Source organism: Ascaphus truei (assembly GCF_040206685.1).
Source record: "Ascaphus truei isolate aAscTru1 chromosome 8 unlocalized genomic scaffold, aAscTru1.hap1 SUPER_8_unloc_1, whole genome shotgun sequence".
NCBI lineage: Eukaryota > Metazoa > Chordata > Amphibia > Anura > Ascaphidae > Ascaphus > Ascaphus truei.
This window is the reverse complement of record NW_027453835.1, coordinates 1-72,089: the sequence shown is the minus strand read 5'-3', so window position 1 is coordinate 72,089 and position 72,089 is coordinate 1. Positions and strand designations below refer to the sequence as shown.

Here is a 72,089-nt window from a genome sequence, read left to right as displayed (position 1 = left end):
GGGAATAAGTGCTGTGATGACGTGTCATAGTGACGCATGCGTAATGACGTCACCAATAACGCGTCGCAAGCAGGAAGTGAGGCGGCGGGCTATTTAAGGGAGGGAACACCAGATATCATTAGATTAGCCCCTGAGGAAGACTAATGAGTTGAAACGCGCGTCGGGCGGAGTCTCGCACCGCTGAAGGACACTTTGTTGGGGACATTGAGAACGGAGGACTGCATCATCCAGCCCAGGGGACGCTGTATCGGCCGTGAAGCAGAAGCTGTTGCTGTGTAAAGTGCTGTTCGTCCCAATTGACCCCGGGTGGTCTGAATGCTGACCACAAAGTCACGTATGTAAGCGCATTACTTTATGTTTTTTAAAATAAATATTACACGATTTTTGCTGTTTCTTTTCTATATGTGGATTTCCCTCCCTTCCTATGGGATAATACCGGTGTAAACACGCAGTACCTGTCTGGAGAAAGGTTGGTAACTTATAATAACCACGCTGCCTGATCATCACGTCTAATACGCGGGAGTAAAATCTATACAGTCCTCATCAATACTCTATTTGTTGAACCAGACAATATTGCGCTATTGGGCGTCTTTATTCTCTTCCATGTCCTGATGAGATGTGCGCACCAGCTGTTCTTCATCGCTTGCTGCTGACACACTGACACATACAAACACACAAACACTGCTGCTGCTGACACACTGACACAAACACTTCTACTGACACACACATACAAACACACAAACACTGCTGCTGCTGACACACTGACACAAACAGTGCTGCTGCTGACACACTGACACACACACACATGCTGCGGCTGCTGATGACACACTGACACACACAAACACTGCTACTGACACACACACACACACACACACACACACACTGCTGCTGCTGACACACTGACACACACACACATGCTGCGGCTGCTGATGACACACTGACACACACAAACACTGCTACTGACACACACACACACACACACACACACACACACTGCTGCTGCTGCCACACTGACACACACACATACAAACACACAAACAGTGCTACTGACACACTGACACACACTGCTGCTGTTGCTACTGACACATACAAACACACAACCACTGCTGCTGCTGACACACACTGTACAAACACACAAACACTGCTGCTGCTGACACACTGACACATACAAACACTGCTGCTGCTGACACACACACTGCTGCTGCCACAGTGACACACAAACACTGCTGCAGACACTGACAAACACTGCTGCTGCTGCCACACTGACACACAAACCCTGCTACTGATAATGACACACAAACACTGCTGCTGCTGACACACAAACACTGATGCTGCTGACACACAAACACTGATACTGACAGTGACACACAAACAGTGCTGCTACTGACACACAAACACTGCTACTGATACAGTGACATACAAACACTGCTACTGCTGCTGCTGCTGCAGACACACTCACACAAACACTGCTACTGATACAGTGACATACAAACACTGCTACTGCCACACAAACACTGATACTGACAGTGACACACAAACAGTGCTACTGATACAGTGACATACAAACACTGCTACTGCCACACAAACACTGCTGCTGCTGCAGACACACTGCCACACAAACACTGCTGCTGCAGACACACTGACTGACAAACACACACACACAAACTGCAGAGAGTCGCTCACTCGCTTTGCAGCCACAGGACACACTCTGCCTCCTCACTGAGAGAGGGGGAGGAGTCACTGCCTGCTGCTTCCTACGGACCAATCCCCTGCCTTTCCCAGAGCTGTTCCTACCTATGGACCAATCCCCTGCCCTGTCTCTGACCAAAAAGAAAAGCTGATTGGCTGGAAATAAACTAAATGAAATAAACGCATTTCAAGCTGCACAAATTCCGGGCATTACTGAATGAATAATGCCCGGAATCTAACCAATCAGAGAGCAGGGATTTCAGTAATGGCCGGAATTTTACTGCTTTAGCCTATAATAATACTTCAACCTGTGGGATTAATAATACTTCAACCTGTGGGATTAATAATACTTCAACCTGTGGGATTAATAATACTTCAACCTGTGGGATTAATAATACTTCAACCTGTGGGATTAATAATACTTCAACCTGTGGGATTAATAATACTTCAACCTGTGGGATTAATAATACTTCAACCTGTGGGATTAATAATACTTCAACCTGTGGGATTAATAATACTTCAACCTGTGGGATTAATAATACTTCAACCTGTGGGATTAATAATACTTCAACCTGTGGGATTAATAATACTTCAACCTGTGGGATTAATAATACTTCAACCTGTGGGATTAATAATACTTCAACCTGTGAGATTAATAATACTTCAGCCTGTGGGATTAATAATACTTCAGCCTGTGGGATTAATAATACTTCAGCCTGTGGGATTAATAATACTTCAGCCTGTGGGATTAATAATACTTCAGCCTGTGGGATTAATTAAGTAATAATCCCCTCAGAACAGGGCGTTATTGGCCAGTAATGCCCTGTTCTGAGGGGATTATTACTATTATAGGCTAAATGTAGCTTATTTCATAAATAATAGACACTTTTGTATAGTTAAATAGATTTATTTATTCAAATAAAATGGTAAATACATGAAACCACCGCTATATACGCTTACACTGCAGATATCTATATCCACACACTGCCGCCCCCTCTGTGTACACACACACACACACAACAACCTCTACACACACGCACACACAACACCTCTACACACACACACACACAACACCTCCACACACACACACAACACCTACACACACACACACACACACACACACACACACACACACACACACACACACACACACACACACACACACACACACGAGCTCTAGACACACAACACAGCACCTCCCCTACACACACAGCAGCAGCTCTACACACACAGCAGCTCTACACACACAGCAGCACCTCTACACACACAGCAGCTCTACACACACAAACTCTGCTGCTACACACACATGCTACACCCATAAACACTGCTAATGACACACACACACTGGAGCTCTATACACACACACACACACACACTTATCAGCTCTACACTCACACAAACTGCTGCTACACATACAACAGCACAACACACACACACACTGCAGCCACAATAAAAAATGCAGCCACTTACTAAACTTTGCACTCTCCCCCCAGCTCTACACACAAAACAGCACCTCTACACCCCCCTCACCCCCCTCACACACACACAGTGACACAGACACACAGTGACACAGACACACAGACACACAGACACACTGACACACATACACACACACCCACACCCACAGTGACACACACACACACACACACACACACACACACACACACACACACACACACACACACACACACACACACACACACACACACACACACACACACACACACACACACAACACTACACCACACACACACACACACACACACACACACACACACACACACACACACACACACACACAACACTACACCTCTATACACACACACACTTACTTCTTTGCAGACCCCCCCACCCCAACCCGCCCCACCCCCCCACAATTCAACTGAATCTGCTCAGAAAATCTGTCAGCTCGGAGCTTTAACTTCATTCAAACCAATCCCCTGCCCTGTCTCAGCTGTTCTGAAAGCCGATTGGCTGGAAATAAACAGATTGAAAACTGCATTTTGAAAGCTGCTTAAGATTCCGGGCATTACTGTGGATAATGCCCGGAATTTTAACCAATCAGAGAGCAGGGTTTTCAATAATGCCCTGAATTTTACTGCTTTAGCCTATAATTAATAATACTTCAGCCTGTGGGATTAATAATACTTCAGCCTGTGAGATTAATAATACTTCAACCTGTGGGATTAATAATACTTCAACCTGTGCGATTAATAATACACTGGCGACACACTTTATTGAAGTGTGGCCAGTTCCGCAAGCCGGGAGATTTCCCGGCTTGCAAGTGGCAGCCCCTCGCCGTGCCGTGCGTCACCGATGCGCGGTCACGCGTCATCGGGTGCCTGCGCCCCCTGCACGCGCGTCCATGGCTCCCCGAGGGAGCCCTGGTGTCCCGCGATGTGGGGGACGGCGGCAGGGGGTTCCGGGGGACCCGGCGGACCCGGAGAGGAGAGGGGGAAGCCGCGATCGGCGGGCCTCTCCTCCGCTGCTTCGGCGCGCGCCCGGCACCCTCCGGCGCGCGCCAGGTAACTGCTGCGGCCGAGAACGGGCAAATGCTCGAATAAACTCGGCCGCAGCAGTACTTCAGCCTGTGGGAGTAATAATACTTCAGCCTGTGGGAGTAATAATACTTCAGCCTGTGGGAGTAATAATACTTCAGCCTGTGGGATTAATAATACTTCAGACTGTGGGATTAATAATACTTCAGCCTGTGGGAGTAATAATACTTCAGCCTGTGGGAGTAATAATACTTCAGCCTGTGGGAGTAATAATACTTCAGCCTGTGGGATTAATAATACTTCAGCCTGTGGGAGTAATAATACTTCAGCCTGTGGGAGTAATAATACTTCAGCCTGTGGGAGTAATAATACTTCAGCCTGTGGGAGTAATAATACTTCAGCCTGTGGGATTTAGACTTTTCATCATAGACATTTTTAGTATTAAATCACAGCATTGATATATACAACGCTGCACTCGCTATACACATTCAGTCTCTCTATATAGTGCTGTAATAGGTACAGACAGAATAACTATATACTCCTGTAATGGGTACCCCCAAACGGGATAACTATATACTGATGTAATGGGTACGCTCCGATAGTAAATATCTGCGCGCGGTGTGTTATAAACACGCTCCGATAGTAACTATCTGCGCACGGTGTGTGTTATAAACACGCTCCGATAGTAAATATCTGCGCACGGTGTGTTATAAACACGCTCCGATAGTAACTATCTGCGCACGGTGTGTGTTATAAACACGCTCCGATAGTAACTATCTGCGCACTGTGTGTGTTATAAACACGCTCCGATAGTAAATATCTGCGCACTGTGTGTGTGTTATAAACACGCTCCGATAGTAAATATCTGCGCACGGTGTGTGTTATAAAAACGCTCCGATAGTAAATATCTGCGCACGGTGTGTGTGTTATAAACACGCTCCGATAGTAAATATCTGCGCACGGTGTGTGTTATAAACACGCTCCGATAGTAAATATCTGCGCACGGTGTGCGTTATAAACACGCTCCGATAGTAAATATCTGCGCACGGTGTGTGTTATAAACACGCTCCGATAGTAAATATCTGCGCACGGTGTGTGTTATAAACACGCTCCGATAGTAAATATCTGCGCACGGTGTGTGTTATAAACACGCTCCGATAGTAAATATCTGCGCACGGTGTGTGTGTTATAAACACGCTCCGATAGTAAATATCTGCGCACGGTGTGTGTTATAAACACGCTCCGATAGTAAATATCTGCGCACTGTGTGTGTTATAAACACGCTCCGATAGTAACTATCTGCGCACGGTGTGTGTTATAAACACGCTCCGATAGTAAATATCTGCGCACGGTGTGTGTGTGTTATAAACACGCTCCGATAGTAAATATCTGCGCGGTGTGTGTGTGTTATAAACACGCTCCGATAGTAAATATCTGCGCACGGTGTGTGTGTTATAAACACGCTCCGATAGTAAATATCTGCGCACTGTGTGTGTTATAAACACACTCCGATAGTAAATATCTGCGCACGGTGTGTGTGTTATAAACACGCTCCGATAGTAAATATCTGCGCACGGTGTGTGTTATAAACACGCTCCGATAGTAAATATCTGCGCACGGTGTGTGTTATAAACACGCTCCGATAGTAAATATCTGCGCACTGTGTGTGTGTTATAAACACGCTCCGATAGTAAATATCTGCGCACGGTGTGTGTTATAAACACGCTCCGATAGTAAATATCTGCGCACGGTGTGTGTGTTATAAACACGCTCCGATAGTAAATATCTGCGCACGGTGTGTGTTATAAACACGCTCCGATAGTAAATATCTGCGCACGGTGTGTGTGTTATAAACACGCTCCGATAGTAAATATCTGCGCACTGTGTGTGTTATAAACACGCTCCGATAGTAAATATCTGCGCACGGTGTGTTATAAACACGCTCCGATAGTAAATATCTGCGCACGGTGTGTGTTATAAACACGCTCCGATAGTAAATATCTGCACACTGTGTGTGTTATAAACACGCTCCGATAGTAACTATCTGCGCACTGTGTGTGTTATAAACACGCTCCGATAGTAAATATCTGCACACGGTGTGTGTTATAAACACGCTCCGATAGTAAATATCTGCACACGGTGTGTGTTATAAACACGCTCCGATAGTAAATATCTGCGCACACTGTGTGTGTTATAAACACGCTCCGATAGTAAATATCTGCGCACGGTGTGTGTTATAAACACGCTCCGATAGTAAATATCTGCACACGGTGTGTTATAAACACGCTCCGATAGTAAATATCTGCGCACGGTGTGTTATAAACACGCTCCGATAGTAAATATCTGCACACGGTGTGTGTGTTATAAACACGCTCCGATAGTAAATATCTGCACACGGTGTGTGTGTTATAAACACGCTCCGATAGTAAATATCTGCACACTGTGTGTGTTATAAACACGCTCCGATAGTAAATATCTGCGCACTGTGTGTGTTATAAACACGCTCCGATAGTAAATATCTGCGCGCTGTGTGTGTTATAAACACGCTCCGATAGTAAATATCTGCGCACTGTGTGTGTTATAAACACGCTCCGATAGTAAATATCTGCGTGCGGTGTGTGTTATAAACACGCTCCGATAGTAAATATCTGCGCACTGTGTGTGTTATAAACACGCTCCGATAGTAAATATCTGCGCGCGGTGTGTGTTATAAACACGCTCCGATAGTAAATATCTGCGCGCGGTGTGTGTTATAAACACGCTCCAATAGTAAATATCTGCGCACGGTGTGTTATAAACACGCTCCGATAGTAAATATCTGCGCGCTGTGTGTGTTATAAACACGCTCCGATAGTAAATATCTGCACACTGTGTGTGTTATAAACACGCTCCGATAGTAAATATCTGCGCACGGTGTGTTATAAACACGCTCCGATAGTAAATATCTGCGCACTGTGTGTTATAAACACGCTCCGATAGTAAATATCTGCGCACGGTGTGTGTGTTATAAACACGCTCCGATAGTAAATATCTGCGCACTGTGTGTGTTATAAACACGCTCCGATAGTAAATATCTGCGCACTGTGTGTTATAAACACGCTCCGATAGTAAATATGCGCACGGTGTGTTATAAACACGCTCCGATAGTAAATATCTGCGCGCGGTGTGTGTTATAAACACACTCTGATAGTAAATATCTGCGCACGGTGTGTTATAAACACGCTCCGATAGTAAATATCTGCGCGCGGTGTGTGTTATAAACACGCTCCGATAGTAAATATCTGCACACGGTGTGTGTTAGAAACACGCTCCAATAGTAAATATCTGCGCACGGTGTGTGTGTTATAAACACGCTCCGATAGTAACTATCTGCGCACGGTGTGTGTTATAAACACGCTCCGATAGTAAATATCTGCGCACGGTGTGTGTTATAAACACGCTCCGATAGTAAATATCTGCGCACTGTGTGTGTTATAAACACGCTCCGATAGTAAATATCTGCGCGCTGTGTGTGTTATAAACACGCTCCGATAGTAAATATCTGCGCACTGTGTGTGTTATAAACACGCTCCGATAGTAAATATCTGCGCGCTGTGTGTGTGTTATAAACACGCTCCGATAGTAACTATCTGCGCACGGTGTGTGTTATAAACACGCTCCGATAGTAAATATCTGCACACGGTGTGTTATAAACACGCTCCGATAGTAAATATCTGCGCACGGTGTGTTATAAACACGCTCCGATAGTAAATATCTGCGCACGGTGTGTTATAAACACGCTCCGATAGTAAATATCTGCGCACTGTGTGTGTTATAAACACGCTCCGATAGTAAATATCTGCACACGGTGTGTGTTATAAACACGCTCCGATAGTAAATATCTGCGCACGGTGTGTGTTATAAACACGCTCCGATAGTAAATATCTGCGCGCGGTGTGTGTTATAAACACGCTCCGATAGTAAATATCTGCGCACGGTGTGTGTTATAAACACGCTCCGATAGTAAATATCTGCACACTGTGTGTGTTATAAACACGCTCCGATAGTAAATATCTGCGCACGGTGTGTTATAAACACGCTCCGATAGTAAATATCTGCGCACTGTGTGTTATAAACACGCTCCGATAGTAAATATCTGCACACGGTGTGTGTGTTATAAACACGCTCCGATAGTAAATATCTGCGCACTGTGTGTTATAAACACGCTCCGATAGTAAATATCTGCGCACGGTGTGTGTGTTATAAACACGCTCCGATAGTAAATATCTGCGCACTGTGTGTGTTATAAACACGCTCCGATAGTAAATATCTGCGCACTGTGTGTTATAAACACGCTCCGATAGTAAATATGCGCACGGTGTGTTATAAACACGCTCCGATAGTAAATATCTGCGCGCGGTGTGTGTTATAAACACACTCTGATAGTAAATATCTGCGCACGGTGTGTTATAAACACGCTCCGATAGTAAATATCTGCGCGCGGTGTGTGTTATAAACACGCTCCGATAGTAAATATCTGCACACGGTGTGTGTTAGAAACACGCTCCAATAGTAAATATCTGCGCACGGTGTGTGTGTTATAAACACGCTCCGATAGTAACTATCTGCGCACGGTGTGTGTTATAAACACGCTCCGATAGTAAATATCTGCGCACGGTGTGTGTTATAAACACGCTCCGATAGTAAATATCTGCGCACTGTGTGTGTTATAAACACGCTCCGATAGTAAATATCTGCGCGCTGTGTGTGTTATAAACACGCTCCGATAGTAAATATCTGCGCACTGTGTGTGTTATAAACACGCTCCGATAGTAAATATCTGCGCGCTGTGTGTGTGTTATAAACACGCTCCGATAGTAACTATCTGCGCACGGTGTGTGTTATAAACACGCTCCGATAGTAAATATCTGCACACGGTGTGTTATAAACACGCTCCGATAGTAAATATCTGCGCACGGTGTGTTATAAACACGCTCCGATAGTAAATATCTGCGCACGGTGTGTTATAAACACGCTCCGATAGTAAATATCTGCGCACTGTGTGTGTTATAAACACGCTCCGATAGTAAATATCTGCACACGGTGTGTGTTATAAACACGCTCCGATAGTAAATATCTGCGCACGGTGTGTGTTATAAACACGCTCCGATAGTAAATATCTGCGCGCGGTGTGTGTTATAAACACGCTCCGATAGTAAATATCTGCGCACGGTGTGTGTTATAAACACGCTCCGATAGTAAATATCTGCGCACGGTGTGTTATAAACACGCTCCAATAGTAAATATCTGCGCATGGTGTGTGTTATAAACACGCTCCGATAGTAAATATCTGCGCACGGTGTGTGTGTTATAAACACGCTCCGATAGTAAATATCTGCGCACGGTGTGTGTTATAAACACGCTCCGATAGTAAATATCTGCGCACGGTGTGTGTGTTATAAACACGCTCCGATAGTAAATATCTGCGCACGGTGTGTGTTATAAACACGCTCCGATAGTAAATATCTGCGCACGGTGTGTTATAAACACGGTCCGATAGTAAATATCTGCACACGGTGTGTTATAAACACGCTCCGATAGTAAATATCTGCTCACGGTGTGTGTGTTATAAACACGCTCCGATAGTAAATATCTGCACACGGTGTGTTATAAACACGCTCCGATAGTAAATATCTGCGCACTGTGTGTGTTATAAACACGCTCCGATAGTAAATATCTGCGCACTGTGTGTGTTATAAACACGCTCCGATAGTAAATATCTGCGCACGGTGTGTGTGTTATAAACACGCTCCGATAGTAAATATCTGCGCACGGTGTGTGTTATAAACACGCTCCGATAGTAAATATCTGCGCACGGTGTGTGTTATAAACACGCTCCGATAGTAAATATCTGCGCACGGTGTGTGTTATAAACACGCTCCGATAGTAAATATCTGCGCACTGTGTGTGTTATAAACACGCTCCGATAGTAAATATCTGCGCACGGTGTGTGTGTTATAAACACGCTCCGATAGTAAATATCTGCGCACGGTGTGTGTTATAAACACGCTCCGATAGTAACTATCTGCGCACGGTGTGTGTGTTATAAACACGCTCCGATAGTAAATATCTGCACACGGTGTGTTATAAACACGCTCCGATAGTAAATATCTGCGCACGGTGTGTGTGTTATAAACACGCTCCGATAGTAAATATCTGCGCACGGTGTGTTATAAACACGCTCCGATAGTAAATATCTGCGCACGGTGTGTGTGTTATAAACACGCTCCGATAGTAAATATCTGCGCACGGTGTGTTATAAACACGCTCCGATAGTAAATATCTGCGCACGGTGTGTGTTATAAACACGCTCCGATAGTAACTATCTGCGCACTGTGTGTGTTATAAACACGCTCCGATAGTAAATATCTGCGCACGGTGTGTGTGTTATAAACACGCTCCGATAGTAAATATCTGCGCATGGTGTGTGTTATAAACACGCTTTGATAGTAAATATCTGCGCACGGTGTGTTATAAACACGCTCCGATAGTAAATATCTGCGCACGGTGTGTGTGTTATAAACACGCTCCGATAGTAAATATCTGCGCACGGTGTGTGTGTTATAAACACGCTCCGATAGTAAATATCTGCGCACGGTGTGTGTGTTATAAACACGCTCCGATAGTAAATATCTGCGCACTGTGTGTGTTATAAACACGCTCCGATAGTAACTATCTGCGCACGGTGTGTGTTATAAACACGCTCCGATAGTAAATATCTGCGCACGGTGTGTGTGTTATAAACACGCTCCGATAGTAAATATCTGCGCATGGTGTGTGTTATAAACACGCTCCGATAGTAAATATCTGCACACGGTGTGAGTTATAAACACGCTCCGATAGTAAATATCTGCGCACGGTGTGTGTTATAAACACGCTCCGACAGTAAATATCTGCGCACGGTGTGTGTGTTATAAACACGCTCCGACAGTAAATATCTGCGCACGGTGTGTGTTATAAACACGCTCCGATAGTAAATATCTGCGCACGGTGTGTTATAAACACGCTCCGATAGTAAATATCTGCGCACGGTGTGTTATAAACACGCTCCGATAGTAAATATCTGCGCACGGTGTGTTATAAACACGCTCCGATAGTAAATATCTGCGCACAGTGTGTGTGTTATAAACACGCTCCGACAGTAAATATCTGCGCACGGTGTGAGTTATAAACACGCTCCGACAGTAAATATCTGCGCACGGTGTGTGTGTTATAAACACGCTCCGACAGTAAATATCTGCGCACGGTGTGTGTTATAAACACGCTCCGATAGTAAATATCTGCGCACGGTGTGTTATAAACACGCTCCGATAGTAAATATCTGCGCACGGTGTGTGTTATAAACACGCTCCGATAGTAAATATCTGCGCACAGTGTGTGTTATAAACACGCTCCGATAGTAAATATCTGCGCACTGTGAGTTATAAACACGCTCCGATAGTAAATATCTGCGCACTGTGTGTGTTATAAACACGCTCCGATAGTAAATATCTGCGCACTGTGAGTTATAAACACGCTCCGATAGTAAATATCTGCGCACGGTGTGTTATAAACACGCTCCGATAGTAAATATCTGCGCACGGTGTGTGTGTTATAAACACGCTCCGATAGTAAATATCTGCGCACGGTGTGTGTGTTATAAACACGCTCCGATAGTAAATATCTGCGCACTGTGTGTGTTATAAACACGCTCCGATAGTAAATATCTGCGCACGGTGTGTGTGTTATAAACACGCTCCGATAGTAAATATCTGCGCACGGTGTGTGTGTTATAAACACGCTCCGATAGTAAATATCTGCGCACTGTGTGTGTTATAAACACGCTCCGATAGTAAATATCTGCGCACGGTGTGTGTGTTATAAACACGCTCCGATAGTAAATATCTGCGCACGGTGTGTTATAAACACGCTCCGATAGTAAATATCTGCGCACGGTGTGTTATAAACACGCTCCGATAGTAAATATCTGCGCACGGTGTGTGTGTGTTATAAACACGCTCCGATAGTAAATATCTGCACACGGTGTGTGTTAGAAACACGCTCCGATAGTAAATATCTGCGCACGGTGTGTGTTATAAACACGCTCCGATAGTAACTATCTGCACACGGTGTGTGTTATAAACACGCTCCGATAGTAAATATCTGCGCACTGTGTGTGTTATAAACACGCTCCGATAGTAAATATCTGCGCGCTGTGTGTGTTATAAACACGCTCCGATAGTAAATATCTGCGCACTGTGTGTGTTATAAACACGCTCCGATAGTAAATATCTGCGCGCTGTGTGTGTGTTATAAACACGCTCCGATAGTAACTATCTGCGCACGGTGTGTGTTATAAACACGCTCCGCTAGTAAATATCTGCACACGGTGTGTTATAAACACGCTCCGATAGTAAATATCTGCGCACGGTGTGTTATAAACACGCTCCGATAGTAAATATCTGCACACGGTGTGTTATAAACACGCTCCGATAGTAAATATCTGCGCACTGTGTGTGTTATAAACACGCTCCGATAGTAAATATCTGCGCACTGTGTGTGTTATAAACACGCTCCGATAGTAAATATCTGCGCACGGTGTGTGTTATAAACACGCTCCGATAGTAAATATCTGCGCACGGTGTGTGTTATAAACACGCTCCGATAGTAAATATCTGCGCACGGTGTGTGTTATAAACACGCTCCGATAGTAAATATCTGCGCACGGTGTGTGTTATAAACACGCTCCGATAGTAAATATCTGCGCACTGTGTGTGTTATAAACACGCTCCGATAGTAAATATCTGCGCACTGTGTGTGTTATAAACACGCTCCGATAGTAAATATCTGCGCACTGTGTGTGTTATAAACACGCTCCGATAGTAAATATCTGCGCACTGTGTGTGTTATAAACACGCTCCGATAGTAAATATCTGCGCACGGTGTGTGTTATAAACACGCTCCGATAGTAAATATCTGCGCACGGTGTGTTATAAACACGGTCCGATAGTAAATATCTGCACACGGTGTGTTATAAACACGCTCCGATAGTAAATATCTGCGCACGGTGTGTGTGTTATAAACACGCTCCGATAGTAAATATCTGCACACGGTGTGTTATAAACACGCTCCGATAGTAAATATCTGCGCACTGTGTGTGTTATAAACACGCTCCGATAGTAAATATCTGCGCACGGTGTGTGTGTTATAAACACGCTCCGATAGTAAATATCTGCGCACAGTGTGTGTTATAAACACGCTCCGATAGTAAATATCTGCGCACGGTGTGTGTTATAAACACGCTCCGATAGTAAATATCTGCGCACGGTGTGTGTTATAAACACGCTCCGATAGTAAATATCTGCGCACGGTGTGTTTTATAAACACGCTCCGATAGTAAATATCTGCACACGGTGTGTGTTATAAACACGCTCCGATAGTAAATATCTGCGCACGGTGTGTGTGTTATAAACACGCTCCGATAGTAAATATCTGCGCACGGTGTGTGTTATAAACACGCTCCGATAGTAAATATCTGCGCACGGTGTGTTATAAACACGCTCCGATAGTAACTATCTGCGCACACTGTGTGTGTTATAAACACGCTCCGATAGTAAATATCTGCACACGGTGTGTTATAAACACGCTCCGATAGTAAATATCTGCGCACGGTGTGTGTGTTATAAACACGCTCCGATAGTAAATATCTGCGCACGGTGTGTGTGTTATAAACACGCTCCGATAGTAAATATCTGCGCACGGTGTGTGTGTTATAAACACGCTCCGATAGTAAATATCTGCGCACGGTGTGTGTTATAAATACGCTCCGATAGTAAATATCTGCGCACGGTGTGTGTTATAAACACGCTCCTATAGTAAATATCTGCGCACTGTGTGTGTTATAAACACGCTCCGATAGTAAATATCTGCGCACTGTGTGTGTTATAAACACGCTCCGATAGTAAATATCTGCACACGGTGTGTTATAAACACGCTCCAATAGTAAATATCTGCGCATGGTGTGTGTTATAAACACGCTCCGATAGTAAATATCTGCGCATGGTGTGTGTTATAAACACGCTCCGATAGTAACTATCTGCGCACTGTGTGTGTTATAAACACGCTCCGATAGTAAATATCTGCGCACTGTGTGTGTTATAAACACGCTCCGATAGTAAATATCTGCGCACGGTGTGTGTTATAAACACGCTCCGATAGTAACTATCTGCGCACTGTGTGTGTTATAAACACGCTCCGATAGTAAATATCTGCGCACGGTGTGTGTGTTATAAACACGCTCCGATAGTAAATATCTGCGCATGGTGTGTGTTATAAACACGCTCCGATAGTAAATATCTGCGCACGGTGTGTTATAAACACGCTCCGATAGTAAATATCTGCGCACGGTGTGTGTGTTATAAACACGCTCCGATAGTAAATATCTGCGCACGGTGTGTGTGTTATAAACACGCTCCGATAGTAAATATCTGCGCACGGTGTGTGTGTTATAAACACGCTCCGATAGTAAATATCTGCGCACTGTGTGTGTTATAAACACGCTCCGATAGTAACTATCTGCGCACGGTGTGTGTTATAAACACGCTCCGATAGTAAATATCTGCGCACGGTGTGTGTGTTATAAACACGCTCCGATAGTAAATATCTGCGCATGGTGTGTGTTATAAACACGCTCCGATAGTAAATATCTGCACACGGTGTGAGTTATAAACACGCTCCGATAGTAAATATCTGCGCACGGTGTGTGTTATAAACACGCTCCGACAGTAAATATCTGCGCACGGTGTGTGTGTTATAAACACGCTCCGACAGTAAATATCTGCGCACGGTGTGTGTTATAAACACGCTCCGATAGTAAATATCTGCGCACGGTGTGTTATAAACACGCTCCGATAGTAAATATCTGCGCACGGTGTGTTATAAACACGCTCCGATAGTAAATATCTGCGCACGGTGTGTTATAAACACGCTCCGATAGTAAATATCTGCGCACGGTGTGTGTGTTATAAACACGCTCCGACAGTAAATATCTGCGCACGGTGTGAGTTATAAACACGCTCCGACAGTAAATATCTGCGCACGGTGTGTGTGTTATAAACACGCTCCGACAGTAAATATCTGCGCACGGTGTGTGTTATAAACACGCTCCGATAGTAAATATCTGCACACGGTGTGTGTTATAAACACGCTCCGATAGTAAATATCTGCGCACGGTGTGTTATAAACACGCTCCGATAGTAAATATCTGCGCACGGTGTGTGTTATAAACACGCTCCGATAGTAAATATCTGCGCACAGTGTGTGTTATAAACACGCTCCGATAGTAAATATCTGCGCACTGTGAGTTATAAACACGCTCCGATAGTAAATATCTGCGCACGGTGTGTGTTATAAACACGCTCCGATAGTAAATATCTGCGCACAGTGTGAGTTATAAACACGCTCCGATAGTAAATATCTGCGCACTGTGAGTTATAAACACGCTCCGATAGTAAATATCTGCGCACAGTGTGTGTTATAAACACGCTCCGATAGTAAATATCTGCGCACAGTGTGTGTTATAAACACGCTCCGATAGTAAATATCTGCGCACTGTGAGTTATAAACACGCTCCGATAGTAAATATCTGCGCACTGTGTGAGTTATAAACACGCTCCGATAGTAAATATCTGCGCACGGTGTGTTATAAACACGCTCCGATAGTAAATATCTGCGCACGGTGTGTGTGTTATAAACACGCTCCGATAGTAAATATCTGCGCACGGTGTGTGTGTTATAAACACGCTCCGATAGTAAATATCTGCGCACTGTGTGTGTTATAAACACGCTCCGATAGTAAATATCTGCGCACGGTGTGTGTGTTATAAACACGCTCCGATAGTAAATATCTGCGCGCTGTGTGTGTGTTAGAAACACGCTCCGATAGTAACTATCTGCGCACGGTGTGTGTTATAAACACGCTCCGATAGTAAATATCTGCACACGGTGTGTTATAAACACGCTCCGATAGTAAATATCTGCGCACGGTGTGTTATAAACACGCTCCGATAGTAAATATCTGCGCACGGTGTGTTATAAACACGCTCCGATAGTAAATATCTGCGCACTGTGTGTGTTATAAACACGCTCCGATAGTAAATATCTGCGCACTGTGTGTGTTATAAACACGCTCCGATAGTAAATATCTGCACACGGTGTGTGTTATAAACACGCTCCGATAGTAAATATCTGCGCACGGTGTGTGTTATAAACAGGCTCCGATAGTAAATATCAGCGCACGGTGTGTTATAAACACGCTCCGATAGTAAATATCTGCGCACTGTGTGTGTTATAAACACGCTCCGATAGTAAATATCTGCGCACTGTGTGTGTTATAAACACGCTCCGATAGTAAATATCTGCGCACGGTGTGTGTTATAAACACGCTCCGATAGTAAATATCTGCGCACTGTGTGTGTTATAAACACGCTCCGATAGTAAATATCTGCGCACTGTGTGTGTTATAAACACGCTCCGATAGTAAATATCTGCGCACGGTGTGTGTTATAAACACGCTCCGATAGTAACTATCTGCGCACTGTGTGTGTTATAAACACGCTCCGATAGTAAATATCTGCGCACGGTGTGTGTGTTATAAACACGCTCCGATAGTAAATATCTGCGCACTGTGTGTGTTATAAACACGCTCCGATAGTAAATATCTGCGCGGTGTGTGTGTGTTATAAACACGCTCCGATAGTAAATATCTGCGCACTGTGTGTTATAAACACGCTCCGATAGTAAATATCTGCGCACGGTGTGTGTTATAAACACGCTCCGATAGTAAATATCTGCGCACTGTGTGTGTTATAAACACGCTCCGATAGTAAATATCTGCGCACGGTGTGTGTGTTATAAACACGCTCCGATAGTAAATATCTGCGCACTGTGTGTGTTATAAACACGCTCCGATAGTAAATATCTGCGCGGTGTGTGTGTGTTATAAACACGCTCCGATAGTAAATATCTGCACACGGTGTGTTATAAACACGCTCCGATAGTAAATATCTGCGCACGGTGTGTGTTATAAACACGCTCCGATAGTAAATATCTGCGCACTGTGTGTTATAAACACGCTCCGATAGTAAATATCTGCGCACGGTGTGTGTTATAAACACGCTCCGATAGTAAATATCTGCGCACTGTGTGTGTTATAAACACGCTCCGATAGTAAATATCTGCGCACGGTGTGTGTGTTATAAACACGCTCCGATAGTAAATATCTGCGCACGGTGTGTGTGTTATAAACACGCTCCGATAGTAAATATCTGCACACTGTGTGTGTTATAAACACGCTCCGATAGTAAATATCTGCGCACTGTGTGTGTTATAAACACGCTCCGATAGTAAATATCTGTGCACGGTGTGTTATAAACACGCTCCGATAGTAAATATCTGCGCACGGTGTGTGTGTTATAAACACGCTCCGATAGTAAATATCTGCGCACGGTGTGTTATAAACACGCTCCGATAGTAAATATCTGCGCACGGTGTGTGTTATAAACACGCTCCGATAGTAAATATCTGCACACGGTGTGTTATAAACACGCACCGATAGTAAAAATCTGCACACGGTGTGTGTGTTATAAACACGCTCCGATAGTAAATATCTGCACACGGTGTGTTATAAACACGCTCCGATAGTAAATATCTGCACACTGTGTGTTATAAACACGCTCCGATAGTAAATATCTGCGCACGGTGTGTGTTATAAACACGCTCCGATAGTAAATATCTGCACACGGTGTGTGTGTTATAAACACGCTCCGATAGTAAATATCTGCACACGGTGTGTTATAAACACGCTCCGATAGTAAATATCTGCGCACGGTGTGTTATAAACACGCTCCGATAGTAAATATCTGCACACGGTGTGTTATAAACACGCTCCGATAGTAAATATCTGCGCACTGTGTGTGTTATAAACACGCTCCGATAGTAACTATCTGCACACGGTGTGTGTTATAAACACGCTCCGACAGTAAATATCTGCACACGGTGTGTGTGTTATAAACACGCTCCGATAGTAAATATCTGCGCACGGTGTGTGTGTTATAAACACGCTCCGACAGTAAATATCTGCGCACGGTGTGTTATAAACACGCTCCGATAGTAACTATCTGCACACGGTGTGTGTTATAAACACGCTCCGATAGTAAATATCTGCGCACGGTGTGTGTTATAAACACGCTCCGATAGTAACTATCTGCGCACGGTGTGTGTGTTATAAACACGCTCCGACAGTAAATATCTGCGCACGGTGTGTGTTATAAACACGCTCCGATAGTAACTATCTGCGCACACTGTGTGTGTTATAAACACGCTCCGATAGTAAATATCTGCGCGCGGTGTTTGTTATAAACACGCTCCGATAGTAAATATCTGCGCACGGTGTGTGTGTTATAAACACGCTCCGATAGTAAATATCTGCGCACTGTGTGTGTTATAAACACGCTCCGATAGTAACTATCTGCGCACGGTGTGTGTGTTATAAACACGCTCCGATAGTAAATATCTGCGCACGGTGTGTGTTATAAACACGCTCCGATAGTAAATATCTGCGCACGGTGTGTGTTATAAACACGCTCCGATAGTAAATATCTGCACACGGTGTGTTATAAACACGCTCCGACAGTAAATATCTGCGCACTGTGTGTGTGTTATAAACACGCTCCGACAGTAAATATCTGCGCACTGTGTGTGTGTTATAAACACGCTCCGATAGTAACTATCTGCGCACGGTGTGTGTGTTATAAACACGCTCCGATAGTAACTATCTGCGCACTGTGTGTGTTATAAACACGCTCCGATAGTAAATATCTGCGCACGGTGTGTTATAAACACGCTCCGATAGTAAATATCTGCGCACGGTGTGTGTTATAAACACGCTCCGATAGTAAATATCTGCGCACGGTGTGTGTGTTATAAACACGCTCCGACAGTAAATATCTGCGCACACTGTGTGTGTTATAAACACGCTCCGATAGTAAATATCTGCGCACTGTGTGTGTTATAAACACGCTCCGATAGTAACTATCTGCGCACTGTGTGTGTTATAAACACGCTCCGATAGTAAATATCTGCGCACGGTGTGTGTGTTATAAACACGCTCCGATAGTAAATATCTGCGCACGGTGTGTTATAAACACGCTCCGATAGTAAATATCTGCGCACGGTGTGTTATAAACACGCTCCGATAGTAAATATCTGCGCGCGGTGTGTGTTATAAACACGCTCCGATAGTAAATATCTGCGCGCTGTGTGTGTGTTAGAAACACGCTCCGATAGTAACTATCTGCGCACGGTGTGTGTTATAAACACGCTCCGATAGTAAATATCTGCACACGGTGTGTTATAAACACGCTCCGATAGTAAATATCTGCGCACGGTGTGTTATAAACACGCTCCGATAGTAAATATCTGCGCACGGTGTGTTAAAAACACGCTCTGATAGTAAATATCTGCGCACTGTGTGTGTTATAAACACGCTCCGATAGTAAATATCTGCGCACTGTGTGTGTTATAAACACGCTCCGATAGTAAATATCTGCACACGGTGTGTGTTATAAACACGCTCCGATAGTAAATATCTGCGCACGGTGTGTGTTATAAACAGGCTCCGATAGTAAATATCAGCGCACGGTGTGTTATAAACACGCTCCGATAGTAAATATCTGCGCACTGTGTGTGTTATAAACACGCTCCGATAGTAAATATCTGCGCACTGTGTGTGTTATAAACACGCTCCGATAGTAAATATCTGCGCACGGTGTGTGTTATAAACACGCTCCGATAGTAAATATCTGCGCACTGTGTGTGTTATAAACACGCTCCGATAGTAAATATCTGCGCACTGTGTGTGTTATAAACACGCTCCGATAGTAAATATCTGCGCACGGTGTGTGTTATAAACACGCTCCGATAGTAACTATCTGCGCACTGTGTGTGTTATAAACACGCTCCGATAGTAAATATCTGCGCACGGTGTGTGTGTTATAAACACGCTCCGATAGTAAATATCTGCGCACTGTGTGTGTTATAAACACGCTCCGATAGTAAATATCTGCGGTGTGTGTGTGTGTTATAAACACGCTCCGATAGTAAATATCTGCGCACTGTGTGTTATAAACACGCTCCGATAGTAAATATCTGCGCACGGTGTGTGTTATAAACACGCTCCGATAGTAAATATCTGCGCACTGTGTGTGTTATAAACATGCTCCGATAGTAAATATCTGCGCACGGTGTGTGTGTTATAAACACGCTCCGATAGTAAATATCTGCGCACTGTGTGTGTTATAAACACGCTCCGATAGTAAATATCTGCGGTGTGTGTGTGTGTTATAAACACGCTCCGATAGTAAATATCTGCGCACGGTGTGTGTTATAAACACGCTCCGATAGTAAATATCTGCGCACGGTGTGTGTTATAAACACGCTCCGATAGTAAATATCTGCGCACTGTGTGTTATAAACACGCTCCGATAGTAAATATCTGCGCACGGTGTGTGTTATAAACACGCTCCGATAGTAAATATCTGCGCACTGTGTGTGTTATAAACACGCTCCGATAGTAAATATCTGCGCACTGTGTGTGTTATAAACACGCTCCGATAGTAAATATCTGCGCACGGTGTGTGTGTTATAAACACGCTCCGATAGTAAATATCTGCGCACGGTGTGTGTGTTATAAACACGCTCCGATAGTAAATATCTGCACACTGTGTGTGTTATAAACACGCTCCGATAGTAAATATCTGCGCACTGTGTGTGTGTTATAAACACGCTCCGATAGTAAATATCTGCGCACGGTGTGTTATAAACACGCTCCGATAGTAAATATCTGCGCACGGTGTGTGTGTTATAAACACGCTCCGATAGTAAATATCTGCGCACGGTGTGTTATAAACACGCTCCGATAGTAAATATCTGCGCACGGTGTGTGTGTTATGCGCACGGTGTGTGTGTTATAAACACGCTCCGATAGTAAATATCTGCGCACGGTGTGTGTTATAAACACGCTCCGATAGTAAATATCTGCACACGGTGTGTGTGTTATAAACACGCTCCGATAGTAAATATCTGCACACGGTGTGTTATAAACACGCTCCGATAGTAAATATCTGCGCACGGTGTGTTATAAACACGCTCCGATAGTAAATATCTGCACACGGTGTGTTATAAACACGCTCCGATAGTAAATATCTGCGCACTGTGTGTGTTATAAACACGCTCCGATAGTAACTATCTGCACACGGTGTGTGTTATAAACACGCTCCGACAGTAAATATCTGCACACGGTGTGTGTGTTATAAACACGCTCCGATAGTAAATATCTGCGCACGGTGTGTGTGTTATAAACACGCTCCGACAGTAAATATCTGCGCACTGTGTGTGTTATAAACACGCTCCGATAGTAACTATCTGTGCACGGTGTGTGTGTTATAAACACGCTCCGATAGTAAATATCTGCGCACGGTGTGTGTTATAAACACGCTCCGATAGTAAATATCTGCGCACTGTGTGTGTTATAAACACGCTCCGATAGTAAATATCTGCGCACGGTGTGTTATAAACACGCTCCGATAGTAAATATCTGCGCACGGTGTGTTATAAACACGCTCCGATAGTAAATATCTGCGCACGGTGTGTGTTATAAACACGCTCCGATAGTAAATATCTGCGCACTGTGTGTGTGTTATAAACACGCTCCGATAGTAAATATCTGCGCACGGTGTGTGTTATAAACACGCTCCGATAGTAAATATCTGCACACTGTGTGTGTTATAAACACGCTCCGATAGTAAATATCTGCGCACGGTGTGTTATAAACACGCTCCGATAGTAAATATCTGTGCACGGTGTGTTATAAACACGCTCCGATAGTAAATATCTGCGCACGGTGTGTTATAAACACGCTCCGATAGTAAATATCTGCGCACTGTGTGTGTTATAAACACGCTCCGATAGTAAATATCTGCGCACGGTGTGTTATAAACACGCTCCGATAGTAAATATCTGCGCACGGTGTGTTATAAACACGCTCCGATAGTAAATATCTGCGCACGGTGTGTGTTATAAACACGCTCCGACAGTAAATATCTGCGCACGGTGTGTGTGTTATAAACACGCTCCGACAGTAAATATCTGCGCACGGTGTGTGTGTGTTATAAACACGCTCCGATAGTAAATATCTGCGCACGGTGTGTGTTATAAACACGCTCCGATAGTAAATATCTGCGCACGGTGTGTGTTATAAACACGCTCCGATAGTAAATATCTGCGCACGGTGTGTGTTATAAACACGCTCCGATAGTAAATATCTGCGCACGGTGTGTGTTATAAACACGCTCCGATAGTAAATATCTGCGCACGGTGTGTTATAAACACGCTCCGATAGTAACTATCTGCGCACGGTGTGTGTGTTATAAACACGCTCCGATAGTAAATATCTGCGCACGGTGTGTGTGTGTTATAAACACGCTCCGATAGTAAATATCTGCGCACGGTGTGTGTGTTATAAACACGCTCCGATAGTAAATATCTGCGCACGGTGTGTGTTATAAACACGCTCCGATAGTAAATATCTGCGCACTGTGTGTGTTATAAACACGCTCCGATAGTAAATATCTGCGCACGGTGTGTGTGTTATAAACACGCTCCGATAGTAAATATCTGCGCACGGTGTGTGTTATAAACACGGTCCGATAGTAAATATCTGCGCACGGTGTGTTATAAACACGCTCCGATAGTAAATATCTCCGCACGGTGTGTTATAAACACGCTCCGATAGTAAATATCTGCGCACGGTGTGTGTGTGTTATAAACACGCTCCGATAGTAAATATCTGCGCACACTGTGTGTGTTATAAACACGCTCCGATAGTAAATATCTGCGCACGGTGTGTTATAAACACGCTCCGATAGTAAATATCTGCGCACGGTGTGTGTTATAAACACGCTCCGATAGTAAATATCTGCGCACGGTGTGTGTTATAAACACGCTCCGATAGTAAATATCTGCGCACTGTGTGTTATAAACACGCTCCGATAGTAACTATCTGCGCACGGTGTGTGTGTTATAAACACGCTCCGATAGTAAATATCTGCGCACTGTGTGTTATAAACACGCTCCGATAGTAAATATCTGCGCACGGTGTGTGTGTTATAAACACGCTCCGATAGTAAATATCTGCGCACTGTGTGTGTGTTATAAACACGCTCCGATAGTAAATATCTGCGCACTGTGTGTGTGTTATAAACACGCTCCGATAGTAAATATCTGCGCACTGTGTGTGTTATAAACACGCTCCGATAGTAAATATCTGCGCGCGGTGTGTTATAAACACGCTCCGATAGTAAATATCTGCGCACGGTGTGTGTGTTATAAACACGCTCCGATAGTAAATATCTGCGCACGGTGTGTGTTATAAACACGCTCCGATAGTAAATATCTGCACACGGTGTGTGTTATAAACACGCTCCGATAGTAAATATCTGCGCACGGTGTGTTATAAACACGCTCCGATAGTAAATATCTGCGCACGGTGTGTGTTATAAACACGCTCCGACAGTAAATATCTGCGCACGGTGTGTGTGTTATAAACACGCTCCGATAGTAAATATCTGCGCACGGTGTGTGTGTGTTATAAACACGCTCCGATAGTAAATATCTGCGCACGGTGTGTGTTATAAACACGCTCCGATAGTAAATATCTGCGCACGGTGTGTGTTATAAACACGCTCCGATAGTAAATATCTGCGCACGGTGTGTGTTATAAACACGCTCCGATAGTAAATATCTGCGCACGGTGTGTGTTATAAACACGCTCCGATAGTAAATATCTGCGCACGGTGTGTTATAAACACGCTCCGATAGTAACTATCTGCGCACGGTGTGTGTGTTATAAACACGCTCCGATAGTAAATATCTGCGCACGGTGTGTGTGTGTTATAAACACGCTCCGATAGTAAATATCTGCGCACGGTGTGTGTGTTATAAACACGCTCCGATAGTAAATATCTGCGCACGGTGTGTGTTATAAACACGCTCCGATAGTAAATATCTGCGCACTGTGTGTGTTATAAACACGCTCCGATAGTAAATATCTGCGCACGGTGTGTGTGTTATAAACACGCTCCGATAGTAAATATCTGCGCACGGTGTGTTATAAACACGCTCCGATAGTAAATATCTGCGCACGGTGTGTGTTATAAACACGCTCCGATAGTAAATATCTGCGCACACTGTGTGTGTTATAAACACGCTCCGATAGTAAATATCTGCGCACTGTGTGTGTGTTATAAACACGCTCCGATAGTAAATATCTGCGCACGGTGTGTGTGTGTTATAAACACGCTCCGATAGTAAATATCTGCGCACGGTGTGTGTGTTATAAACACGCTCCGATAGTAAATATTTGCGCACTGTGTGTTATAAACACGCTCCGATAGTAACTATCTGCGCACGGTGTGTGTTATAAACACGCTCCGATAGTAAATATCTGCGCACTGTGTGTGTTATAAACACGCTCCGATAGTAAATATCTGCGCACGGTGTGTGTGTTATAAACACGCTCCGATAGTAAATATCTGCGCACTGTGTGTTATAAACACGCTCCGATAGTAACTATCTGCGCACGGTGTGTTATAAACACGCTCCGATAGTAAATATCTGCGCACGGTGTGTGTGTTATAAACACGCTCCGATAGTAAATATCTGCGCACGGTGTGTGTTATAAACACGCTCCGATAGTAAATATCTGCGCACTGTGTGTGTTATAAACACGCTCCGATAGTAAATATCTGCGCACGGTGTGTTATAAACACGCTCCGATAGTAAATATCTGCGCACGGTGTGATATAAACACGCTCCGATAGTAAATATCTGCGCACGGTGTGTTATAAACACGCTCCGATAGTAAATATCTGCGCACGGTGTGTGTGTTATAAACACGCTCCGATAGTAAATATCTGCGCACTGTGTGTGTTATAAACACGCTCCGATAGTGAATATCTGCACACGGTGTGTGTGTTATAAACACGCTCCGATAGTAACTATCTGCGCACTGTGTGTTATAAACACGCTCCGATAGTAAATATCTGCGCACGGTGTGTGTGTTATAAACACGCTCCGATAGTAAATATCTGCGCACGGTGTGTGTGTTATAAACACGCTCCGATAGTAACTATCTGCGCACTGTGTGTTATAAACACGCTCCGATAGTAAATATCTGCGCACGGTGTGTGTGTTATAAACACGCTCCGATAGTAAATATCTGCGCACAGTGTGTGTTATAAACACGCTCCGATAGTAAATATCTGCGCACGGTGTGTTATAAACACGCTCCGATAGTAAATATCTGCGCACGGTGTGTGTGTTATAAACACGCTCCGATAGTAAATATCTGCGCACTGTGTGTGTTATAAACACGCTCCGATAGTAAATATCTGCGCACGGTGTGTGTGTTATAAACACGCTCCGATAGTAAATATCTGCGCACGGTGTGTGTTATAAACACGCTCCGATAGTAAATATCTGCACACGGTGTGTGTGTTATAAACACGCTCCGATAGTAAATATCTGCACACGGTGTGTGTGTTATAAACACGCTCCGATAGTAAATATCTGCGCACGGTGTGTTATAAACACGCTCCGATAGTAAATATCTGCGCACGGTGTGTGTGTTATAAACACGCTCCGATAGTAAATATCTGCGCACGGTGTGTGTTATAAACACGCTCCGATAGTAAATATCTGCGCACTGTGTGTGTTATAAACACGCTCCGATAGTAACTATCTGCGCACGGTGTGTGTGTTATAAACACGCTCCGATAGTAAATATCTGCGCACGGTGTGTTATAAACACGCTCCGATAGTAAATATCTGCGCACTGTGTGTGTTATAAACACGCTCCGATAGTAACTATCTGCGCACGGTGTGTTATAAACACGCTCCGATAGTAAATATCTGCGCACGGTGTGTGTGTGTTATAAACACGCTCCGATAGTAAATATCTGCGCACGGTGTGTGTGTTATAAACACGCTCCGATAGTAAATATCTGCGCACTGTGTGTGTGTGTTATAAACACGCCCCGATAGTAAATATCTGCGCACGGTGTGTGTTATAAACACGCTCCGATAGTAAATATCTGCGCACGGTGTGTGTGTTATAAACACGCTCCGATAGTAAATATCTGCGCACTGTGTGTGTTATAAACACGCTCCGATAATAATATCTGCGCACGGTGTGTGTGTTATAAACACGCTCCGATAGTAAATATCTGCGCACGGTGTGTTATAAACATGCTCCGATAGTAAATATCTGCGCACGGTGTGTGTTATAAACACGCTCCGATAGTAAATATCTGCGCACTGTGTGTGTTATAAACACGCTCCGATAGTAACTATCTGCGCACGGTGTGTGTTATAAACACGCTCCGATAGTAAATATCTGCGCACGGTGTGTGTTATAAACACGCTCCGATAGTAAATATCTGCGCACGGTGTGTGTGTTATAAACACGCTCCGATAGTAACTATCTGCACACGGTGTGTTATAAACACGCTCCGATAGTAAATATCTGCGCACGGTGTGTGTTATAAACACACTCCGATAGTAAATATCTGCGCACGGTGTGTTATAAACACGCTCCGATAGTAAATATCTGCGCACTGTGTGTTATAAACACGCTCCGATAGTAAATATCTGCGCACGGTGTGTGTGTTATAAACACGCTCCGATAGTAAATATCTGCGCACGGTGTGTGTGTTATAAACACGCTCCGATAGTAAATATCTGCGCACTGTGTGTGTTATAAACACGCTCCGATAGTAAATATCTGCACACGGTGTGTGTTATAAACACGCTCCGATAGTAAATATCTGCGCACTGTGTGTGTTATAAACACGCTCCGATAGTAAATATCTGCGCGCGGTGTGTGTTATAAACACGCTCCGATAGTAAATATCTGCGCACGATGTGTGTGTTATAAACACGCTCCGATAGTAAATATCTGCACACAGTGTGTGTTATAAACACGCTCCGATAGTAAATATCTGCACACTGTGTGTTATAAACACGTTCCGATAGTAAATATCTGCGCACTGTGTGTGTTATAAACACGCTCCGATAGTAAATATCTGCACACTGTGTGTGTTATAAACACGCTCCGATAGTAAATATCTGCACACGGTGTGAGTTATAAACACGCTCCGATAGTAAATATCTGCGCACTGTGTGTGTGTTATAAACACGCTCCGATAGTAAATATCTGCGCACTGTGTGTGTGTTATAAACACGCTCCGATAGTAAATATCTGCGCGCGGTGTGTGTTATAAACACGCTCCGATAGTAACTATCTGCGCACACTGTGTGTGTTATAAACACGCTCCGATAGTAAATATCTGCACACGGTGTGAGTTATAAACACGCTCCGATAGTAAATATCTGCGCACTGTGTGTGTGTTATAAACACGCTCCGATAGTAAATATCTGCGCACGGTGTGTGTTATAAACACGCTCCGATAGTAACTATCTGCGCACGGTGTGTGTGTTATAAACACGCTCCGATAGTAAATATCTGCACACGGTGTGAGTTATAAACACGCTCCGATAGTAAATATCTGCGCACTGTGTGTGTGTTATAAACACGCTCCGATAGTAAATATCTGCGCACTGTGTGTGTGTTATAAACACGCTCCGATAGTAAATATCTGCGCACGGTGTGTGTTATAAACACGCTCCGATAGTAACTATCTGCGCACACTGTGTGTGTTATAAACACGCTCCGATAGTAAATATCTGCACACGGTGTGAGTTATAAACACGCTCCGATAGTAAATATCTGCGCACTGTGTGTGTTATAAACACGCTCCGATAGTAAATATCTGCGCACGGTGTGTGTGTTATAAACACGCTCCGATAGTAAATATCTGCGCACTGTGTGTGTGTTATAAACACGCTCCGATAGTAAATATCTGCGCACTGTGTGTGTGTTATAAACACGCTCCGATAGTAAATATCTGCGCACTGTGTGTGTGTTATAAACACGCTCCGATAGTAAATATCTGCGCACTGTGTGTGTGTTATAAACACGCTCCGATAGTAAATATCTGCGCACTGTGTGTGTGTTATAAACACGCTCCGATAGTAAATATCTGCGCACTGTGTGTGTGTTATAAACACGCTCCGATAGTAAATATCTGCGCACGGTGTGTTATAAACACGCTCCGATAGTAACTATCTGCGCACACTGTGTGTGTTATAAACACGCTCCGATAGTAAATATCTGCGCACACTGTGTGTGTTATAAACACGCTCCGATAGTAAATATCTGCGCACGGTGTGTGTTATAAACACGCTCCGATAGTAAATATCTGCACACGGTGTGTGTGTTATAAACACGCTCCGATAGTAAATATCTGCGCGCTGTGTGTGTTATAAACACGCTCCGATAGTAAATATCTGCGCACGGTGTGTGTGTTATAAACACGCTCCGATAGTAAATATCTGCGCACGGTGTGTGTGTTATAAACACGCTCCGATAGTAAATATCTGCGCACGGTGTGTGTGTTATAAACACGCTCCGATAGTAAATATCAGCGCACGGTGTGTTATAAACACGCTCCGATAGTAAATATCTGCGCACTGTGTGTGTGTTATAAACACGCTCCGATAGTAAATATCTGCGCACTGTGTGTGTGGTATAAACACGCTCCGATAGTAAATATCTGCGCACTGTGTGTTATAAACACGCTCCGATAGTAAATATCTGCACACGGTGTGTGTGTTATAAACACGCTCCGATAGTAAATATCTGCGCACGGTGTGTTATAAACACGCTCCGATAGTAAATATCTGCGCACGGTGTGTGTGTTATAAACACGCTCCGATAGTAAATATCTGCGCACGGTGTGTGTTATAAACACGCTCCGATAGTAAATATCTGCGCACTGTGTGTGTTATAAACACGCTCCGATAGTAACTATCTGCGCACGGTGTGTTATAAACACGCTCCGATAGTAAATATCTGCGCACTGTGTGTGTTATAAACACGCTCCGATAGTAACTATCTGCGCACGGTGTGTTATAAACACGCTCCGATAGTAAATATCTGCGCACGGTGTGTGTGTGTTATAAACACGCTCCGATAGTAAATATCTGCGCACGGTGTGTGTGTTATAAACACGCTCCGATAGTAAATATCTGCGCACTGTGTGTGTGTGTTATAAACACGCCCCGATAGTAAATATCTGCGCACGGTGTGTGTTATAAACACGCTCCGATAGTAAATATCTGCGCACGGTGTGTGTGTTATAAACACGCTCCGATAGTAAATATCTGCGCACTGTGTGTGTTATAAACACGCTCCGATAGTAAATATCTGCGCACGGTGTGTGTGTTATAAACACGCTCCGATAGTAAATATCTGCGCACGGTGTGTTATAAACATGCTCCGATAGTAAATATCTGCGCACGGTGTGTGTTATAAACACGCTCCGATAGTAAATATCTGCGCACTGTGTGTGTTATAAACACGCTCCGATAGTAACTATCTGCGCACGGTGTGTGTTATAAACACGCTCCGATAGTAAATATCTGCGCACGGTGTGTGTGTTATAAACACGCTCCGATAGTAAATATCTGCGCACGGTGTGTGTTATAAACACGCTCCGATAGTAAATATCTGCGCACGGTGTGTGTGTTATAAACACGCTCCGATAGTAACTATCTGCACACGGTGTGTTATAAACACGCTCCGATAGTAAATATCTGCGCACGGTGTGTGTTATAAACACACTCCGATAGTAAATATCTGCGCACGGTGTGTTATAAACACGCTCCGATAGTAAATATCTGCGCACTGTGTGTTATAAACACGCTCCGATAGTAAATATCTGCGCACGGTGTGTGTGTTATAAACACGCTCCGATAGTAAATATCTGCGCACGGTGTGTGTGTTATAAACACGCTCCGATAGTAAATATCTGCGCACTGTGTGTGTTATAAACACGCTCCGATAGTAAATATCTGCACACGGTGTGTGTTATAAACACGCTCCGATAGTAAATATCTGCGCACTGTGTGTGTTATAAACACGCTCCGATAGTAAATATCTGCGCGCGGTGTGTGTTATAAACACGCTCCGATAGTAAATATCTGCGCACGGTGTGTGTGTTATAAACACGCTCCGATAGTAAATATCTGCACACAGTGTGTGTTATAAACACGCTCCGATAGTAAATATCTGCACACTGTGTGTTATAAACACGTTCCGATAGTAAATATCTGCGCACTGTGTGTGTTATAAACACGCTCCGATAGTAAATATCTGCACACTGTGTGTGTTATAAACACGCTCCGATAGTAAATATCTGCACACGGTGTGAGTTATAAACACGCTCCGATAGTAAATATCTGCGCACTGTGTGTGTGTTATAAACACGCTCCGATAGTAAATATCTGCGCACTGTGTGTGTGTTATAAACACGCTCCGATAGTAAATATCTGCGCGCGGTGTGTGTTATAAACACGCTCCGATAGTAACTATCTGCGCACACTGTGTGTGTTATAAACACGCTCCGATAGTAAATATCTGCACACGGTGTGAGTTATAAACACGCTCCGATAGTAAATATCTGCGCACTGTGTGTGTGTTATAAACACGCTCCGATAGTAAATATCTGCGCACGGTGTGTGTTATAAACACGCTCCGATAGTAACTATCTGCGCACGGTGTGTGTGTTATAAACACGCTCCGATAGTAAATATCTGCACACGGTGTGAGTTATAAACACGCTCCGATAGTAAATATCTGCGCACTGTGTGTGTGTTATAAACACGCTCCGATAGTAAATATCTGCGCACTGTGTGTGTGTTATAAACACGCTCCGATAGTAAATATCTGCGCACGGTGTGTGTTATAAACACGCTCCGATAGTAACTATCTGCGCACACTGTGTGTGTTATAAACACGCTCCGATAGTAAATATCTGCACACGGTGTGAGTTATAAACACGCTCCGATAGTAAATATCTGCGCACTGTGTGTGTGTTATAAACACGCTCCGATAGTAAATATCTGCGCACGGTGTGTGTGTTATAAAAACGCTCCGATAGTAAATATCTGCGCACTGTGTGTGTGTTATAAACACGCTCCGATAGTAAATATCTGCGCACTGTGTGTGTGTTATAAACACGCTCCGATAGTAAATATCTGCGCACGGTGTGTTATAAACACGCTCCGATAGTAACTATCTGCGCACACTGTGTGTGTTATAAACACGCTCCGATAGTAAATATCTGCGCACACTGTGTGTGTTATAAACACGCTCCGATAGTAAATATCTGCGCACGGTGTGTGTTATAAACACGCTCCGATAGTAAATATCTGCACACGGTGTGTGTGTTATAAACACGCTCCGATAGTAAATATCTGCGCGCTGTGTGTGTTATAAACACGCTCCGATAGTAAATATCTGCGCACGGTGTGTGTGTTATAAACACGCTCCGATAGTAAATATCTGCGCACGGTGTGTGTGTTATAAACACGCTCCGATAGTAAATATCTGCGCACGGTGTGTGTGTTATAAACACGCTCCGATAGTAAATATCAGCGCACGGTGTGTTATAAACACGCTCCGATAGTAAATATCTGCGCACTGTGTGTGTGTTATAAACACGCTCCGATAGTAAATATCTGCGCACTGTGTGTGTGTTATAAACACGCTCCGATAGTAAATATCTGCGCACTGTGTGTTATAAACACGCTCCGATAGTAAATATCTGCACACTGTGTGTGTTATAAACACGCTCCGATAGTAAATATCTGCGCACGGTGTGTGTGTTATAAACACGCTCCGATAGTAAATATCTGCACACGGTGTGAGTTATAAACACGCTCCGATAGTAAATATCTGCGCACTGTGTGTTATAAACACGCTCCGATAGTAAATATCTGCGCACGGTGTGTGTTATAAACACGCTCCGATAGTAAATATCTGCGCACGGTGTGTTATAAACACGCTCCGATAGTAAATATCTGCGCACTGTGTGTGTTATAAACACGCTCCGATAGTAAATATCTGCGCACGGTGTGTTATAAACACGCTCCGATAGTAAATATCTGCGCACTGTGTGTTATAAACACGCTCCGATAGTAAATATCTGCACACTGTGTGTGTTATAAACACGCTCCGATAGTAAATATCTGCACACGGTGTGTGTTATAAACACGCTCCGATAGTAAATATCTGCGCACTGTGTGTGTGTTATAAACACGCTCCGATAGTAAATATCTGCGCACGGTGTGTGTTATAAACACGCTCCGATAGTAAATATCTGCGCACGGTGTGTGTTATAAACACGCTCCGATAGTAAATATCTGCGCACGGTGTGTGTTATAAACACGCTCCGATAGTAAATATCTGCGCACGGTGTGTTATAAACACGCTCCGATAGTAACTATCTGCGCACACTGTGTGTGTTATAAACACGCTCCGATAGTAAATATCTGCACACGGTGTGAGTTATAAACACGCTCCGATAGTAAATATCTGCGCACTGTGTGTGTGTTATAAACACGCTCCGATAGTAAATATCTGCGCACTGTGTGTGTGTTATAAACACGCTCCGATAGTAAATATCTGCGCACGGTGTGTGTTATAAACACGCTCCGATAGTAACTATCTGCGCACACTGTGTGTGTTATAAACACGCTCCGATAGTAAATATCTGCGCACGGTGTGTGTTATAAACACGCTCCGATAGTAACTATCTGCGCACACTGTGTGTGTTATAAACACGCTCCGATAGTAAATATCTGCACACGGTGTGTTATAAACACGCTCCGATAGTAACTATCTGCGCACGGTGTGTGTGTTATAAACACGCTCCGATAGTAAATATCTGCGCACGGTGTGTGTGTTATAAACACGCTCCGATAGTAAATATCTGCGCACGGTGTGTTACAAACACGCTCCGATAGTAAATATCTGCGCACGGTGTGTTATAAACACGCTCCGATAGTAAATATCTGCGCACGGTGTGTGTGTTATAAACACGCTCCGATAGTAAATATCTGCGCACGGTGTGTTATAAACACGCTCCGATAGTAAATATCTGCGCACGGTGTGTGTTATAAACACGCTCCGATAGTAAATATCTGCGCACGGTGTGTGTGTTATAAACACGCTCCGATAGTAAATATCTGCGCACTGTGTGTGTGTGTTATAAACACGCTCCGATAGTAAATATCTGCGCACTGTGTGTTATAAACACGCTCCGATAGTAAATATCTGCACACTGTGTGTGTTATAAACACGCTCCGATAGTAAATATCTGCACACGGTGTGAGTTATAAACACGCTCCGATAGTAAATATCTGCGCACTGTGTGTGTGTTATAAACACGCTCCGATAGTAAATATCTGCGCACGGTGTGTGTTATAAACACGCTCCGATAGTAACTATCTGCGCACACTGTGTGTGTTATAAACACGCTCCGATAGTAAATATCTGCACACGGTGTGAGTTATAAACACGCTCCGATAGTAAATATCTGCGCACTGTGTGTGTGTTATAAACACGCTCCGATAGTAAATATCTGCGCACTGTGTGTGTGTTATAAACACGCTCCGATAGTAAATATCTGCGCACGGTGTCTGTTATAAACACGCTCCGATAGTAACTATCTGCGCACGGTGTGTGTGTTATAAACACGCTCCGATAGTAAATATCTGCGCACGGTGTGTGTTATAAACACGCTCCGATAGTAACTATCTGCGCACACTGTGTGTGTTATAAACACGCTCCGATAGTAAATATCTGCACACGGTGTGTTATAAACACGCTCCGATAGTAACTATCTGCGCACGGTGTGTGTGTTATAAACACGCTCCGATAGTAAATATCTGCGCACGGTGTGTGTTATAAACACGCTCCGATAGTAAATATCTGCGCACGGTGTGTTACAAACACGCTCCGATAGTAAATATCTGCGCACGGTGTGTGTGTTATAAACACGCTCCGATAGTAAATATCTGCGCACGGTGTGTTATAAACACGCTCCGATAGTAAATATCTGCGCACGGTGTGTGTTATAAACACGCTCCGATAGTAAATATCTGCGCACGGTGTGTGTGTTATAAACACGCTCCGATAGTAAATATCTGCGCACTGTGTGTGTGTGTTATAAACACGCTCCGATAGTAAATATCTGCGCACTGTGTGTTATAAACACGCTCCGATAGTAAATATCTGCACACTGTGTGTGTTATAAACACGCTCCGATAGTAAATATCTGCACACGGTGTGAGTTATAAACACGCTCCGATAGTAAATATCTGCGCACTGTGTGTGTGTTATAAACACGCTCCGATAGTAAATATCTGCGCACGGTGTGTGTTATAAACACGCTCCGATAGTAACTATCTGCGCACAGTGTGTGTGTTATAAACACGCTCCGATAGTAAATATCTGCACACGGTGTGAGTTATAAACACGCTCCGATAGTAAATATCTGCGCACTGTGTGTGTGTTATAAACACGCTCCGATAGTAAATATCTGCGCAGTGTGTGTTATAAACACGCTCCGATAGTAAATATCTGCGCACGGTGTGTGTTATAAACACGCTCCGATAGTAACTATCTGCGCACACTGTGTGTGTTATAAACACGCTCCGATAGTAAATATCTGCGCACTGTGTGTGTTATAAACACGCTCCGATAGTAAATATCTGCACACGGTGTGAGTTATAAACACGCTCCGATAGTAAATATCTGCGCACTGTGTGTGTGTTATAAACACACTCCGATAGTAAATATCTGCGCACGGTGTGTTATAAACACGCTCCGATAGTAACTATCTGCGCACACTGTGTGTTATAAACACGCTCCGATAGTAAATATCTGCGCACGGTGTGTGTGTTATAAACACGCTCCGATAGTAAATATCTGCGCACGGTGTGTGTGTTATAAACACGCTCCGATAGTAAATATCTGCGCACTGTGTGTGTGTTATAAACACGCTCCGATAGTAAATATCTGCGCACGGTGTGTGTGTTATAAACACGCTCCGATAATAACTATCTGCGCACGGTGTGTGTGTTATAAACACGCTCCGATAGTAAATATCTGCACAGTGTGTGTTATAAACACGCTCCGATAGTAAATATCTGCGCACTGTGTGTGTTATAAACACGCTCCGATAGTAAATATCTGCGCACGGTGTGTTATAAACACGCTCCGATAGTAAATATCTGCGCACGGTGTGTTATAAACACGCTCCGATAATAACTATCTGCGCGCGCATGGTATATGGGTCAGACATGTTCTCATGCAGTGTGCGCGGCGCCGTTGTGATCACAGGTGTGACACCGCCATTACACTCCCGGATACTGTAAGTCTGGGCGGAGATTTCTCCTCATTTTGGCGTTTAAACACAAACACGGACACAGCGGAAATATAAAGAGAATTAAAGAGAAACTGGGACATTTCAGTCTGAACTGAAGGTGTTTATTACACGCGGCGCCGTGCGATCGCACGCACACTACACACGCTTAGGGGGGCTCATGGATTGCACGCGGACCGGACTGTAATTAGGGGGGCTCATGGATTTCACACGGACCGGACTGTAATTAGGGGGGCCCATGGATTGCACGCGGACCGGACTAATTAGGGGGGCCCATGAATTTCACACGGACCGGACTGTAATTAGGGGGGCTCATGGATTTCACACGGACCGGACTGTAATTAGGGGGGAGTCACTACACAGGACAGTGCGCCGGCTCCTGATCCACGCGGTACGACCGCGGACACGCAGCGCCGGTGGCGGGTGGCGGTCATTACATCCTGTGACTCCCGCTCATCCATCAGTTTGTGTCCGAATATTAAACAGGAAGTGACATCGACAAGCAGGAAGTGATTTCACGGGATGTCTGACGCGCTACTTCCTCTTCCTCTGCCGCTGATCCCTCCTCTGCTGACCTCGCATATCCTTCTTCATCCTCCCGTCCACCACCTTGAAGTGACCCTTGACCCCGGGCGGGCGGCGAACTTTAGGCCCAACACCTTTCTTGGCCACAAGATAAGTGACCTCTCGCTTCTCCTTCCCCAGGCCGGCCTTCTTATATATACTGAGAACATATTTACACATATTATAGTCAGACACCATACGCGTGTGCGGTGTGCGGGCGGTGTGGCGTGTGGCGTGCGGGCGGTGTGGTGTGTGGCGTGCGGGCGGTGTGGTGTGCGGCGTGCCGGCCTTCTTATATATACTGAGAACATATTTACACATATTATAGTCAGACACCATACGCGTGTGCGGCGTGCGGGCGGTGGGGTGTGCGGCGGGCGGCGTGGTGTGCGGCGTGCGGGCGGTGTGGGGCGTGCGGGCGGTGTGGAGTGCGGCGTGCGGTGTGGTGTGCGGACGGTGTGGTGTGCGGCGTGCGGGCGGCGTGGTGTGCGGCGTGCGGTGTGGTGTGCGGCGTGCGGGCGGTGTGGTGTGCGGACGGTGTGGTGTGCAGCGTGCGGGCGGCGTGGTGTGCGGCGTGCGGTGTGGTGTGCGGCGTGCGGGCGGTGTGGTGTGCGGGCGGTGTGGTGTGCGGACGGTGTGGTGTGCGGCGTGCGGGCGGCGTGGTGTGCGGCGTGCGGTGTGGTGTGCGGCGTGCGGGCGGTGTGGTGTGCGGGCGGTGTGGTGTGCGGCGTGCGGGCGGTGTGGTGTGCGGCGTGCCGGCCTTCTTATATATACTGAGAACATATTTACACATATTATAGTCAGACACCATACGCGTGTGCGGTGTGGTGTGCGGCGTGCGGGCGGTGGGGTGTGCGGCGGGCGGTGTGGGGCGTGCGGGCGGTGTGGGGCGTGCGGGCGGTGTGGAGTGCGGCGTGCGGACGGTGTGGTGTGCGGCGTGCGGGCGGCGTGGTGTGCGGCGTGCGGTGTGGTGTGCAGTGTGTTGCGTGCCGGCCTTCTTATATATACTGAGAACATATTTACACATATTATAGTCAGACACCATACGTGTGTGCTGTGTGGCGTGCGGGCCACACACTGCACCCCTGTGGTGTGCGGCTGCAGTGTGCGGCGTGCGTGTGCAGTGTGCGGCGTGCGTGCGCGGCGTGCGTGTGCAGCGTGCGGCGTGCGTGTGCGGCGTGCGTGGCGTACGTGTGCAGCGTGCGGCGTGCAGTGTGCCGGCCTTCTTATATATATTGAGAACATATTTACACTTATTATAGATAGACAGACACCATACGCATGTGCAGTGTGCGGCGTGTGCAGTGTGCGGCGTGCGTGCGCAGTGCGGCGTGCGTGCAGTGTGCGGCGTGCGTGCGCAGTGTGTGGTGTGTGTGTTCAGTGTGCGGCGTGCGTGTGCAGTGTGCGGCGTGCGTGTGCAGTGTGGGGCGTGCAGTGTGGGGCGTGCAGTGTGGCGTGTGCGGTGTGCCGGCCTTCTTATATATATTGAGAACATATTTACACTTATTTTAGACAGACACCATACGCATGTGCAGCGTGTGGCGTGCGTGCGGTGTGTGGCAGGCGTGCGGCGTGGCGTGCGGTGTGGCGTATGGTGTGCGGGCGGTGTGGCGTGTGGCGTGCGGGCGGTGTGTGGCAGGCGTGGCGTGCGGTGTGCAGGAGGTGTGGCGTGCGTGCGGTGTGGCGTGTGGGCGGTGTGGCGTGTGGGCGGTGTGGCGTGCGGGCGGTGTGGCGTGCGGGCGGTGTGGCGTGCGGGCGGTGTGTGGCAGGCGTGGCGTGCGGTGTGCAGGAGGTGTGGCGTGCGTGCGGTGTGGCATGCGTGCGGTGTGGCGTGCGTGCGGTGTGGCGTGTGGGCGGTGTGGCGTGCGCGTATATCCTCACCCGCGGAGCTGAGCAGCTTTTTCTTTCTCCGAGATATCCACAGTATTCACCACGGTCTCCGCTTTCTGCTTGGCCTGCTCCATTTTCTTCAGCATCTGTGCGGAGGAAGGAAGACGACAAAGAGGGGGGGAGGACGAGGAAGGAGAGAGACGCGGAGGAGGGTAGAGACAGGGGGGGAGGGTAGAGAGAAGAGTTAACAAGAAAACCCCATGCTCCTATAATTTCCCTCACCCCCCCCTTTCCTCTCCCCCCACCCCTCTCCTTTAATTTCCCCCACCCCTCTCCTTTAATTTCCCTCCCCTCACCCCTCCCACCCCTCTCCTATCTCTCTCCTCACCCTCCTCCTTTTCCTGGCTTTGGCCTCCGCCACCTTCTTGATTGGACGAGCATTAAGCTCTCGCTGGCGCTCACGATATTCCTGCATCATTTGACGGTTCACGGGGAGCTGGCGAATCCGATGTTTCCGCTCCTCTGTCGCAAACCAATCGGGGAGCTCGTCCTCGTCCTCGTTAAACGTGTACCTGCCGAGGGTGCGGGGCAGGAAGTGATGTCAGAGGCAGGAAGTGATGTCAGAGGCAGGAAGTTCCATTAACTTCCAGTAACTACCCTGCTAAAAGTTTGCAATGAGACCCAGTGTGGAATGGAACGGGGACATCTCACTGGTGCAGTATTCCTAGATTTTGCAAAGGCTTTTGACACAGTTGATCATGCTATCCTGCTTAACAAACTCCAGAGCTCTGGAATAGGGAAACATGCTTTAAACTGGTTTCAGTCCTACCTATCAGGAAGATCCCAACATGTGTCCATCTCAGGCTCTAACTCCAACCCCCTGGATATCACCTGTGGTGTCCCGCAAGGCTCTGTTCTGGGGCCCCTACTCTTCTCAGTGTTCATCAATCATCTTCCCACAGCTTGTAAGGAAGCCTCAATACACATGTATGCAGATGACACAATCCTATATGCACACAGCCATAGCCTCTCTGACCTTCAACACATACTTCAGTCTGACTTTTTGAGACTCGAAAACTGGATTTCCCAAAACAAACTGTTTTTAAACACTGACAAGACTGTAACAATGGTATTTGGGACCAAGACTAAATTTGTAAAGCTTCCAGTGACTGAGCTCCTGATTAGAACCAACGCTAACACCACCCTAACCCCTGTCACTAGTTTTAAATACCTGGGCTTATGGTTTGACTCCCACTTAACATTCGGGATGCACATTGATACCCTGACAACCAAGACCTATGCCAAACTTGGGGTACTTTACAGCAGGCCTGCACAACTCGTAACGTGAGAAGGGCCAAACTGCACCAAGGAAAAAAAAAATTGGGCCGCACGGGTTAAATCATCATCATCATCATCATATCTCCCCCAGAACCCCTCACTATCAACCTTTGCGATACTTCCTATCTCTCGTACCCCCATCTCTCCCCCTCACCCACACACATAATACCCCCCTGCACAAAACACACATCCCACCCCCCCTGCACAACACACACATCCCACCCCCCCTGCACAACACACACATCCCACCCCCCCTGCACAACACACACATCCCACCCCCCCTGCACAACACACACATCCCACCCCCCCTGCACAACACACACATCCCACCCCCCTGCACAACACACACATCCCACCCCCCCTGCACAACACACACATCCCACCCCCCCTGCACAACACACACATCCCACCCCCCCTGCACAACACACACATCCCACCCCCCCTGCACAACACACACATCCCACCCCCCCTGCACAACACACACATCCCACCCCCCTGCACAACACACATCCCACCCCCCCTGCACAACACACACATCCCACCCCCCCCGCACAACACACACATCCCACCCCCCCTGCACAACACACATATCCCAACCCCCCTGCACAACACACACATCCCACCCCCCTGCACAACACACACATCCCACCCCCCTGCACAACACACACATCCCACCCCCCCTGCACAACATACACATCCCACCCCCCCTGCACAACATACACATCCCACCCCCTGCACCTCCCATCATTCTCCCCCCCTGCATCTCCCATCATTCTCCCCCCCCTGCACCTCCCATCATTCTCCCCCCCCCCTGCACCTCCCATCATTCTCCCCCCTGCACCTCCAATCATTCTCCCCCCTGCTCCTCACATCATTCTCCCCCCCCTGCACCTCCCATCATTCTCCCCCCCCTGCACCTCCCATCATTCTCCCCCCCTGCACCTGCCATCATTCTCCCCCCAACACCTGCCATCATTCTCCCCCCCTGCACCTGCCATCATTCTCCCCCCCTGCACCTGCCATCATTCTCCCCCCCTGCACCTGCCATCATTCTCCCCCCCTGCACCTGCCATCATTCTCCCCCCCTGCACCTGCCATCATTCTCCCCCCCTGCACCTCCCATCATTCTCCCCCCCTGCACCTCACATCATTCTCCCCCCCTGCACCTCCCATCATTCTCCCCCCCTGCACCTCCCATCATTCTCCCCCCCTGCACCTCCCATCATTCTCCCCCCTGCACCTCCCATCATTCTCCCCCCCTGCACCTGCCATCATTCTCCCCCCCCTGCACCTCCCATCATTCTCCCCCCCTGCACCTGCCATCATTCTCCCCCCCTGCACCTGCCATCATTCTCCCCCCCCTGCACCTCCCATCATTCTCCCCCCCTGCACCTCCCATCATTCTCCCCCCCCTGCACCTCCCATCATTCTCCCCCCCCCTGCACCTCCCATCATTCTCCCCCCCTGCACCTCCCATCATTCTCCCCCTGTTATGGAACAAGAGCCACATTTCTGACTCACCCCCCTCTCTCCTTTGCAGCTTCTGCCTGTCAGATCTCATTCCCAGCTGCATGGAGTTTGCACACACACATACTGTCCCTGTGTAACTTGCAACAATGTTGCATTCCTTGCCTCCGAGCATGGAATCAGTGAGCTGCTACTGCAGCCCCTGAGATACTCACCAGAATGGGCTAGTCTGCCCCCCCTCCTGTTTGTTCAGACATAGTCTGCCCCTAGACTATTCCTTTACCCACACTGCCCCTCACTTCCTTTTCCACCCTGGAGACAGTGAGTACAGGACCCTTCTCTGTTTATCTCCCATGGTGAGGCCATCTCTTTTTACCAGTTTCTAACTAATAATCACCACTACACACCATCCACAAGTATCTGTGTCCTGCTGCTTTTCCCAATAAAGTGGAGGAAATATTACAGGACTTGGAGTGATTTAAAAGGGAGCTGAGTTAATGCTATCGGGAGCCATTCACACATGAAACGTGACCCTGGCTTCAGAAAAGTAAAAAGAGGACCGTGTGCCTTGGGAAATACACACAGAGGAGCTGCTACCCACAGCCTTTATGCTAAAGAAACAAGCAAGCAGCTTACATAGCAAATAAACAGCAGTCTCTCACCACCACATTGCACAAGCACGTTGCTACACAGAGCCACAAGCCTCTACACAGCAAACTACTACAGCTTTATGCAAAGACAGTGAGCAGCCTTACTTTGCTAATACTACACAAAGGAAGCACCAAGTAGCTAAAACTGCAAACAGTCTGCAGCTTTCACAGACAACCAGTAGCTCAAACTGCACAGCAGCCTTGCAGCAAACAGTGCTTCTCTCACAATTACTAACTGCCTTTTCTCTGTCTGAGTCCACCCGCTGCTCAGCCCCACAGTGAGGAGCCAACGGACACCTGTAAGTACAGCTACCCCAACGCTGCACGCTGCAGGACACCGCTCGGCATCATCTGAGACAGACGCCCATCGCGGACAAGGTAAAAGACCGCACGCCACACGCACTGGCAAAAGGCCTACACACACCAACAGCATGGCAGAACTCAGAGCCTCACCAGACATCACGCAGGAAAGCGATCTCTCAGATACAGAGACCGCTGCGCATCTGCAACAGGCGCAAGGCCCAAACGGGCAGTCACACTGACACAAAAGGGCCGCGAAAAATATGAGACTGACATTGAAGTTGGCCTGGGAAACAACCGCACTTGGGGTACGCAATGTCGCCGGCAAGTCTGTGCAACCGCTCGAGCAGGCAACAACTCAATTAAAGATAGATCACGCACGCTACCAAAGACTGTCAGAGGCATACGTCACTTACCTGGCCGAGCTAACACCGGTGAAAGCCTGCAAGAAAGGGACATACAGCTCAATATTGACTTGACACGTGACAGCCGCGTGCGAACCTCTATCACGGAAGCCGAGAGTAAGAGGAAAGACCTTTTGCTGGAAACCGCATCGCAGCGCTCAAGCACATCCAGACACTCATCAAGGTCAGCAAGATCAGCGCAATCTAACGCGTCCAGCGCAAGCGCAAACGCTACCAAGGCGCGAGCCGCCGCAGAGGCCGCACGTGCCAGGGGTGAATATAGTCGCAGAGAGGCAGCCGTAAGGGCAGAAAAAGCGCGCATAGAAGAGGAGCAGAATGCCGCTGCTACCGCCGCCGCTGCCAATGCCGCCGCGGCTACCACCGCCGCTGCCAATGCGCGTAGAAAGGCCGAATTAGACGCGGATCTAGAGGCTCTAAGCAAAGAAGAGGACGCCGCTGCCGCCATAGCCCAAGCCGAAGTCCTAGAAGCAGCTGCGAGACAGGACGGCGGGGAGCAACCGTACAGACGGATAGCCTCAGAGGATCCAGCCCGACGCACTGAAGACTACGTAAGGAGCCTCTTCAGCGTAAACACCAGCGCGCCATCTCAACACGGAGGGAGTGACTCCACAGACACCGACGACTTGCTAGGTCCACGAGGAGAAGATGCCGTTCCTGCAATGGCACATGCTGCCTGGGATAACTACAGCCGCAACAGTGATCCACACGCCAGCGCGCACACGGATGCACCACAACGTTCTCGCCATCCAGGTACACCCACGCGGGAGAAAACAGCCCCTCACACTGGCCAGCAGTCATCACGCGTCCATGCCAAGGAAGAGGCGACCGCACGGACCCTCCCAGCAACTACCTCAGAACGGGGCAAACGCGCCGATGGCTATGTCTGTCAGACCTGAGACAAGTACATGGTCTGGCGTGACCTGGTACAAGCAGGACTCATCAGCTTCGACGACCGCCCTGAGAACTACCGGACGTGGAAGTTCACATTCAAAGACGCAATCGACAGCTTGGACTTCTCAGCAAGGGAAGAGCTCAACCTGTTAGTCAAGTTCCTGGGGAACGTATCCAGGGAGCAAGCCCAGAGACTTTGGACGGCAAACGCGCATCAACCCCAAGTAGGTCTTGACCTAGTGTGGGAAAGGCTAGAAGAGTCCTATGGCAGCCCCGAAGCAGTCGAAGATTCATTCTTCAAAAGAATCGAGAGCTTCCCCAAGATCACAACTAAAGACTACTCGAAGTTACGAGATCTTGGAGACCTGCTGCAAGAACTGGAGTTCGCAAGGAAAGACCATTCCTTAATAGGTCTCAACGCCCTAGATTCAGCTCGTGGAGTGAGACCCATCCTGGAGAAGCTACCCTTCAACCTCCAAGAAAGGTGGCTTTCACAAGGTTCCAAATACAAAAGGGAGAAGCAGGTTGTCTTCCCCCCATTCTCATTCTTCGTGAGCTTCATCCGCGAAGCGGCAAGGACAAGGAACGATCCCAGTTTCATCTTAGGTACGCAAACCACATACAGTGCGAGCAGCCTGAAGAACGAGAGACCAGCGACGAGATATGGTAACCCCCAAACACCCATCTCGGCCCGCAGGACGGACGTGCCTCCCACGACCCAAACTACTCCCGATCAGTCGGTCGACGGAGACAAGGAACCAAGGGACCCAAACAGGGAATGTCCCATACACAAGAAGCCACACCCACTCAACAAGTGCTTTGGGTTCAGGATGAAGTCCCTAGAGGAACGCAAGAGGTTACTTGGAGAATTCGGAGTTTGCTTCAAGTGCTGCGGTTCCACGACTCACCTAGCCAGGGACTGTAAGGAAGTGATCAAATGCACAGTGTGCGAGAGTGACAAGCACGTGACTGCATTACACCCAGAGGCGATGACACTCCACCAACTCAAGAACCCATCCTCCATAGCGGAGCATGGCGGGGAGAAAGAAGAAGGAGAGTCAACATCCGTCACATCTCAGCGCACTGAGGTTTGCGGAAAAGAAGGTGACAAAATGTCCTGCTCCAAAATATGCCTTGTCGCAGTGCACCCCCAGGGACAACCTGAGAAGGCTATTCGGATGTATGCAATCCTCGACGACCAGAGCAACCGATCACTGGTCAGGTCAGAGTTCTTCGACATGTTTAACATACAAGATGGTGCTTCTCCTTACACTCTCAGAACGTGCGCAGGGCAAATGGAGACCACAGGGAGAAGAGTGAATGGCTACACCATATGCTCAATAGACGGCAAAGTGAACATGCCCCTTCCTACACTCATCGAGTGCAACCACATGGCCACAAACAGGGACGAGATACCCACACCAGACGTGGCACTCCATTACCCGCACCTCAAAGGAATAGCCAACCACATCCGGCCGGTGGAACAAGACGCCAAGATCCTGCTGCTGCTCGGTAGGGACATCATGAGGGTACATAAAGTCCGTAAAAAGCATAACGGACCCCACAACGCGCCATACGTCCAAAGACTCGACCTAGGATGGGTGATAGTGGGCAACTCGTGCACTAACAAAGAGCACGGGCAAGACTACGTTGATGCCCGCAGAACGGAGATGACAGAATGTGGACACACATCTCTCCCTGAACCATGACTTGGCCATCTCCAAGTGACCGAAGGGCCAAGTGAAGAGAAAAGACAAGGTCATACCCCTGAGACCAACAGACATCCTCACGCTGATGGGATGCGACAATGGCTTGGGATGCTCAGCAGTCCAGACAGCCAAGGATGATGAGTCGATTCCACCGAAGGAAGAGAGTAACCTCCCAAAGGTGACCGACAAAGGGATCGTCCTAAAAACAACAAACAATCAGACAATACTCCCGCGAGCAAGGGCACAATTAAGACGTACAGTTGTTCCTCTCCACAGAGTATCAAGCAACAGAGCAACCAATTGCCACGGCTGGCATAGCCGCAAAAGATTGCGCCCCACAGGCGAAGCCACAGTGTCAAAAGGACTGTTCGTTCAAACACGTAAGAGGGGACAGTTGCAGAGACATTTCCCAAAAGGATTTACAAGGACAAAAGAGACTGTTCTTCGTCATGTCCAGGGAGAAAACAACCTCCCGATGGCAGTCAACAAAGAAACACATAAGCGTTTCACCAAACTACGCGGAGATGTTCTCGTGCAAGAGAAATGTACCGATGAACTACGGTGCACAGCGTTCCAGACAACAAGGAACGATGACAAACAAACATCATCAAGGGAAGATAGAGGATTCCCAAAGTTAACAGTCAAGGAGCTCTCTAAAGACGGACTAAGCAGTCGGGCGACTCCGCTACCATTCCGTTCACCAAGGAGGCGCTTCCCAAACAATGGAGAATATGTCATCTCTAGGTTCACCTCGCACCTCTGCGGCCTACAAAGGGAACCAGAGACCAAAAACAACTTTGTGGTCTTCATCCAGAAGATATTCTTTATCGGCCACGCAAAGTCAGCACCTCTAATGGAGGAAGGCGGAGAATGTCGGTACCTCCAATCACCTGGGGCCTACCACCCTCAGGAACCCGATCAAATCCGGGTAATGTTCAACCCCAGCGCTCAGCTTCAGGGAGTCTCCCTGAACGACGCCCCCTTTACTGGACTGCATTCGACGACCAGTCTTCCAGGGACAGTAATCCGCTTCTGCGAGGAACCAAAAGCCATCTCCTCCCGCCAAACGCCAGGTGATAGGATGACAAACCACCATGACTGGCACATCCACGAGGTGATGCACTCTGTAGAGAAAACTACAGAGTCCAAGGGACTGTTCTCTCACAAAGTTGAAAGGAAACAGTGCCAGAGACTTTCACAGAAAGACATTGTTGTGAAACCAGCAAACCTGGAGCGGTTCATCGACCCAACATCTCTTGCTAAAAGACTTTATCAAGGGATTTCCACGCCAGTGGTACCGGCCGGTATCACCTCATTGTGTGGACATGGACTTTGCATTATTGTGATGTTATTTTTGTTATGCATTGCACATATGTTCCACATAGTCTGTTATATAGTGGTATCTACAGATACCAGACGGAGCCACATTTCTGATTCACCCCCCTCTCTCCTTTGCAGTTTCTGCCTGTCAGATTTTATTCCCAGCTGCATGGAGTTTGCACACACATTCTGTGCCTGTGTAACTTGCAACAATGTTGCATTCCTTGCCTGCGAGCATGACATCAGTGAGCTGCTACTGCAGTTTCTGAGATCCTCACCAGAATGGGCTAGTCTGCCCCCCCTCCTGTTTGTTGAGACATGGTCTGCCCCTAGACTATTCCTTTACCCACACTGCACCTCACTTCCCTTTTCAACCCTGGAGACAGTGAGTAAAGAACCCCTTCTCTGTTTATACCCCTTGGTGAGGCCATCTCTTTTTACCGGTTCCTAACTAATAATCACCACTACACACCATCCACAAGTATCTGTACCCTGCTGCCTTTTCCCAATAAAGTGGAGGAAATATTACAGGACTTGGAGTGATTTAAAAGGGAACTGTGTTAATGCTATCGGGAGCCATTCATACCAACGTGACCCTGGCTTCAGAATACCCCCCCTGCACCTCACATCATTCTCCCCCCCTGCACCTCACATCATTCTCCCCCCCTGCACCTCCCATCATTCTCCCCCCATGCACCTCCCATCATTCTCCCCCCATGCACCTCCCATCATTCTCCCCCCCTGCACCTCCCATCATTCTCCCCCCTGCACCTCCCATCATTCTCCCCCCCTGCACCTCCCATCATTCTCCCCCCCTGCACCTCCCATCATTCTCCCCCCCTGCACCTCACATCATTCTCCCCCCCTGCACCTCACATCATTCTCCCCCCCTGCACCTCACATCATTCTCCCCCCCTGCACCTCACATCATTCTCCCCCCATGCACCTCCCATCATTCTCCCCCCCTGCACCTCACATCATTCCCCCCCCTGCACCTCCCATAATTCTCCCCCCTGCACCTCCCATCATTCTCCCCCCTGCACCTCCCAAACCCTCTCCCCCCTGCACCTGCCATCATTCTCCCCCCCTGCACCTCCCATCATTCTCCCCCCCTGCACCTCCCATCATTCTCCCCCCATGCACCTCCCATCATTCTCCCCCCCTGCACCTCCCATCACTCTCCCCCCTGCACCTCCCATCATTCTCCCCCCCTGCACCTGCCATCATTCCCCCCCTGCACCTCCCATCATTCTCCCCCCCTGCACCTCCCATCATTCTCCCCCCTGCACCTCCCATCATTCTCCCCCCTGCACCTCCCATCATTCTCCCCCCTGCACCTCCCATCATTCTCCCCCTGCACCTCCCATCATTCTCCCCCCTGCACCTGCCATCATTCTCCCCCCCTGCACCTGCCATCACTCTCCCCCCCTGCACCTCCCACCACTCTCCCCCCCTGCACCTCCCATCATTCTCCCCCGCTGCACCTCCCATCATTCTCCCCCCTGCACCTCCCATCATTCTCCACCCTGCACCTCCCATCATTCTCCCCCCCTGCACCTGCCATCATTCTCCCCCCCTGCACCTGCCATCATTCTCCTCCCCTGCACCTGCCATCATTCTCCCCCCCTGCACCTCCCATCCCTCTCCCCCCTGCACCTGCCATCATTCTCCCCCCTGCACCTCCCATCATTCTCCCCCCTGCACCTCCCATCATTCTCCCCCCTGCATCTCCCATCATTCTCCCCCCTGCACCTCCCATCATTCTCCCCCCTGCATCTCCCATCATTCTCCCCCCCTGCACCTCCCATCATTCTCCCCCCCTGCACCTCCCATCATTCCCCCCCCTTGCACCTCCCATCATTCTCCCACCCTGCCCTCCCATCATTCTCCCCCCCTGCACCTCCCATCCCTCTCCCCCCTGCACCTGCCATCATTCTCCCCCCTGCACCTCCCATCATTCTCCCCCCTGCACCTGCCATCATTCTCCCCCCCCCTGCACCTCCCATAATTCTCCCCCCCCTGCACCTCCCATCATTCTCCCCCCTGCACCTCCCATCATTCTCCCCCCCCTGCACCTCCCATCATTCTCCCCCCCTGCACCTCCCATCATTCTCCCCCCATGCACCTCCCATCATTCTCCCCCCCTGCACCTCCCATCACTCTCCCCCCTGCACCTCCCATCATTCTCCCCCCCTGCACCTGCCATCATTCCCCCCCTGCACCTCCCATCATTCTCCCCCCCTGCACCTCCCATCATTCTCCCCCCTGCACCTCCCATCATTCTCCCCCCTGCACCTCCCATCATTCTCCCCCCTGCACCTCCCATCATTCTCCCCCTGCACCTCCCATCATTCTCCCCCCTGCACCTGCCATCATTCTCCCCCCCTGCACCTGCCATCACTCTCCCCCCCTGCACCTCCCACCACTCTCCCCCCCTGCACCTCCCATCATTCTCCCCCGCTGCACCTCCCATCATTCTCCCCCCTGCACCTCCCATAATTCTCCCCCCTGCACCTCCCATCATTCTCCACCCTGCACCTCCCATCATTCTCCCCCCCTGCACCTGCCATCATTCTCCCCCCCTGCACCTGCCATCATTCTCCTCCCCTGCACCTGCCATCATTCTCCCCCCCTGCACCTCCCATCCCTCTCCCCCCTGCACCTGCCATCATTCTCCCCCCTGCACCTCCCATCATTCTCCCCCCTGCACCTCCCATCATTCTCCCCCCTGCACCTCCCATCATTCTCCCCCCTGCACCTCCCATCATTCTCCCCCCTGCATCTCCCATCATTCTCCCCCCCTGCACCTCCCATCATTCTCCCCCCCTGCACCTCCCATCATTCCCCCCCCCTGCACCTCCCATCATTCCCCCCCCTTGCACCTCCCATCATTCTCCCACCCTGCCCTCCCATCATTCTCCCCCCCTGCACCTCCCATCCCTCTCCCCCCTGCACCTGCCATCATTCTCCCCCCTGCACCTCCCATCATTCTCCCCCCTGCACCTGCCATCATTCTCCCCCCCCCTGCACCTCCCATAATTCTCCCCCCCCTGCACCTCCCATCATTCTCCCCCCTGCACCTCCCATCATTCTCCCCCCCCTGCACCTCCCATCATTCTCCCCCCCTGCACCTCCCATCATTCCCCCCCCCCTCATTCTCCCCCCCTGCACCTCCCATCATTCTCCCCCCCTGCACCTCCCATCATTCTCCCCCCCTACACCTCACATCATTCTCCCCCCCTACACCTCCCATCATTCTCCCCCCTGTACCTGCCATCATTCTCCCCCCCTGCTCCTGCCATCATTCTCCCCCCCTGCACCTCCCATCATTCTCCCCCCCGTCACCTCACATCATTCTCCCCCCTGCACCTCCCATCATTCTCCCCCCTGCACCTCCCATCATTCTCCCCCCCTGCACCTCACATCATTCTCCCCCCCTGCACCTCCCATCATTCTCCCCCCCTGCACTTCACATCATTCTCCCCCTCTTGCACCTCCCATCACTCCCCCCCCCTGCACCTCCCATCATTCTCCCCCTCTTGCACCTCCCATCATTCTCCCCCTCTTGCACCTCCCATCACTCACCCCCTTGCACCTCCCATCACTCTCCCCCCCTGCACCTCCCATCACTCTCCCCCCTGCACCTCCCATCACTCTCCCCCCTGCACCTCCCATCACTCTCCCCCCTGCACCACACATCAACTCCCCCTGCACCACACATCAACCCCCCCCTGCACCACACATCAACCCCCCCTGCAACACACATCAACCCCCCCTGCACCACACATCAACTCCCCCTGCACCACACATCAACCCCCCCTGCACCACACATCAACCCCCCCTGCACCACACATCAACCCCCCCTGCACCACACATCAACCCCCCCTGCACCACACATTAACCAGTAAATACCTCTGCCGTCCAAGCAGGAGTGCACGCACGCTCTAGCAAGCAGCAGGCAGGAAGTGCCTCAATGCTAGAGCGCGCTGCTACTCTGCGAGGGGGAGAGCGGGCTCGCGGGGGAGGGGACAGCGGGCTCGCGGGGGGGCGCGGGAGAGTGGACTCGCGAGGGAAGGGGAGAGCAGAAAGCTGCCGCGGACCGCGTGTTGTGCAGGCCTGCATTACCGGAACAAATCCTCCCTAAGTCTGCTGGTCAGAAAGCGTATCGCACAGCAGATGCTAATGCCAATTATTGACTATGGAGACATAGTATATGGCTCGGCACCTCAAACCCACCTTAGCAAACATGACACCCTATACAATTCAATTTGTCGTTTTGTTCTCCAATGCAACTACAACACACATCACTGCGAAATGCTCAAAGAACTGGATTGGTCAACATTAGAGTCTAGGCGCAAAGTTCACCTTTCCTGTCTTGCCTTTAAATTCTTCATGGGCAAGCTACCCAGCTACCTGAACAAGCTCCTCACCCCTACCACATGCAGCGCTTATCACCTGAGATCAGACTCCAAAAGACTGTTCATGGTCCCAAGGCTCAACAAAGTATCCGGACGTTCCTCCTTCTCTTACCGTGCACCCCAAAACTGGAACAACCTACCAGAGACTCTCATATCCACCACCAGCTTAAGTTCTTTCAAATCTAAGGCTGTCACACATTTTAATCTGGTCTGTACCTGTTACATACGCTCATAATATATATTATCTCTTACTGTGCATGCAATGTCTTGTATATAATGTATACCCTGTTCACTTACAGAATGTAACCGTGTATGTGCAACCATGTATCTCTCATTATAACTCTGTGCCCAGGACATGTGTGAGAGCGAGCGGTAACTCTCACTGTATTACTTCCTGTAATATGTTATAACTCTGTGCCCAGGACATGCGTGAGAACGAGAGGTAACTCTCACTGTATTACTGCCTGTAACACACGTTATAACTCTGTGCCCAGGACATGCGTGAGAGCGAGAGGTAACTCTCACTGTATTACTGCCTGTAACACATGTTATAACTCTGTGCCCAGGACATGCGTGAGAACGAGAGGTAACTCTCACTGTATTACTTCCTGTAATATGTTATAACTCTGTGCCCAGGACATGCGTGAGAACGAGAGGTAACTCTCACTGTATTACTGCCTGTAACACACGTTATAACTCTGTGTCCAGGACATGCGTGAGAACGGGAGGTAACTCTCACTGTATTACTGCCTGTAACACGTTGTAACTCTGTGCCCAGGACATGCGTGAGAACGAGAGGTAACTCTCACTGTATTACTGCCTGTAACACGTTGTAACTCTGTGCCCAGGACATGCTTGAGAACGAGCGGTAACTCTCACTGTATTACTGCCTGTAACACACGTTATAACTCTGTGCCCAGGACATGCGTGAGAACGGGCGGTAACTCTCACTGTATTACTTCCTGTAACACGTTATAACTCTGTGCCCAGGACATGCGTGAGAACGAGCGGTAACTCTCACTGTATTACTGCCTGTAACACACGTTATAACTCTGTGCCCAGGACATGCGTGAGAGCGAGAGGTAACTCTCACTGTATTACTGCCTGTAACACACATTATAACCCTGTGCCCAGGACATGCGTGAGAGCGAGAGGTAACTCTCACTGTATTACTTCCTGTAACACACATTATAACTGTGTGCCCAGGACATGCGTGAGAGCGAGAGGTAACTCTCACTGTATTACTGCCTGTAACACGTTATAACTCTGTGCCCAGGACATGCGTGAGAACGAGAGGTAACTCTCACTGTATTACTGCCTGTAACACGTTATAACTCTGTGCCCAGGACATGCGTGAGAACGAGAGGTAACTCTCACTGTATTACTGCCTGTAACACATGTTATAACTCTGTGCCCAGGACATGCGTGAGAACGAGAGGTAACTCTCACTGTATTACTGCCTGTAACACATGTTATAACTCTGTGCCCAGGACATGCGTGAGAACGAGGGGTAACTCTCACTGTATTACTGCCTGTAACACGTTATAACTCTGTGCCCAGGACATGCGTGAGAACGAGAGGTAACTCTCACTGTATTACTGCCTGTAACACATGTTATAACTCTGTGCTCAGGACATGCGTGAGAACGAGAGGTAACTCTCACTGTATTACTGCCTGTAACACATGTTATAACTCTGTGCCCAGGACATGCGTGAGAACTAGAGGTAACTCACTGTATTACTGCCTATAACACATGTTATAACTCTGTGCCCAGGACATGTGTGAGAACGAGAGGTAACTCTCACTGTATTACTGCCTGTAACACGTTATAACTCTGTGCCCAGGACATGCGTGAGAACGAGAGGTAACTCTCACTGTATTACTGCCTGTAACACACGTTATAACTCTGTGCCCAGGACATGCGTGAGAACGAGAGGTAACTCTCACTGTATTACTGCCTGTAACACGTTATAACTCTGTGCCCAGGACATGCGTGAGAACGAGAGGTAACTCTCACTGTATTACTGCCTGTAGCACGTTATAACTCTGTGCCCAGGACATGCGTGAGAACGAGAGGTAACTCTCACTGTATTACTGCCTGTAACACACGTTATAACTCTGTGCCCAGGACATGCGTGAGAACGAGAGGTAACTCTCACTGTATTACTGCCTGTAACACACGTTATAACTCTGTGCCCAGGACATGCGTGAGAACGAGAGGTAACTCTCACTGTATTGCTGCCTGTAACACACGTTATAACTCTGTGCCCAGGACATGCGTGAGAACGAGAGGTAACTCTCACTGTATTACTGCCTGTAACACGTTATATCTCTGTGCCCAGGACATGCGTGAGAACGAGAGGTAACTCTCACTGTATTACTGCCTGTAGCACGTTATAACTCTGTGCCCAGGACATGCGTGAGAACGAGCGGTAACTCTCACTGTATTACTTCCTGTAACACATGTTATAACTCTGTGCCCAGGACATGCGTGAGAACGAGAGGTAACTCTCACTGTATTACTGCCTGTAACACGTTATAACTCTGTGCCCAGGACATGCGTGAGAACGAGAGGTAACTCTCACTGTATTACTGCCTGTAACACACGTTATAACTCTGTGCCCAGGACATGCGTGAGAACGAGCGGTAACTCTCACTGTATTACTGCCTGTAACACACGTTATAACTCTGTGCCCAGGACATGCGTGAGAGCGAGAGGTAACTCTCACTGTATTACTGCCTGTAACACACATTATAACCCTGTGCCCAGGACATGCGTGAGAGCGAGAGGTAACTCTCACTGTATTACTTCCTGTAACACACATTATAACTGTGTGCCCAGGACATGCGTGAGAGCGAGAGGTAACTCTCACTGTATTACTGCCTGTAACACACGTTATAACTCTGTGCCCAGGACATGCGTGAGAACGAGAGGTAACTCTCACTGTATTACTGCCTGTAACACGTTATAACTCTGTGCCCAGGACATGTGTGAGAACGAGAGGTAACTCTCACTGTATTACTTCCTGTAACACATGTTATAACTCTGTGCCCAGGACATGCGTGAGAACGAGAGGTAACTCTCACTGTATTACTGCCTGTAACACACGTTATAACTCTGTGCCCAGGACATGCGTGAGAACGAGAGGTAACTCTCACTGTATTACTGCCTGTAACACATGTTATAACTCTGTGCCCAGGACATGCGTGAGAACGAGAGGTAACTCTCAGTGTATTACTGCCTGTAACACACGTTATAACTCTGTGCCCAGGACATGCGTGAGAACGAGAGGTAACTCTCACTGTATTACTGCCTGTAACACATGTTATAACTCTGTGCCCAGGACATGCGTGAGAACGAGAGGTAACTCTCACTGTATTACTGCCTGTAACACACGTTATAACTCTGTGCCCAGGACATGCGTGAGAACGAGAGGTAACTCTCACTGTATTACTGCCTGTAACACGTTATAACTCTGTGCCCAGGACATGCGTGAGAACGAGAGGTAACTCTCACTGTATTACTGCCTGTAACACACGTTATAACTCTGTGCCCAGGACATGCGTGAGAACGAGAGGTAACTCTCACCGTATTACTGCCTGTAACACACGTTATAACTCTGTGCCCCGGACATGCGTGAGAACGAGAGGTAACTCTCACTGTATTACTTCCTGTAACACGTTATAACTCTGTGCCCAGGACATGCGTGAGAACGATAGGTAACTCTCACTGTATTACTGCCTGTAACACATTATAACTCTGTGCCCAGGACATGCGTGAGAACGAGAGGTAACTCTCACTGTATTACTTCCTGTAACACGTTATAACTCTGTGCCCAGGACATGCGTGAGAACGAGAGGTAACTCTCACTGTATTACTGCCTGTAACACGTTATAACTCTGTGCCCAGGACATGCGTGAGAACGAGAGGTAACTCTCACTGTATTACTGCCTGTAACACGTTATAACTCTGTGCCCAGGACATGCGTGAGAACGAGAGGTAACTCTCACTGTATTACTGCCTGTAACATGTTATAACTCTGTGCCCAGGACATGCGTGAGAACGAGAGGTAACTCTCACTGTATTACTGCCTGTAACACGTTATAACTCTGTGCCCAGGACATGCGTGAGAACGAGAGGTAACTCTCACTGTATTACTGCCTGTAACACACGTTATAACTCTGTGCCCCGGACATGCGTGAGAACGAGAGGTAACTCTCACTGTATTACTTCCTGTAACACGTTATAACTCTGTGCCCAGGACATGCGTGAGAACGAGAGGTAACTCTCACTGTATTACTGCCTGTAACACATTATAACTCTGTGCCCAGGACATGCGTGAGAACTAGAGGTAACTCTCACTGTATTACTTCCTGTAACACGTTATAACTCTGTGCCCAGGACATGCGTGAGAACGAGAGGTAACTCTCACTGTATTACTGCCTGTAACACGTTATAACTCTGTGCCCAGGACATGCGTGAGAACGAGAGGTAACTCTCACTGTATTACTGCCTGTAACACGTTATAACTCTGTGCCCAGGACATGCGTGAGAACGAGAGGTAACTCTCACTGTATTACTGCCTGTAACATGTTATAACTCTGTGCCCAGGACATGCGTGAGAACGAGAGGTAACTCTCACTGTATTACTGCCTGTAACACGTTATAACTCTGTGCCCAGGACATGCGTGAGAACGAGAGGTAACTCTCACTGTATTACTGCCTGTAACACACGTTATAACTCTGTGCCCAGGACATGCGTGAGAACGAGAGGTAACTCTCACTGTATTACTGCCTGTAACACGTTATAACTGTGTGCCCAGGACATGCGTGAGAACGAGAGGTAACTCTCACTGTATTACTGCCTGTAACACATGTTATAACTCTGTGCCCAGGACATGCGTGAGAACGAGAGGTAACTCTCAGTGTATTACTGCCTGTAACACATGTTATAACTCTGTGCCCAGGACATGCGTGAGAACGAGAGGTAACTCTCACTGTATTACTGCCTGTAACACGTTATAACTCTGTGCCCAGGACATGCGTGAGAACGAGAGGTAACTCTCACTGTATTACTGCCTGTAACACATGTTATAACTCTGTGCCCAGGACATGTGTGAGAACGAGAGGTAACTCTCAGTGTATTACTGCCTGTAACACATGTTATAACTCTGTGCCCAGGACATGCGTGAGAACGAGAGGTAACTCTCACTGTATTACTGCCTGTAACACGTTATAACTCTGTGTCCAGGACATGCGTGAGAATGAGAGGTAACTCTCACTGTATTACTGCCTGTAACACACGTTATAACTCTGTGCCCAGGACATGCGTGAGAACGAGAGGTAACTCTCACTGTATTACTGCCTGTAACACGTTATAACTCTGTGCCCAGGATATGGGTGAGAACGAGAGGTAACTCTCACTGTATTACTGCCTGTAACACATGTTATAACTCTGTGCCCAGGACACGCGTGAGAACGAGAGGTAACTCTCACTGTATTACTGCCTGTAACATGTTATAACTCTGTGCCCAGGACACGCGTGAGAACGAGAGGTAACTCTCACTGTATTACTGCCTGTAACACATGTTATAACTCTGTGCCCAGGACATGCGTGAGAACGAGAGGTAACTCTCACTGTATTACTGCCTGTAACACATGTTATAACTCTGTGCCCAGGACATGCGTGAGAACGAGAGGTAACTCTCAGTGTATTACTGCCTGTAACACACGTTATAACTCTGTGCCCAGGACATGCGTGAGAACGAGAGGTAACTCTCACTGTATTACTGCCTGTAACACATGTTATAACTCTGTGCCCAGGACATGCGTGAGAACGAGAGGTAACTCTCACTGTATTACTGCCTGTAACACACGTTATAACTCTGTGCCCAGGACATGCGTGAGAACGAGAGGTAACTCTCACTGTATTACTGCCTGTAACACGTTATAACTCTGTGCCCAGGACATGCGTGAGAACGAGAGGTAACTCTCACTGTATTACTGCCTGTAACACACGTTATAACTCTGTGCCCAGGACATGCGTGAGAACGAGAGGTAACTCTCACTGTATTACTGCCTGTAACACACGTTATAACTCTGTGCCCAGGACATGCGTGAGAACGAGAGGTAACTCTCACTGTATTACTGCCTGTAACACGTTATAACTCTGTGCCCAGGACATGCGTGAGAACGAGAGGTAACTCTCACTGTATTACTGCCTGTAACATGTTATAACTCTGTGCCCAGGACATGCGTGAGAACGAGAGGTAACTCTCACTGTATTACTGCCTGTAACACGTTATAACTCTGTGCCCAGGACATGTGTGAGAACGAGAGGTAACTCTCACTGTATTACTGCCTGTAACACGTTATAACTCTGTGCCCAGGACATGCGTGAGAACGAGAGGTAACTCTCACTGTATTACTGCCTGTAACACGTTATAACTGTGTGCCCAGGACATGCGTGAGAACGAGAGGTAACTCTCACTGTATTACTGCCTGTAACACATGTTATAACTCTGTGCCCAGGACATGCGTGAGAACGAGAGGTAACTCTCACTGTATTACTGCCTGTAACACACGTTATAACTCTGTGCCCAGGACATGCGTGAGAACGTGAGGTAACTCTCACTGTATTACTGCCTGTAACACACGTTATAACTCTGTGCCCAGGACATGCGTGAGAACGAGAGGTAACTCTCACTGTATTACTGCCTGTAACACGTTATAACTCTGTGCCCAGGACATGCGTGAGAACGAGAGGTAACTCTCACTGTATTACTGCCTGTAACACATGTTATAACTCTGTGCCCAGGACATGCGTGAGAACGAGAGGTAACTCTCACTGTATTACTGCCTGTAACACACGTTATAACTCTGTGCCCAGGACATGCGTGAGAACGAGAGGTAACTCTCACTGTATTACTGCCTGTAACACGTTATAACTCTGTGCCCAGGACATGCGTGAGAACGAGAGGTAACTCTCACTGTATTACTGCCTGTAACACACGTTATAACTCTGTGCCCAGGACATGCGTGAGAACGAGAGGTAACTCTCACTGTATTACTGCCTGTAACACACGTTATAACTCTGTGCCCAGGACATGCGTGAGAACGAGAGGTAACTCTCACTGTATTACTGCCTGTAACACGTTATAACTCTGTGCCCAGGACATGCGTGAGAACGAGAGGTAACTCTCACTGTATTACTGCCTGTAACATGTTATAACTCTGTGCCCAGGACATGCGTGAGAACGAGAGGTAACTCTCACTGTATTACTGCCTGTAACACGTTATAACTCTGTGCCCAGGACATGCGTGAGAACGAGAGGTAACTCTCACTGTATTACTGCCTGTAACATGTTATAACTCTGTGCCCAGGACATGCGTGAGAGCGAGAGGTAACTCTCACTGTATTACTGCCTGTAACACGTTATAACTCTGTGCCCAGGACATGCGTGAGAACGAGAGGTAACTCTCACTGTATTACTGCCTGTAACACACGTTATAACTCTGTGCCCAGGACATGCGTGAGAACGAGAGGTAACTCTCACTGTATTACTGCCTGTAACACATGTTATAACTCTGTGCCCAGGACATGCGTGAGAACGAGAGGTAACTCTCACTGTATTACTGCCTGTAACACACGTTATAACTCTGTGCCCAGGACATGCGTGAGAACGAGAGGTAACTCTCACTGTATTACTGCCTGTAACACATTATATCTCTGTGCCCAGGACATGCGTGAGAACGAGAGGTAACTCACTGTATTACTGCCTGTAACACACGTTATAACTCTGTGCCCAGGACATGCGTGAGAACGTGAGGTAACTCTCACTGTATTACTGCCTGTAACATGTTATAACTCTGTGCCCAGGACATGCGTGAGAACGAGAGGTAACTCTCACTGTATTACTGCCTGTAACACGTTATAACTCTGTGCCCAGGACATGCGTGAGAACGAGAGGTAACTCTCACTGTATTACTGCCTGTAACACACGTTATAACTCTGTGCCCAGGACATGCGTGAGAACGAGAGGTAACTCTCACTGTATTACTGCCTGTAACACGTTATAACTGTGTGCCCAGGACATGCGTGAGAACGAGAGGTAACTCTCACTGTATTACTGCCTGTAACACATGTTATAACTCTGTGCCCAGGACATGCGTGAGAACGAGAGGTAACTCTCAGTGTATTACTGCCTGTAACACATGTTATAACTCTGTGCCCAGGACATGCGTGATAACGAGAGGTAACTCTCACTGTATTACTGCCTGTAACACGTTATAACTCTGTGCCCAGGACATGCGTGAGAACGAGAGGTAACTCTCACTGTATTACTGCCTGTAACACGTTATAACTCTGTGCCCAGGATATGGGTGAGAACGAGAGGTAACTCTCACTGTATTACTGCCTGTAACACACGTTATAACTCTGTGCCCAGGACATGCGTGAGAACGAGAGGTAACTCTCACTGTATTACTGCCTGTAACACGTTATAACTCTGTGCCCAGGACATGCGTGAGAACGAGAGGTAACTCTCACTGTATTACTGCCTGTAACACACGTTATAACTCTGTGCCCAGGACATGCGTGAGAACGAGAGGTAACTCTCACTGTATTACTGCCTGTAACACACGTTATAACTCTGTGCCCAGGACATGCGTGAGAACGAGAGGTAACTCTCACTGTATTACTGCCTGTAACACGTTATAACTCTGTGCCCAGGACATGCGTGAGAACGAGAGGTAACTCTCACTGTATTACTGCCTGTAACACACGTTATAACTCTGTGCCCAGGACATGCGTGAGAACGAGAGGTAACTCTCACTGTATTACTGCCTGTAACACGTTATAACTCTGTGCCCAGGACATGCGTGAGAACGAGAGGTAACTCTCACTGTATTACTGCCTGTAACATGTTATAACTCTGTGCCCAGGACATGCGTGAGAACGAGAGGTAACTCTCACTGTATTACTGCCTGTAACACGTTATAACTCTGTGCCCAGGACATGCGTGAGAACGAGAGGTAACTCTCACTGTATTACTGCCTGTAACATGTTATAACTCTGTGCCCAGGACATGCGTGAGAGCGAGAGGTAACTCTCACTGTATTACTGCCTGTAACACACGTTATAACTCTGTGCCCAGGACATGCGTGAGAACGAGAGGTAACTCTCACTGTATTACTGCCTGTAACACACGTTATAACTCTGTGCCCAGGACATGCGTGAGAACGAGAGGTAACTCTCACTGTATTACTGCCTGTAACACGTTATAACTCTGTGCCCAGGACATGCGTGAGAACGAGAGGTAACTCTCACTGTATTACTGCCTGTAACATGTTATAACTCTGTGCCCAGGACATGCGTGAGAGCGAGAGGTAACTCTCACTGTATTACTGCCTGTAACACACGTTATAACTCTGTGCCCAGGACATGCGTGAGAACGAGAGGTAACTCTCACTGTATTACTGCCTGTAACACGTTATAACTCTGTGCCCAGGACATGCGTGAGAACGAGAGGTAACTCTCACTGTATTACTGCCTGTAACACGTTATAACTCTGTGCCCAGGACATGCGTGAGAACGAGAGGTAACTCTCACTGTATTACTGCCTGTAACACGTTATAACTCTGTGCCCAGGACATGTGTGAGAACGAGCGGTAACTCTCAATGTATTACTGCCTGTAACACACGTTATAACTCTGTGCCCAGGACATGCGTGAGAACGAGAGGTAACTCTCACTGTATTACTGCCTGTAACACACGTTATAACTCTGTGCCCAGGACATGCGTGAGAACGAGAGGTAACTCTCACTGTATTACTTCCTGTAACACGTTATAACTCTGTGCCCAGGACATGCGTGAGAACGAGAGGTAACTCTCACTGTATTACTGCCTGTAACACGTTATAACTCTGTGCCCAGGATATGGGTGAGAACGAGAGGTAACTCTCACTGTATTACTGCCTGTAACACATGTTATAACTCTGTGCCCAGGACACGCGTGAGAACGAGAGGTAACTCTCACTGTATTACTGCCTGTAACATGTTATAACTCTGTGCCCAGGACACGCGTGAGAACGAGAGGTAACTCTCACTGTATTACTGCCTGTAACACATGTTATAACTCTGTGCCCAGGACATGCGTGAGAACGAGAGGTAACTCTCACTGTATTACTGCCTGTAACACGTTATAACTCTGTGCCCAGGACATGCGTGAGAACGAGAGGTAACTCTCACTGTATTACTGCCTGTAACATGTTATAACTCTGTGCCCAGGACATGCGTGAGAACGAGAGGTAACACTCACTGTATTACTGCCTGTAACACATGTTATAACCCTGTGCCCAGGACATGCGTGAGAACGAGAGGTAACTCTCACTGTATTACTTCCTGTAACACACGTTATAACTCTGTGCCCAGGACATGCGTGAGAACGAGAGGTAACTCTCACTGTATTACTGCCTGTAACACGTTATAATTCTGTGCCCAGGACATGCGTGAGAACGAGCGGTAACTCTCCCTGTATTACTGCCTGTAACACCTGTTATAACTCTGTGCCCAGGACATGCGTGAGAACGAGCGGTAACTCTCCCTGTATTACTGCCTGTAACACGTTATAACTCTGTGCCCAGGACATGCGTGAGAGCGAGAGGTAACTCTCCCTGTATTACTGCCTGTAACACCTGTTATAACTCTGTGCCCAGGACATGCGTGAGAACGAGAGGTAACTCTCACTATTACTGCCTGTAACACACGTTATAACTCTGTGCCCAGGACATGCGTGAGAACGAGAGGTAACTCTCACTGTATTACTGCCTGTAACACACGTTATAACTCTGTGCCCAGGACATGCGTGAGAGCGAGAGGTAACTCTCACTGTATTACTTCCTGTAACACACGTTATAACTCTGTGCCCAGGACATGCGTGAGAACGAGCGGTAACTCTCCCTGTATTACTGCCTGTAACACCTGTTATAACTCTGTGCCCAGGACATGCGTGAGAACGAGCGGTAACTCTCCCTGTATTACTGCCTGTAACACGTTATAACTCTGTGCCCAGGACATGCGTGAGAGCGAGAGGTAACTCTCCCTGTATTACTGCCTGTAACACCTGTTATAACTCTGTGCCCAGGACATGCGTGAGAACGAGAGGTAACTCTCACTGTATTACTGCCTGTAACACACGTTATAACTCTGTGCCCAGGACATGCGTGAGAACGAGAGGTAACTCTCACTGTATTACTGCCTGTAACACACGTTATAACTCTGTGCCCAGGACATGCGTGAGAGCGAGAGGTAACTCTCACTGTATTACTGCCTGTAACACGTTATAACTCTGTGCCCAGGACATGCGTGAGAACGAGAGGTAACTCTCACTGTATTACTGCCTGTAACACGTTATAACTCTGTGCCCAGGACATGCGTGAGAACGAGAGGTAACTCTCACTGTATTACTGCCTGTAACACACGTTATAACTCTGTGCCCAGGACATGCGTGAGAACGAGAGGTAACTCTCACTGTATTACTGCCTGTAACACATGTTATAACTCTGTGCCCAGGACATGTGTGAGAACGAGAGGTAACTCTCACTGTATTACTGCCTGTAACACGTTATAACTCTGTGCCCAGGACATGCGTGAGAACGAGAGGTAACTCTCACTGTATTACTGCCTGTAACACACGTTATAACTCTGTGCCCAGGACATGCGTGAGAACGAGAGGTAACTCTCACTGTATTACTGCCTGTAACACGTTATAACTCTGTGCCCAGGACATGCGTGAGAACGAGCGGTAACTCTCACTGTATTACTGCCTGTAACACATGTTATAACTCTGTGCCCAGGACATGCGTGAGAACGAGAGGTAACTCTCACTGTATTACTGCCTGTAACACGTTATAACTCTGTGCCCAGGACATGCGTGAGAGCGAGAGGTAACTCTCACTGTATTACTGCCTGTAACATGTTATAACTCTGTGCCCAGGACATGCGTGAGAACGAGAGGTAACTCTCACTGTATTACTGCCTGTAACACGTTATAACTCTGTGCCCAGGACATGCGTGAGAACGAGAGGTAACTCTCACTGTATTACTGCCTGTAACACGTTATAACTCTGTGCCCAGGACATGCGTGAGAACGAGAGGTAACTCTTACTGTATTACTGCCTGTAACACGTTATAACTCTGTGCCCAGGACATGCGTGAGAACGGGAGGTAACTCTCACTGTATTACTGCCTGTAACACACGTTATAACTCTGTGCCCAGGACATGCGTGAGAACGGGAGGTAACTCTCACTGTATTACTGCCTGTAACACGTTATAACTCTGTGCCCAGGACATGCGTGAGAACGGGAGGTGACTCTCACTGTATTACTGCCTGTAACACGTTATAACTCTGTGCCCAGGACATGCGTGAGAACGAGAGGTAACTCTCACTGTATTACTGCCTGTAACACGTTATAACTCTGTGCCCAGGACATGCGTGAGAGCGAGAGGTAACTCTCACTATATTACTGCCTGTAACACATGTTATAACTCTGTGCCCAGGACATGCGTGAGAACGTGAGGTAACTCTCACTGTATTACCGCCTGTAACACATGCTATAACTCTGTGCCCAGGACATGCGTGAGAGCGAGAGGTAACTCTCACTGTATTACTGCCTGTAACACATGTTATAACTCTGTGCCCAGGACATGCGTGAGAACGGGAGGTAACTCTCACTGTATTACTGCCTGTAACACGTTATAACTCTGTGCCCAGGACATGCGTGAGAACGGGAGGTAACTCTCACTGTATTACTGCCTGTAACACGTAACTCTGTGCCCAGGACATGCGTGAGAACGGGAGGTAACTCTCACTGTATTACTGCCTGTAACACATAACTCTGTGCCCAGGACATGCGTGAGAACGAGCGGTAACTCTCACTGTATTACTTCCTGTAACACGTTATAATGGGCAGGATCTCTATATTATATCTCCAGAGAGGAAGTGACATCACAGGGGGCGGGGCTCTGACCTGTGGAAGGAGCCGTCAATCAGATCCCTGGTGGATTTCTTGGACGTAGCGATGACTGTCCCCAGAGCGAGACTGTCCGGACCCAGCACACGAGACCGCTTCACTGGGGAGAGAGACATCCCAGAGAGATATGAAACAGTAAGAGAGTGTCGGTGTCCGCATACACGACGAGAGATGAGATAGAACGGAGACAGCAGAGAGAGACACACAGAAAGAGACAGCGTGCAGAAGTGGGGGAGAGACACTCACCTGGACGCTCTACGGGAACCACCTCGAAGTTATCCGTCTCTTCCTCTGCCTGCGCTCTCTTTTTTCCCAGACTCCCCTTCATGGACTTGATCTCCCTGTGAGAAATGAGCGTGGGAACATCAGTCCCACGAGAGTCTCTCTCTCCCACCAAACATCGCTTGCTGTCTCCTTCCTCTCACCTCTCGTCCTCGCTGCTGTCGCTCTCTGAGCTGCTGAGATCTTCCTTGGCAGTCTCTCTGGTGCTCTCTGTTGTGGCTGTGGTCTCTGCAGCGGTCTCGGTGATGGCTGCAGTCTCCTCTGCAGTCTTGTCAAGGTTGGGGGCGTTCTGTTTCCTTCTGCCTGTCTGTCTCTTTTGCGGCTTGACTCCTGCACAGGAGAAGGGATGTCTCTCGGTGTCTGTCACGTTCCTTTTCAATCCTCCTAAATGCCCTCCCCGGTCCCCCCACACACGCGGTCTCCTCTCCTCCAACGGCACTCTCTCCCCTGCACCCCCCCCCTTACCTCTCTCTCCCCTGCACCCCCCCTTACCTCTCTCTCCCCTGCACCCCCCCTTACCTCTCTCTCCCCTGCACCCCCCCTTACCTCGCTCACCCCTGCACCCCCCTTACCTCTCTCTCCCCTGCACCCCCCCTTACCTCTCTCTCCCCTGCACCCCCCCTTACGTCTCTCTCCCCTGCACCCCCCCATACCTCTCTCTCCCCTGCACCCCCCCTTAACTCTCTCTCCCCTGCACCCCCTTACCTCTCTCACCCCTGCACCCCCCCATACCTCTCTCGCTCTCCCCTGCAACCCCCTTACCTCTCTCCCCTGCACCCCCCCCCCTTACCTCTCTCTCTCCCCTGCACCCCCCTTAACCTCTCTCCCCTGCACCCCAAACCTCTCTCCCCTGCACCCCCCCTTACCTCTCTCGCTGTCCTGTAGGATTTGTGTCTGTCTAATCTCCAAACTTTCATCAGCGTCAAAATCCAGAGAAGAAAATACTCCCTGAGAGAGACAGCGTGAGAGAGAGAGACAGCGTGAGAGAGAGAGACAGCGTGAGAGAGAGAGAGAGAGACAGCGTGAGAGAGAGAGAGAGACAGTGTGAGAGAGAGAGAGAGAGACAGCGTGAGAGAGAGAGAGACAGCGTGAGAGAGAGAGAGAGACAGCGTGAGAGAGAGAGAGAGACAGCGTGAGAGAGAGACAGCATGAGAGAGAGAGAGAGACAGTGTGAGAGAGCGTGTGAGAGAGAGAGAGAGACAGCGTGAGAGAGAGACAGCGTGAGAGAGAGACAGCGTGAGAGAGACAGCGTGAGACAGCGTGAGAGAGAGAGACAGTGTGAGAGAGCGTGAGAGAGAGACAGGGTGAGAGAGAGAGAGACAGTGTGAGACAGCGTGAGAGAGAGAGAGAGACAGCGTGAGAGAGAGAGAGAGACAGCGTGAGAGAGAGAGAGAGACAGCGTGAGAGAGAGACAGCGTGAGAGAGAGACAGCGTGAGAGAGAGACAGCGTGAGAGAGAGAGAGAGAGACAGCGTGAGAGAGAGAGAGAGACAGCGTGAGAGAGAGACAGCGTGAGAGAGACAGCGTGAGAGAGACAGCGTGAGAGAGACAGTGTGAGAGAGACAGTGTGAGAGAGACAGTGTGAGAGAGCGTGAGAGAGAGACAGGGTGAGAGAGAGAGAGACAGTGTGAGACAGCGTGAGAGAGAGAGAGACAGCGTGAGAGAGAGACAGCGTGAGAGAGAGACAGCGTGAGAGAGAGACAGTGTGAGAGAGAGAGAGACAGCGTGAGAGAGAGACAGCGTGAGAGAGAGAGAGAGAGAGACAGCGTGAGAGTGAGAGAGAGACAGCGTGAGAGTGAGAGAGAGACAGCGTGAGAGAGAGAGAGAGAGAGACAGCGTGAGAGAGAGAGAGACAGCGTGGGAGAGAGAGACAGCGTGAGAGAGAGAGACAGCGTGAGAGAGAGAGACAGCGTGAGAGAGAGAGACAGCGTGAGAGAGAGAGACAGCGTGAGAGAGAGAGACAGCGTGAGAGAGAGAGACAGCGTGAGAGAGAGAGAGACAGCGTGAGAGAGAGACAGTGTGAGACAGCGTGAGAGAGAGAGACAGCGTGAGAGAGAGACAGCCCGAGAGAGAGAGACAGCCCGAGAGAGAGAGACAGCCCGAGAGAGAGAGACAGCCCGAGAGAGAGAGACAGCCCGAGAGAGAGAGACAGCCCGAGAGAGAGAGACAGCCCGAGAGAGAGAGACAGCCCGAGAGAGAGAGACAGCCCGAGAGAGAGAGACAGCCCGCCCACAAAAAGACACCCCCATCAACCTGAGAGAGCGAGAGAGAGCGCGAGCGAGAGAGAGAGCGCGAGCGAGAGAGAGCGCGAGCGAGAGAGAGCGCGAGCGAGAGAGAGCGCGAGCGAGAGAGAGCGCGAGCGAGAGAGAGCGCGAGCGAGAGAGAGCGCGAGCGAGAGAGAGCGCGAGCGAGAGAGAGCGCGAGCGAGAGAGAGCGCGAGCGAGAGAGAGCGCGAGCGAGAGAGAGCGCGAGCGAGAGAGAGCGCGAGCGAGAGAGAGCGCGAGCGAGAGAGAGCGCGAGCGAGAGAGAGCGCGAGCGAGAGAGAGCGCGAGCGAGAGAGAGCGCGAGCGAGAGAGAGCGCGAGCGAGAGAGAGCGCGAGCGAGAGAGAGCGCGAGCGAGAGAGAGCGCGAGCGAGAGAGAGCGCGAGCGAGAGAGCGCGAGCGAGAGAGAGCGCGAGCGAGAGAGAGCGCGAGCGAGAGATGAGCGCGAGCGAGAGAGAGCGCGAGCGAGAGAGAGCGCGAGCGAGAGAGAGCGCGAGCGAGAGAGAGCGCGAGCGAGAGAGAGCGCGAGCGAGAGAGAGCGCGAGCGAGAGAGAGCGCGAGCGAGAGAGAGCGCGAGCGAGAGAGAGCGCGAGCGAGAGAGAGCGCGGAGCGAGAGAGAGCGCGAGCGAGAGAGAGCGCGATGCGGAGAGAGGAGCGCGAGCGAGAGAGAGCGCGAGAGCGAGAGAGCGTGAGAGAGAGAGAGCGTGAGAGAGAGAGCGTGAGAGAGAGCATGAGAGAGCGAGAGAGAGAGAGACCGCCCGCCCACAATGAGACACCCCCATCACCCTGAGAGACAGGGTGAGAGAGACAGCGTGAGACCGCCCGCCCACAAAAAGACACCCCCATTAACCTGAGAGAGAGCGAGAGAGCTCGTGAGAGAGTGCGAGAGAGAGACGGCCGCGCGAAGAGAGAGACGGCGCGGAGGAGAGAGACGGCGCGAGAGAGAGAGACGGCGCGAGAGAGAGAGACGGCGCGAGAGGAGAGACGGCGCGAGAGAGAGAGACGGCGCGAGAGAGAGAGACGGCGCGAGAGAGAGAGCATGAGAGAAGCCCGCCCGCCCGCCCACAAACAGACACCCCCATCACCCTGAGAGACAGCGTGAGACCGCCCGCCCCGAGACTCCCTCCACCCTGAGAGAGAGACAGCGTGAGACCGCCCGCCCACAAAGAGACACCCCCCATCACCTGAGAGACAGCGTGAGAGACCGCCCGCCCCGAGACACCCCATCACCCGAGAGAGACAGCATGAGAGACCACCCCGAGACTCCCCCCACCCTGAGAGAGACAGCATGAGACCGCTCCGAGACTCCCCCCACCATGAGAGAGACAGCGTGAGAGACCGCCCGCCCGAGAGAGAGACAGCATGAGAGACCGCCCGCCCCGAGACTCCCCCCACCCTGAGAGAGAGCGAGAGACCGCCCGATACTCCCCCACCCTGAGAGCGCGAGAGACCGCCCCGAGACTCCCCCCACCCTGAGAGAGACAGCGTGAGACCGCCCCGCCCCGAGAGAGACAGCGTGAGACCGCCCCTCCATGAGTCTCCCCCCACCCTGAGAGAGAGGGAGGGCGAGCGGGGAGGGAGGGCGAGCGGGAGGAAGGGCGGGAGGGCGAGCGGGAGGGCGGGCGAGAGGGAGGGCGAGAGGGAGGGCGAGAGGGAGGGAGGGCGAGAGGAGGGAGGGCGAGAGGAGGAGGGCGAGCGGGAGGGGCGAGCGGGGAGGGCGAGCGGGAGGGCGAGCGGGAGGGCGAGCGGGAGGGAGGGCGAGAGGGAGGGAGGGCGAGAGGGCGAGCGGGAGGAGGGCGAGAGGGAGGGCGAGCGGTAGGGAGGGCGAGAGGGAGGGCGAGAGGGAGGGAGGGCGAGCGGTAGGGCGAGCGGGAGGGAGGGGCGGTAGGGCGAGCGGTAGGGCGAGCGAGAGGGCGAGCGAGAGGGCGAGCGAGAGGGCGGGCGAGAGGGCGGGCGAGAGGGCGGGCGAGAGGGCGGGCGAGAGGGCGGGCGAGAGGGCGGGCGAGCGAGCGAGAGGGCGGGCGAGCGAGCGAGAGGGAGGGCGAGAGGGCGAGCGAGAGGGGAGGGCGAACCTACCCCGGGACCCCCTCCCCGTGACTGCCCACCCTGCCCCGGGACCCCCTCCCCGTGATTGCCCCTCCTCCCCCGGGACCCCCCTCCCCGTGACTGCCCCTCCTCCCCCGGGACCCCCTCCCCGTGAGTGCCCCCCTCCCCCGGGACCCCCTCCCCGTGGACTGCCCACCCTCCCCCGGGACCCCCTCCCCGTGACTGCCCCCCCTCCCCCGGGACCCCCTGCGACTCACCTTCCCAAACCAGAGGCCGGTGTCTCTCTGCTGACGCTCCGATTTATCTTCCAGGGAAACGAGCAGCGGATTCCGCTCCCCCCCATCCTGACACCCCTCAACTGGGGGGGGAAACCCTGGGGGGGAGAGTGGTGAGAGGGGAAGGAGAGGGGAGGGTGGTGGGGGGGAAGGAGGAGAGGGGTGGGGGGGGGGGAAGGAGGAGAGGGGGTGGTGGGGGGGAAGGAGGAGAGGGGGTGGTGGGGGGGAAGGAGGAGAGGGGGTGGTGGGGGGGGAAGGAGGAGAGGAGGGTGGGGGGGGGAGGAGGAGAGGGGGTGGGGGGAGGAGGAGAGGGGGTGGGGGGGAGGAGGAGAGGGGGTGGGGGGGAGGAGGAGAGAGGGGTGGGGGGGGGAGGGGGTGGGGGGGAGGAGGAGAGGGGGTGGGGGGGAGGAGGAGAGGGGGTGGGGGGGAGGAGGAGAGGGGGTGTGGGGGAGGAGGAGAGGGGGTGGGGGGGGGAGGAGGTGAGGGGGTGGGGGGGGAGGAGGAGAGGGGGTGGGGGGGAGGAGGAGATGGGGTGGGGGGGAGGAGGAGAGGGGGGTGGGGGGAAGGAGGAGAGGGGGTGGGGGGAAGGAGGAGAGAGGGGGTGGGGGGAGGAGGAGATGGGGGAGGAGGAGAGGGGGTGGGGGGGGAGGAGGAGAGGGGGGAGGAGGAGAGCGGGTGGGGGGGAGGAGGAGAGGGGGTGGGGTGGAGGAGAGGGGGTGGGGGAAGGAGGGAGATGGTAGGGCAGGGGTTGGAGGCGAGGGTGAGAGAGGGGGGGGGGGGGGGGTCTCACCTCTCGCTCCCTGAGCTGCGCTCTCGCACTTCCTGAATATCCTCTCCCTCTAGGTCACTGGCGAGAGACACCTCGTCTGCCCCGTCCTCCCCAGCGCTCTCATCATCCGAGAGAAACACATCTCCCCCCCCATGCTGTGCGTCCGACACGAGAGAGTCTGCGAGGGACATGTCACCACGAGAGAGCGTTTGCAGAAGCTGAAAGAGAGTGCATCATTACTGAGAGAGCGCGCGCAGGGCGAGAGCAACAGAGAGCGAGAGAGCGCGCGCAGGGGCGAGAGCGACAGAGAGCGAGAGAGAGCGCGCAGGGCGGAGAGCGACAGAGAGCGAGAGAGCGCGCAGGGCGAGAGAGACAGAGAGAGAGAGAGCGCGCAGAGAGCGCGCAGAGACCGGGATGAGAGCGCGCACGCAGGGACCGGGAGGAGAGCGCGCACGCAGGGACCGGGAGAGAGCGCGCGCAGGGACCGGGAGAGAGCGCGCGCAGGGACCGGGAGAGAGCGCGCGCAGGGACCGGGAGAGAGCGCGCGCAGGGACCGGGAGAGAGAGAGAGAGCGCGCGCAGGGACCGGGAGAGAGAGAGAGAGCGCGCGCAGGGACCGGGAGAGCGAGAGAGAGCGCGCGCAGGGACCGGGAGAGCGAGAGAGAGCGCGCGCAGGGACCGGGAGAGAGAGAGAGAGCGCGCGCAGGGACCGGGAGAGAGAGAGAGAGCGCGCGCAGGGACCGGGAGAGAGAGAGAGAGCGTGCGCAGGGACCGGAGAGCGAGAGAGAGAGAGAGCGCGCGCAGGGACCGGGAGAGCGAGAGAGAGAGAGCGCGCGCAGGGACCGGGAGAGCGAGAGAGCGCGCGCAGGGACCGGGAGAGTGAGAGAGAGCGCGCGCAGGGACCGGGAGAGAGAGAGAGAGCGCGCGCAGGGACCGGGAGAGCGAGAGAGAGCGCGCGCAGGGACCGGGGAGAGCGAGAGAGAGCGCGCGCAGGGACCGGGAGAGAGAGAGAGAGGCGCGCGCAGGACCGGGAGAGAGAGAGAGAGCGCGCGCAGGGACCGGGAGAGAGAGAGAGAGCGTGCGCAGGGACCGGGGAGAGCGAGAGAGAGAGAGAGAGCGCGCGCAGGGACCGGGAGAGCGAGAGAGAGAGAGCGCGCGCAGGGACCGGGAGAGCGAGAGAGAGAGAGAGAGAGCGCGCGCAGGGACCGGGAGAGCGAGAGAGAGAGAGAGAGCGCGCGCAGGACCGGGAGAGCGAGAGAGAGCGCGCGCAGGGACCGGGAGAGCGAGAGAGAGCGCGCGCAGGGACCGGGAGAGAGAGCGCGCGCGCAGGGACCGGGAGAGCGAGAGAGAGCGCGCGCAGGGACCGGGAGAGAGAGAGAGAGCGCGCGCAGGGACCGGGAGAGAGAGAGAGAGCGTGCGCAGGGACCGGGAGAGCGAGAGAGAGAGAGAGAGCGCGCGCAGGGACCGGGAGAGCGAGAGAGAGAGCGCGCGCAGGGACCGGGAGAGCGAGAGAGAGCGCGCGCAGGGACCGGGAGAGCGAGAGAGAGCGGCGCGCAGGGACCGGGAGAGCGAGAGAGAGCGCGCGCAGGGACCGGGAGAGCGAGAGAGAGCGCGCGCAGGGACCGGGAGAGCGAGAGAGAGCGCGCGAAGGGACCAGGAGAGAGAGAGAGAGAAAGAGAGCGAGTGCAGGGACCGGGAGAGCGAGAGAGAGCGCGCGCAGGGACCAGGAGAGAGAGAGAGAGAAAGAGAGCGAGTGCAGGGACCGGGAGAGCGAGAGAGAGCGCGCGCAGGGACCGGGAGAGAGAGAGAGAGAGAGAGCGCGCGCAGGGACCGGGAGAGCGAGAGAGAGAGCGCGCGCGCGCAGGGACCGGGGAGAGCGAGAGAGAGCGCGCGCAGGGACCGGGAGAGCGAGAGAGAGCGCGCGCAGGGACCGGGGAGAGCGAGAGAGAGAGCGCGCAGCGCAGGGACCGGGAGAGGCGAGAGAGAGCGCGCGCAGGGACCGGGAGAGCGAGAGAGAGCGCGCGCAGGGACCGGGAGAGAGAGAGAGCGCGCGCAGGGACCGGAGAGAGAGAGAGAGCGCGCGCAGGGACCGGGAGAGAGAGAGAGAGCGTGCGCAGGGACCGGAGAGCGAGAGAGAGAGAGAGAGCGCGCGCAGGGACCGGGAGAGCGAGAGAGAGAGAGCGCGCGCAGGGACCGGGAGAGCGAGAGAGCGCGCGCAGGGACCGGGAGAGTGAGAGAGAGCGCGCGCAGGGACCGGGAGAGCGAGAGAGAGCGCGCGCAGGGACCGGGAGAGCGAGAGAGAGCGCGCGCAGGGACCGGGAGAGAGAGAGAGAGCGCGCCGCAGGGACCGGGAGAGAGAGAGAGAGCGCGCGCAGGGACCGGGAGAGAGAGAGAGAGCGCGCGCAGGGACCGGGAGAGAGAGAGAGAGCGTGCGCAGGGACCGGGAGAGCGAGAGAGAGAGAGAGAGCGCGCGCAGGGACCGGGAGAGCGAGAGAGAGAGAGAGCGCGCGCAGGGGACCGGGAGAGCGAGAGAGAGAGAGAGAGCGCGCGCAGGGACCGGGAGAGCGAGAGAGAGAGAGAGAGCGCGCGCAGGGACCGGGGAGAGCGAGAGAGGAGCGCGCGCAGGGACCGGGAGAGAGAGCCGAGCGCGCGCGCAGGGACCGGGAGAGCGAGAGAGAGCGCGCGCAGGGACCGGGAGAGAGAGAGAGAGCGCGCGCAGGGACCGGGAGAGAGAGAGAGAGCGTGCGCAGGGACCGGGAGAGCGAGAGAGAGAGAGAGAGCGCGCGCAGGGACCGGGAGAGCGAGAGAGAGAGCGCGCGCAGGACCGGGAGAGCGAGAGAG

General features: G+C 49.8%; 1 protein-coding gene across 1 annotated transcript; it reads right to left on the bottom strand.

Moving 5' to 3' along the window:
• Positions 1-35,750: 35,750 nt before the first annotated feature.
• Positions 35,751-68,578, bottom strand: LOC142473383 (pre-rRNA 2'-O-ribose RNA methyltransferase FTSJ3-like; the record flags this gene model as incomplete). The annotated part of the gene is made up of 8 exons (XM_075580623.1): positions 35,751-36,395; positions 38,117-38,211; positions 38,454-38,637; positions 63,614-63,716; positions 63,863-63,957; positions 64,042-64,228; positions 64,765-64,846; positions 68,463-68,578. Coding segments are annotated over 8 exons (1,052 nt in total), but the record flags the coding sequence as incomplete, so codon positions are not given.
• Between the last annotated feature and the right edge of the window lie 3,511 nt (positions 68,579-72,089).